General features: G+C 40.8%; 1 protein-coding gene across 2 annotated transcripts; it reads left to right on the top strand.

Moving 5' to 3' along the window:
* The first annotated feature begins 12596 nt into the window (after positions 1–12596).
* On the top strand, positions 12597–68543 carry MTAP (methylthioadenosine phosphorylase). 2 transcript variants are annotated; one of them, XM_023203873.3, is made up of 9 exons: positions 12664–12837; positions 13529–13645; positions 25405–25491; positions 26686–26744; positions 28003–28170; positions 40816–40918; positions 57493–57732; positions 62244–62366; positions 64881–68543. In XM_023203873.3, exons 1-9 carry the CDS (start codon positions 12805–12807, stop codon positions 64917–64919), a joined length of 969 nt encoding a protein of 322 aa, XP_023059641.1. In that variant the 5' UTR covers positions 12664–12804; the 3' UTR covers positions 64920–68543. The 2 variants fall into 2 exon arrangements, with proteins under 2 accessions (XP_023059642.1, XP_023059641.1); XM_023203874.3 differs by lacking the exon at positions 13529–13645 and having other exon boundaries at positions 12597–12837; positions 64881–65850.
* The last annotated feature ends 3546 nt before the right edge of the window (positions 68544–72089 follow it).

The raw sequence follows: 72089 nt of genomic DNA, 5'->3' as shown, positions 1-72089 counted from the left end.
CTGGTGTTCAGATTCCTTAGTATTTCTGAACTTTCTCTTTTGCTAAAACTAAAAACATAATCATGTGCTCTTCATTCATTCATTCATTCACTTATTCATTCATCTAATGAACATAACTATATCATGAATCTATGAATTACACTCTATTTGAGATAATTGGATACCAAATTGTGACCAACATGACAAGGAAAAGAAAAGGAAGAATCTCACGACAAAATTAAATTGAAATCTATTTTTAAGTGTCCTTCGAGTTTCTCAGTTCAGTTGTACCAAATCTATGATGGCTGGCCTTATAAGTAACCTGAGGAAGAGAGGAAAAGAGGGTAGAAGGCAAAGGGGGGAGAGAGGAGGAAGGAGAGGGTGGGCTGGCTCAGTGAACATGACATAATCCACTCATGACACACAGAACAGACAACTTGTTGCTTCCTCTTTAAGTGCATTATAAATGTAACACTTTTTTTTTTTCGAGACGGAATTTCACTCTTGTTGCTCAGGCTGGAGTGCAATGACCCAGTCTCGGCTCACCGCAACCTCTGCCTCCCGTGTTCAAGTGATTCTCCTGCCTCAGCCTCCAGAGTAGCTGGGATTACCAGCATGTGCCACCATGCCCAGCTAATTTTTGTATTTTTTAGTAGAGACGGGGTTTCTCCATGTTGGTCAGGCTGGTCTCGAACTCCCAACCTCAGGTGATCCACCTGCCTCGGCCTCCCAAAGTGATGGGATTATAGGCGGGAGTCACCACGCCCGGCCAACACTTTTAAATAAAGCGATAAATGAGGTTAATGGGAATATATTACTTTACGAGCAAGATTCGTGTCTAATGCTTTAATTTAATGGTGGCAATTATTGTCAGATGGTCTAGTATAAAATTTTGTATCTGGTACATGACCTTTGGGAAGCTCTAGGAAGCCTTCAGCAACATCATATTTCCCTTCACACACCTCTGCTCCATTAGCCAGCAAGAGAGATTTTCACAGTTGGATAAGAAGCTTCTTAGATGATCACCAATACTCCATGCCTACTCATCAATCTAGCCACCTGAAACAATCACCAGTACAACAGGAGTGCCATTATCTCCATGATATGGAGAGAAGAGCTCATTTACGTGCCAGGAAGGTAGTACACCCCAGCTGCATGGCAACAGAAGCTCCTGTGCTCAGGACACTTCTAGGCCTCACTTTATGTATCTCTTTATCTGGATGTTTATTCATATCCTTTCAAATACACTTTGTAATAAATCAGTAAACATGTTTCCCTGAGTTCTGTGAGCCACTCTAGCAAATTAATCGAACGCAAAGAGGGGATCATGGGAACTCCAACTTGAAGCCAGTCAGTCCGACGTTCCAGAAGCCTGGACTTGCAACTGGGGGGAAGGAGGGGATAGTCTTGTGGGAGTAAGCTCCTAACCTGTGGGATCTGATGCTTCATCTGGGCAGATAGTTGGAATTAAATTAGAGGACACCCAGTTGGGTCCTGCTGCAAAATTGACGGCTTGCTTGCTGGAGGGAGAAAATAAGCACATCTTTTGGGATCACAGAAGTCTCCTGTGCTGATTGTTATGGTGTGAGAGCACAGGAAAAATGGTTTAAGAGTTTTTCCCAAACAACATGATATACATGTACCAAAATATTGCTGTATCCCATAATACATAAAATTATTTTGTGTCAACTAAAAAGAAAAGGAAAAACAAGAATTTAAAAATCCTAGAACGGTATTGGCATAGAAACAGACATATAGAACAGTGGAACACAACAGAAATTCCAGAAATAAACTCGCATTTGTGATCAATTTAGTTTTGACAAAGATGTCAAGAACACACAATAGGTATAACGACAGTCTCTTCAGTAAGTGCTGTTGGAAAAACTGGATATCCACCCAAAGAAGAATGAAATTAGACCCTCATCTCACTCCATATACAAAAATCAACTCAAAATAGATTGCAGATTTAAATGTAAAGCCCAAAACTGTAAAATTCATAAAAGAAAACATAGAGGAAAAGCCCTGTGACACTGGTCTGGACAATGGTTTCTTGGATACACCCTGAAAAGCATAGGCAATAAAAGAAAAAATAGACAAATGGGACTGTATCAAATAGAAAAAACTTCTGGACAGCAAAATAAATAATAAAGAAACAACTCATGAATTGGGATAAAATATTTGCAAACCTTACTTGTGATAAGGACCTAATATCCAAAATATATAAGGAACTAAAACAATTTAGGGGCAAGAAAACAAATAACCTGATTTTAAAAAATGGGCAAAGGACCAAAGCTGACATTTCTCAAAAGAAGACAAATGGCCAGCAGATACACGAAAAACTATTCAACATCATCAATCATCAGGGAAATGCAAATTAAAATCACAATGAGATATCAAATCATGTCTATTAGAATGGCTATTATCAAAAAGATGAAAGAGAACAAGTGTTAGAGGGGAATGTGGAGAAAAGGGAACCCTTGTGCACAGTTGGTAGGAAGGTAAATTAGTACAACCACTTCAGAAAACAGTACAAAGTTTCCTCAAACAAATAAAAATACAATTACCATATGATCCAGAAATTCCACTTCTGGGCATATACCCAAAGAAAATGAAATGAGTATGTAAAGGTGATATGTACACTTCCATGTTTATTGAAGCCTTATTCACAACAGCCAAGATATGAAAGCAACCTAAGTGTCCATTATGAATGAATGGATAAAGATGATACACACTGAATATTATTCAACCTTTAGAAAAAGAAAGAAATTCTGCCCTTTGTGATAATGAGGATGAACTGGGAGAAAATTATGCCTAAGTGGAATAGGCCAGGCAGAGAAACACAAATACTGTACTGCATGATCTTACTTATACATGGAATCTAAAAAAGTCAAACTCACAGATGTAGAGAGTAGAAGAATGGTGCCTACCAGAGGCTGGGGATTTGGAGGTAGTGATTATTTGGATGGGGAAAGGGAAGATGTTGATCAAAGGGCACAAAGTTTCAGTTATACAGAAGGAATAAGTCTGTGATCTATTGCACAGCATGGTGACTATAATTAAGAATAATGTTTTATATATTTCAAAATTGATAAAAGATTTTAAATATTCTTACATAAAGAAATGCTAAGTATCTGAGGCAGAAAATATGTCACTTTGATGTAATTATTCTACAATGTGCATATATGTTCATATATATTATTACATCACACCTCCTGAGTATATACAATTATTTGTCAATTAACAATAAATTAAGAAAAATATAGCAAGCAAAAACCCCTCTTCTACTTTCCCTCAGTACTTTACAAATACATTTCCCATTACATTCTTATGAAGTGCTAGTTTAGTAATTAGCAAGCCTCTGTACCACTTCACCCCTATTTTAATTCACCCTTTCCATCTCTTTTCTTTTACTAAAATCTAGTCTATCCTTTTACTCCACAGCTTTCTGTTAAGGAAGTTGATATTCTTCCATTCCCTACATACTAGGGGACTGTGATGAAAGGTAGCATTCTCCTGGTTTCTCATTGCCAACTCCAGGTTGGTTTGCTTCCATGGCCTCTAGAAAAACTAATGCTATTAGAAGGCGGTCTCTTCCATCTAGCTCTACCATCCTCTGATCATCCCTGTGGCTCTGATTTACCAGTCCCTCCAACAGCTGGACCTTGTATCATGGTCTTCCCCTTACCCCAAGTCCTATCTGCCACAGTTCCAGGAGATGCAATATGAATGTAGACAATACATACACAGAGATTTAAAAAAAAAAAAAAAAAAAAAAAAAAAAAAACACCTTCCCCCTTTCACCCTATCTGACTAATTCAATTGCTCACTTCTTGGATCTTGCCATAACCTTTAGAACTTACTACGCTTCTAAAACCTTGAGCTCCGATATTTCCCTCCAGGACCTCCTCTCCTTCCCTCTTTCACATTCCTTCACCCTACCCTCATGACTCTTAGACACCTTTAAGCCCTCCAGTCCCTTGATCCTCCACCCCCTTGATCCTCCACATTCATCCATCATCCAGGTCCTTCATGGCTTCATTGTTCCCCACAGGGGCTGGATTTCTTTGATTGATAAGACAAACTCATGCCTCCCCAACATCCTCAATTCCTTGAGGTACTATCTGATGAGACAAGGGTGAGGGGCTGCCAGAAAAAATTATACACCCTTGCAGATTGGTACCATTTCTAATTCATGGTCCCTAATCTCATATGGTCAAATCTTTGTCATCTTTTCTCAAACTCATTATGCAACCGTTATCTCTTATTTTATTGAGAAAATTATACCTTCAAGAGTGGTCTTCCTTAGGTTCACAGCATCCATTCTTAAATTATCTAGAGGCCCCATTCTTACCTCCTTTCTTCCAGCCCCATGTCTCCATTCTAATAGAGGACTATGATTTCTGTCAGAGCTTCTGATCCCATTCCTCTGGGATCTTGTGCCATTAGCTATATCTTTCTTAGTGTCTTCCATTTTTTCTTCTTTGTGAACTTCTTTTCACCTGCTTACAAACATGCTCAAAACTCTCTCATTAGTAAAAGAAAAAAAAAAATACCCCATTGATTACCTATCCTCTGCTGTTCATCTCCCAGTATCTCCTCCCTCTTCATCCAGACTTTATGAAGGACAGGTTTGTTGTTTATTTTCCTCATCCACAGGCTGCTCACACTCTCTCCAATTTGCCAGAGTTTCGTTCTTGAGGCAATAGTCCATGTGAGTTTTGTATTGGGTATCTGAAAAAAAAAATTCCAGGGTAAAATAAGGGTGAGAGCTCTGTGTGTGAAGAAGTATTTAAAAGCTATTTGGGTTTTAAATTGTATTAAAAGTCAGAAAATTTAAAAACAAGTCTTCTTTAAGCATTTCTGTTCAACTTACAAATCTTGTTATCGTGTTTACCAGTTGAGTATAATGAGAAATATCACCTTCACTTTTTTATTGATTACTGTATTAGCTATTTTTGGATTAACATTTCTATATTGAACAGAATAATTTTCCTCAGTACTTTAATTATATTCAATTAAATATTTTAAACAGTTTTTCAAAAATTTGACTTTAATTTTTAAGCATTTCAAATATCTGACAGGACAAATTTATAATACCTATAAACAAAATGTTTCCAAGAACTCAGATAATGCTTGAAATAAAATTATTTATACTCAGGAAATATAACAAATCAAAGTATCTTATATAATCTGATAATATACAGAAACTTTGTCAAATTATTTTTGCCTTTTGGCTTAAAATCAAACTTAAAATCAATTGCACATTCAATTGGAATTATGAGGATAACCTCTGAAATTCTATGTATTTTATATACTGTATAACGTTTTAAATAAGAAACAGAGTTTTTCTTTAAATTTAGCACAAAGGTATTAATGCTATGTTGGCTTTATTTCAATATTTCTATATTTAATTCAAAACCATCCTATGGTAGAAAGGCACTTACCTAGAGTGAGCATAAAATGTGTCTTCTAAACTGGGACACATTTTAGAGGGAAAAGGGGAACACAAAAAATAATTAAAACTTGTTAATTGATCTTCAGTAGGTATAAACCAGGACTATCCCAGCCAAACCAGGCTGATGGTCACCCCTTCCTGATCCAAGTGTAGGGAATCATTTATGATTTGGATGAGCAGAGCTTTGTGGGTCAAGTGGGTCAAGTGTTTATGCTCACAATATGGCTATATAAGTTAGAGATGTGAGCGAGACCAGATACAGGTCCTGAGAGTGATCTGCTTCCTCAGTGATTTCATCTGTGTTGCAAGGGGACCTCTGAGGTTTTTTATAACTGTTGCATCAACCAGGGACCTCAAGTTTATACCATCAAAGTGATTTTGTGATTCTTTCTTACTTTCTTTATTGCCTGATTTGGGTAGATACAAGTGGGTTGCTTTTAACGTTTCCAAGAAGTCACAACTCTAAAGTCATTTTAATGGCATCTCATTGGCTTTGGCATTTCCTTCATACTATTTTTCTGGCTCTGAAACAAATGTTTGTTTCTACTCAGGATAAAGGTCACTAACTACTTCTTAATGATCAAATCTAATCAAATTTATTTTTCTTAATATTAATGGACCACATGATTAATTATCTAAATGACTGTCTCCTACACTTCAATTTCCTTCATACCCAACTTCCCCACTAACAACACACACACACAACCCTCACCTCTCTAATTTCTTAGTTCATCCCTTAAGGCTCACTTTCTCCAGGAAAACTCTAAAAGGTGCCCAGCTCTGTGTTTTCACAGTATCTAACCTCACCCTTATCATGTTGTTTTATAATATTTGACTTCTCTTTCTGACTCCTCTCACCAGATCAGGAGTTTACTAAGGGCTCAGAAAGTATATAGATCATACATCTTTCTCTCTTAGCACTAAGTTTAAGGACCAGCACACGATGGTGTAGAGAAACTTTCCCGTTGGAGAAAAGGCATAAAAATTTATGTCATGTGAACACACGGGAGCCTTCAGAATGAAGACCCAAAGATCCAGGGAAAATTTTCCATTTTTATGATTAGCTTTGTTAACCCAAAATATCTGAGACAGGTCTCAGTCAATTTCGAAAGATTATTCTGCCCAAGGTTAAGGATGCACCAGTGACACAGCCTGAGGTCCATGATCAGCCTTCCACTGCATACACAATTTAGTCTGGTTCAATGAATTTGCATTTTTACATAAACAATAGGGCAGAGGAAGCAATCAGATATGCATTTGTCTCAGGTGAGCCTCAGAGGGATGACTTTGAGTTCTGTCTGTCTTTCGTCCACAACGAATTTCCCTGGGCAAACTGTGAGGGAGGTATGTAGCTTCTTATATTTGTAGCTATCTTATCCAGGAATAAAATGGGAAGCAGGCTTTCCTAACATAGTTCCCGGCTTGACTTTTCCCTTGGCTTACTCATTTTTACCCTCGGCTAGATGATTTATATTCCTTTCACAGGTTCAACAAAGTACGGACAGCCATGTAGAAATATGATTGGACAAAAAGGGGATGACATACTGCTAACAGACTGAGTAGGGAAACCCAGCAAAGCTGTCTGTCTAGATTCTTCTTGGCCTCTCTGTGTAGCATTCCTTCCTTATGGGTGTGGGGCAAGTCCCTCTCTGGAATGGGGGTCTTATAACCCACAGTCAAACAAGATAGGTCAGATAATTTCTTCACGGCCATATGTGCATATTTTTTGGTTCTTATCTTTTACACAGAAAGGCAGAGGGAAGGTTAGAGAAATATGTTTAGGTTTTATGGCTGGCTTTAGGGAAAAAGTCTTCTGGTTTCTATTATCCACCTTGGGGAAGAAGGATTCTAGTTTCTATGGTAGCATCAGGGGGAGAATGGGAGTGAAAGGCAGGAGAAGGTCAGAGAAAAACTTTTGCTTTTGAGGCTACTTCTGAGGCCTTCATTTTTGGGGTGTTGTTTTCTGAATCTCAACACTGGAAAAAATAATAATTAATCAAGAGTTCAGACTTTGCAATTAGGACAGATTCAGGGCTGAATCTCAATTACTTTAGTTACATAAATTTGAGAAGACTTTTTAAATGCTCTGAGCCTCATGTTCCTCATGCAATGATAGTGATAATAAAACCTACACTTGTCCTTTCTCAAACATCACATCTGACCTAGAATTTTATTATCTCAGTTTAAGGCTTAATAGTGTAAAATTCATAAACCCCTGGGTGAGGTAATATTTTAAGCTAATTTTGGCAACTTAACAGGTTTGACAGGTTGGATTGACATTTTGATGAGCTAGAGAGAGGGAAGTCCTGAAGATTCCAAACAGACAAGGAAGCTTTGGGGAGAGGCAAATAAGCAGAAAAGATGAAGTTATAGCAATTCAACTTATCTCTCTCCCCTCCTCTGTAAAATGGAAATTATAATAGCAACCACATTAATAGCTGTGAGGATTAAATGAAGAATATGTGGCTCTTAAAAAGTATTAGCTGTTTTGTTGTTGCTATTGAAGATGCTCAGAAGACAAACATGACTTTGTTCCCGATTTGTTTTTAGGATTGTATGTACAGACAGCATATGGATTTGGCAGAGAAGAAAAGCAATACTCTTAGACTTATTTCCTACAATTTAATGTTTTTCACTGTATACAGGTGTGCCTTAAGTTTTTAAAGTGGAATAAAGAGCAGCGGGTCCATAAGAGCTCATTATATGGGTCTCTCATCATAGCTTAGATTCTGACATGCTAAGGAGAGATTATGTTGCATCTGTGATATTAAAATACATCTGGGTATCTATTACCTTTTCTATAAAAAGCACAGAAGCTGAGAATCATGTCTCTTTAGAGCAAGATTGAATATACTCTCTCTTTCACTAAGGGAGGTATAGGGTTCAGGGCTTAATCTTGCACTTTGCTTATCCTTAATAGAAATAATAATACCTACCTTATAGGATGTGAAGATCCTGGGATTCCAGGGTAGATGGCCATTCTGTTGACCTGAATATGCTTTTAATGTGCAGAATTAATCTAAGAAAAGTGAAAAACTGGTGAGATTTTACTTCAAAAAATCCAAATTATATGCAACCTAAGTCATCTTCAGTAGAGTTTCAGAAATGATAGGGGAGATACAATTTGAAGTGAACTTTGAAAACAAGACAAGGTGACTTGCAATGAAGGCTATTTCTAGGGTAAAAGGGACTTCGAAAAGAAGGAATGAATAAAGAAAACTGAAGGAGAACTTGATTCTATTGCAACAAGAAACATATGGGAAATTCCAACTATCTGGAGCAAACCAACTTTAAAGTAGACTGTCAAAACTGACCCTGCTGACCTCATTTTAAAGCATGGGGTTCTTTCCTCAACCAAAAACATAGATGCCAGGTTATACTTTATAATTTCCACTTTCATTAAAGGTCATTATAAGGACTTGCCACCTAAAATGTGATGTAAATATTTTTTGAGAAAGCTACTATATCACTTGTAATTCCCTCTATAAAGTACCTGCAATAAATGCATTTTTAAAATCAGATTTCAGCAATATTTTCTTCATCTGTGACATACTACTTATTTCGTTTATCATTATGATAATGGGAGAATGGAACACTTTTCTTTGTTTTTTGTTCTTATTTCCTTAAAATTTTAGAGTAATAGTCACGTACTAACCTATAAGAAATTTAGAATGGTTCAATTAGTTAGGCTTTCTATGACAAAAATATCTAAGTCTGTAGTTACTAAAATGTTAATGTTTATGTGGCATCATGGTCTATACTGTAGAGTCAGAGTAAAGACACATAGCTATATTTTTTAGACCAATAATTTGTTCAGTTATTTATAATCAAGAGTGTTAAGAGAACTTGGATTGCAGACAAAATTATATTCTGCAATTATATTCAATTTTTTTCAGAATGTTACCTTAGGACTGGCCTGGTACATACTTGCACGTCTTTTGCTTCTTATCTTAATAAACACTAGCCACTATTTTCTTTACAGTACATTTTTGTTTTTCCTTCTTGGGCAGGGTAAAGAGAAGTTGATTATTCTGATAATTGCCTGTGGAGAAGTTTCTCTGGACACAATTTTATTAAGGGCATTGAGTCTCTTTGGGGTTAATTTTTTTCTTCCCAATGACCACACTGTGCACAATGGTGATGTTGTGAATTTTGAACCCGAATTTATACCAGTTCAGACATCTTTGGCTTCCTCATGCTGACATAGGCTTGCCTGGCTGAGAATTTGAAGATGCAATAATTTTTAAAATGTATTACCGTCATTATTACAATTAGTTTACTTATTGTTCCACCAGATATTTTTTCAACAATGTTCTGCTAAATCTAGAGTGGCTGCTTGCTAATAGAACTTCAGCTTTTTCACTAAGCTGCCAGGATGGGACTCTAATCCATTGTCAAAAGTAGTGGCCAAAATGTCCCTACTCATTGTGGCTGTGATACAGGTGTATTGTAAAAAGATCTGATTAACACATAATTGGGGATCTCTAAGTACACTTTCATGTTATCTAGAATTTTTATTTTGGCTCAAATATCTATAAGGTAGTGGGGAGTTATATGAGTTTCTTAGGCCATGAAAACTTGCCAGCTTTAATACCTCCAGATGAGGATGGGTTACCAGCCAGCTTGGGCCCATTTTGTAGTACCCATCCAGGACAGACACACTGGCCAGGCGCAGAAATATAACAATTCAGTGGGAAAGCTGATGCAGTTGGTTGAGGTGATACATTTCATGCATTTGTATGAATACTTCCTCTTGAATATTTGATGATTCTGGAATGGTTTGGAGAAGATTTCAAAAATAAAATGTTTAGTAAAAGGGAACTCTAGGACACTGAAGAACCATTGCTCAAGACCCAGTATAGTCAGCTACTGGTGATAACCATTTCAGTACTTTGTTGGCTAGGACCTAGAAGCTGGGAAGACATTTATGAGAGATTATCAAAAAGGGGAGAAGCTGTTGAAATCTTCATACTGTTTCATAATCAGAATTGTTTTAAGATGACCTAGTTCTTTATAATTATCTTCAGAAAACCAAGGGTACAGGTTAACAGAGGGGGATTTATAGGGTAAGAACAGAAGGGCAGGGCAAAATCTATGTTCCTAGGCAGACCGACTCTCCTTGTCTTGTTGACATAGTAATCAAAAAGGGAGACCACTGAAGATTTTTGCATATTGAAAATTAATGAAAATTTTGTCTTCCTTTTATTTTAGGACTTGTTAAGAAAAAACATGACCCAAAACTTGGAAATAAGGCAAAAATATTACTGCCTACCTTTTCAAAGATACTGCACTAAAGAAAGCACTGTCTCACAAGCCTGCCCAAGGGTTATCCAAGTCTGGGTAGCAAGGGGTCATTTGATTCAGGCACTACCCTGAGCAGAAAACAATGGCCCAAGACCTCAGCCAAACCCAGCTCTCCATCTGTTTTTGTACAACTTTGAACTGAGAATGCTTTTTTACAATCTTAAGTGGTTGGAAAAATATCAAAAGTAGAATAATATTTTGTCACATGTAAGTGTATATGAAATTCAAACTTTAAAAGAATTTCCTTTTCACAGACATCACATCTTCAAGAGCAAATGCTTGAGCCCTTACCTGCAAGTTACAGTAGAAAAGTCCAGAAGTCCGGCCTGGTCCTCTCCAAGTTTCCAACTCCTATGCCTAGGGGTGTTTTAAGCTTACAAGATCTAACTTGGTTACAGCGTCTAACTTTTAGCAGAGAGGCAGTGCTGAGTAGAAACTGGACTTGCTAATCATATCAAGTCACTTTAGTTGGCTAGGACCCCCTACTTAGGTAGCGGCCATAAAGCCCAGGGCATCCTTGTGCCCTCAATGGTTCACTTCTGAGTGGTGGGCTTCCTGCTCCTCAATAGAGCAATCAGCAGAAAAGCCCCTAGAAAGCTACATTGTCTTCATCCACGAAGGACTCCCTGTCTCCTGTTTCTCAAAGGAGCATCCAAATTCTACTTTCATTCCTCTTTTACCATTGCATTTTATAACTTAAAAAAAATAGATGGTTGTAACAGAATAAAGAAAACTTTACATTGTAAGAAAATTTAGACCTAAAGCATATAGTAATGAGAGGACGAAAGTCTATACTGTTTAAGTAAACAGGTTCTATGAGCAGTATCCAGGCTACATCACACAGTGGTATTTTGAATTAAATTGTACTTGTGTTTCCTTTCCGTGTTTTGCTGCTGTAAGAGGAAAGCATCCCCTTTCTCGGCCCTCCTCCCACCTCCAGGCTAATTTGCAGCATTTCTAAATCGCAGAGTCCACCCTTAAGATCCTTGTCACCCATTGTTTTGTTTCAGAACGCTTAATCCATCAAGGAAGGTTAAATTGGATTATCCCAGTAGGGAAGGGATGGGGGCTTTGAGCATGAGGGATTATCCCTGTAAAGGGCTCGTGGTGGTGGTGGTGGTGGTGGTGGTGTGTGTGTGTGTGTGTATCCTGCTAGTGTTGAATGATGGAGACCTTAGTCTGGATTCTGAATCCAGGTGTACTGGATGCCGCTCCGGCGTAGAAAGGGTTAAAGATGCCCCCAGTCGGGTAGAGCAGACTGGGAGTTGCGCAGGGTCTCAAACGCCTTAAAGCCGCCCCTCAAATTGAAGATGAGTAAATCATAGTTCCTAAATCTGAATGATTATCCAGTAGTACGTTACTCTGTTTATTTCCCTTTCGTCATCCCTGAGTCTTGGGTCAAGTCCATCCCAGCTTTGTCCTCCAGGAATCAAGGGAACTACGCAAACCCCCGGTGGGTTCGCAGCCGTAGGAAGTGCAAACCACGCCCCCGCCACGGCAGCCGCCCCGCGTTAACTGCCTAAGAGAATCTCAGTGGCCGGCCAGTTCCCTCCTTGGTGAGGAGTTTCCTTTGCGCGAGAACTTGTGGAACGCCGCCGGGCCAGATTTTGCTGCTGAGGCCTCTGACGCCAGTAATATCGGGCCAAGCAGGGAGTGCTGCTCTTTCAGGGCTTTTGTGAAAGTTAAGTAAGCCAATTAAAGTCCAAAACACGCAGTCTGGAACACCACAGCGCTCGATAAATGGTCTCCATTATTATCATTATCCGTTAGTTAGAACTGGGGATAAAAAAAAAAAAACAACCCACAAAAACCCGGAGAACCGGAAAGGTCTGCAAAAGGGGCGGAACGCGGGAACTTCGATTTGGGGAAGGGGTGGCGGGGGAGAGCCCACACAAGCAGCCAATCCAGCTGTCCCGGGGAGGAAGAGGAGGAGTCAAGGCCCGCCCCGGGTCTCTGCACTGCTCAGTCCCGCGCTGTGAGGTTGGCACGGTTGCAGCTCTTCTGTCCCTTTGGTTTTCTCTTAGTCCCGAGCGCTCGCCCGCTGCAGCTTCCTTTCCTGTGCAGACATGGCCTCTGGCACCACCACCACCGCCGTGAAGGTGAGATGAGCCCTCCCAGCCGCAGCGGTTCGCCCTGCCGGGTGCCTTCTCGCCCCCGCCCCGGGGTACCGCGCTTCCGGGGGCCATACGCCCGGCCCGCGCGCCCCTGCCGGGGAGGGACTGGGGCTCGGCACTCGGGACTCGCTTGCCGCTCGAGGAGAGGGTACGCTTGCGAATGATCCCCTCCCCAGTACACACACACACACACACACACCCCACCTTTTTTCTCATCTGCACCCGCTGCCCGTAGGGCGTAGGCACCCCTTTAGAGAGAGGTGTCGTGGATGGGAGAGGCTGCGCCCAGGCCGCCACCATTCCTGAGCACCACTCTTCTCCCAAGAAAGACACCCGGCTGGAGCCAGCAGGTGTCCGGGCGCCTGCGCTTCTGTGACCATCTCCTAGTGCCTTGCGGGACTCCAGCTTCCGCTCTCTGACTCTGCTTGCTGCCTGCGGCCCACGTGGGAGAACTGCTTACTTGCTCTTTTGCATGCTTCCGGCTTCTTCTTCCTCCGAACGTACGCCTCCGTGCTGAAGTTTTCCCCAGCAGCGCAATGCTGTAGGGGTTCTGAGACTTTCTTCGAAAACGAGTAAAGGGGTCCCTTTTTAGGGCTGCACCGTTTGGAGGCGTCTGGCTTCAAACTGCTTTGTTTTGCAGCCTTGCAAGTTAGAGTTCGATTTCCTTGTGCCCTAGGCCCTGAGAGGTCTTGATACAAGGGATCGTTGTGTGGTGGGAAGCTTTATGCTGAAGAGGGCACAAGTTCTGAGAGTAGCAGCTGGCTTCCCTGGGGTTTTAAACACTTCTCTCCTGGTTAGTATTCCAAGAGAGAATTACAGCACATAAAGAAAAATCGATGCTAAAACTTAAGACCTCTTCTAGGGAGTTTATTACTGGCTAAGAACGCAGTTAACTTGTTTGATTTTTAGACATTTTTGACCTATGGGATAGGAAGGTCTGCGATCTTCTCCAGAGCATCTCGATACCCTACACTCGACTGCAGTTTTCCTGGGAGAAGGCGAATCTGCGGTCAGTGTGTAATCAGCCAGATTAGTTTATCAAGCCCTTGCAGGTGTAAATGAGCCACTTAGAATGAGAGGAATGGTGAAGGGTGTTGCATCCAGACTTACATATGAAACTTATTTTGTCATTTCGAAAAGAATCTTGCATCCAGCAAATATTTATAGAAGGCCTCGCTCCTGCCTTCATGGTTTGGCGGAAACAAGGCAGAAATGGTTTTCATGAAACTCATGTGAAGTATGTGACTTCTCTTGGGTGCTCATCTATAAACTGAGAATTTCACTGCAGAATTTGCTGGGAGAGCTAGAATTAAATTGTCTATGTTGCACATGGTTGAAGCTTATTAAGTGGTAGTGCTTATAAGTGTGGGAACTGAGATTAATTTTGAACGACCTTTTCCCCAACAATTAAGTTATTGTGTTAGGTATCATTAGGCCACAACATTTCACTTACCCTTGCAGGAATACACTTCGAATGCCATTAAAAACAGGGATGGTGTTTAAAACAGTCTTACTTTAATTTGATTAGCATTCTCCCTGCCACATGGTTTCCCTTCCGATTAATGCAGTGCATTTAAGTGCAGAATGGACAGTGTGATTCTCAGAGACCTGATGTAAATATTGAATAATGTGTATTTTTGATCTTGGCAAGCTTATCTGGATATAAAATTAAGAGATACATATGGTGCTAAGACTGCCTGCTGATTTCTCTTTCAGTTTAAAACAGATGACAGCTTTGCTGTTGAGATTCCATGATGCCAGCACCATATTCCCCAGACTTCTAAGGCAGCATTCTGTATAGAAAATGTGAGGTGCCAGTGTCCAGAGCAAAATAGGTAAAAAAAAAAAAAAAAAAAAAAAAAAACACATCCTATTCCCAAATTATAGAATAATGGGACTGGAAAATGTTCCCTCAAGACCATCCGTATAACCACACAAATCCCTTTTGCGGGTGTAAAGTTGAGGCCCGGAAAGGTCAGCTAAGGTGTCCAGAATTACACAGCTGGACCTAGATAAGGACACAGTTGGGCCTAGAGCCTGGCATTCCATCAACTAGATGTGAGGCATTTCTGAAATCTGAAGTGTGGTCTCTCTGCTCTGTTTTCTTGTGACTTAATGCACAATTAAAATGAGCACTTGATAGAATGTCCATCTTGAAGAGGGAGGCAGAGTGCGAGCAGAAAGCAGGCTGTCTCCAGTGCCTGCTGGACACCACCCAGGTAGAGGTGTAGGAGGCACATGTGTGTCTGAGCCCCATTGGTGTTGCTGGCAGAACCTTGAGAGGTGGCTGGACTTAAATACAGTAACGTGTAACACATTCAGCCCAGTTCTAGGTACTCCTTTAATGTCAGCCCAAGTACCTCTCTTTTTAAAATAGAGATATGAACAGGGAATGGATCTTAAATTCATTCTCAATTTAAGAGGTGCAGTTAACTCGTGCAAGTGAAAGATTCCACTGAGTTTTGGATTGGCAGTATAATATTTGGCGTATCTTTCAAATCTAGCCATCTACTGGTGGAATCCTAATCAAAAATATTTATTGAATACCTGCCAGACACTGGGGATGCATCTTTGAGTAAGCAAGGCCTTTATTTTCTTCAAGTTTATATTCTAGTCAGGGTGGAAAACCAACTGACATGAAAGTGAAACAGCAATAAGATTCCACTGGGTGCGGGGTGTCAGAAAAGACTCCTAGGGAGGTGGATTTTAAGCTGTGCAGTAGTCTGCCTCCAAAATCTATGTTGAAACCTAATCGCCAGTGTGATGGTATTAGAAGATAGGGCCTTTGGGCATGATTGGGTCATAAAGGTGGAGCCCTCGTGAATGGAATCAGTGCCCTAGAGAGCTGCCTTATTCCCTCCACTAAGTGAGAGAACACCATCTATGAGCCAAACGTGGGCCTTCCCCAGACACTGAATCTGCTGTGACCTTAGACTTGCTAAGCCTCCAGACTGTGAGAAATTTCTGCTGTTTATAAGCCACCCAGTCCTAAGATACCTTGTTATAGCAGCCTGAATGGACTTAAACAAGCTGATAGTGAAAATAAGGATAAAGATCCAAGTGAAGACCTGAGGAGAGAGATGGGGGTAGGAGAGCAAAAACCAAGGTGTCACAGAAGTGAGCTCAGTGTAGTAGGAATGGAAATCACGGATGCACAGTGAGAATTGGATGGATGCAGCTCATAAGGCCATCCTTATAGACCATGATCAAGAATTTTGATTTTAAATGTTTGGAAACTGTGGAAGAGCAGCAGGTGGCGTTTGATTTACGTTTTAAAATGATTACCCTGGCTGTTGTGTACAGAATAGCCAGTGGGCAGGGGAAGAGCTAAGAGATCAGGCCAGAAGTCTTGGTGTTGGTGCTGAAGTCTAGGGTGGGAGCCATGGAGATGGTGAGGAATAATGAGATTGGGGATAGAATTTGCAGGTAAGATGTGGGGACTGCGGGAAGAAGAACAGGATGATTTCTGCTTTTGACTTGGAAAATCAGAAAGATGGTGATACTGGTGGGTCATTTCAGAGTGGGCGATAAGGGGCCATGAGTGACTCCTTGGAGCCAAGGAGGGGGTGAGTGTAGGATTCCTTCCTCCCAGATACTGCTGGTTAGGGAGCCAGAGGCTGAGATGCTGAGGGGCCTCTTTACTGTAGGAGCAGAGTGGGTGGCGGGTTGAGGGAGGGAGAAAGCCACCTGGAGTGAGAGTAATTGAAACAGTCTTTTTTGTGGTTCACTGCAGTGAGAGGTGGTCCAGGCGGGAAGTGAGGCTATTACTTGGGGGGTAGCCATGGAGAGAGGCAGCAGGAGCCGGAGGCTATGGGATTAACATCGCCATTGTCTGAGAGGACCTCAGGGAGACATTGTCCTTCAGCATCAGCCAAGGGCAGGTAGTATTCCTGAGAGAGGGCCAAACTAGTCTTTGGCACCCAAATAGAGGGCATTCTGGAGGGCTCCAGCAGTGTAGCATGACTCCCCTGGGCAGCCTCCCAGCTTTCACTCTGGGGAGATTAAAAACAAGACTTGGCCAGGTGCAGCGGCTCATGCGTGTAATCCCAACACTTTGGGAGGCCCAGATGGGCAGATCACCTGAGCTCAGAAGTTCGGGACCAGCCTGGGCAACATGGTGAAACCCCATCTCTACAAAAAATACAAAAATTAACTCGGCACAGTGCTGCACACCTGTAATCCCAGCTACTCAGGAGGCCAAGGTGGGCGAATCACTCGAGCCCAGAAGGCAGAGGTTGCAGTGAGCAGAGATTGCACCGTTGCACTCCAGCCTGGGCGACAAGAGTAAGATCCTGCCTCAAAATAATAATAATAATAACAACAACAACAACAACTTGTTAATCATGGTTGCTGTGACAAGGAGGGGATACGGTCCCATTGTGGGTTGGTAGTGAGCTATAAACATAATGATATTAAGGGAGACGGACAAGTCATGGTTTGTAGACTGTGGAACATGGGCCTTTACACTCTCCACTTGGCTGTCTCAAGTGTGGCCTACAAGGGCCTTCAGCCTGAAAGTCCTTGTGTGGCCATCTGAAACAGGACAATCCGCAGGCCCCAGTTGAAAATCAAATGACCAACGAGCCTTCATTTTTTTGCCTAGGGACACAAGGGCATTTTGGGCAGGACAATTACTTCTTTTGTAGGACTGTCTCAAGCATTGCGGGACTTGGAGTGCAACCCTTAACCCCCTCCGCAGAAATGCCATTAGCACTCCCCATAGTCATGACAACAGCCAGAAATAGCCCTGTTTCCAGACACCCCCAGGAGAGCTGTTTGACATTTAGGTGAGGACCCTAAGGCAAAAATCACAAAAAGACTACCTGCTCAAGAGAGGTAGGAGCAGCCAGGTTTTGTACTGCTCAGCAGAGTAAAAGGAGGAAATAGGGCTTTTTTTGTTGCTTTGAGGAAGTTTATTTTGATTTTTTATTTTTGCCAGGAGTGGTAGGGTATACAGAAAAAGTGCCTGATATTAATACATTATTTCACTTTATTCTCTTGATAATTGTATGGATTAAGTAAAAATCTTACCCCTATAGGTGCAGTTGAGGAAGCAGTTAAGGAAAATGTTTGTATGCAGTGGATCCTGGATCCTTACCTGTGGTTGTTGTCATGGCATTCCAGTCTGTGCCTCAAAAGCATCTAAAGCAGTGGTTCTCAAAGTGTGTCATGCATTAATATCACCTGGTCATTTGCTAGAAATGCAAGTTCATAGGCCCCACCCCAGTCCCAATGAATCTGAAACTCTGGGGCTGGGGCCCAGCAATCTAGATTTTGACAAGCCTTAGGATATTCAGATGTCCACTGAAGTTTGACAGCCACTGACCGAGAGAGCTTTGGAAAGGGTGACTATCTGCATTTTTAACAAGCTCTTCCCTTAGTGTAATAGTTTCCTGTTGCTGCTGTAACAATTTTCACAAATGGAGTGGCTTAAGACAACACAAATGAGGCTGGGCGTGGTGGCTCATGCCTGTAATCATAGCATTTTGGGAGGCTGAGGTGGGTAGGTCCCTTGAGCTAAGGAGTTCAAGACCAGCCTGGGCAGTATGGTGAAACCCCATCTCTGCAAAAAATACAAGAAAAAAATTAGCCAGGCATTGTGGTGCATGCTTGTAGTTCCAGCTCCTTGGGGACAGGAGGATCACATGAAACCAGGAAGTTGAGGCTGCAATGAGCTGAGATTTCACCACTGCACTCCAGCAGCCTGGGTGACAAAGTGAGACTCTATTTCAGACACACACATACACACACACACAAATGTATTCTCTTACAGTTCTGGAGTCCACAAATCCAAAATGAGTCTTACAGGGCTAAAATTAAAGTGTCTGTCGGGCTGGTTCGTCTTAGAAAGTCCATTTCATTGCCTTTTTCAGTTTTCTGAACCTGTAGAACCATGAGGTAAATAAGCCTTTTTTCTTTATAAATTATCCTGTCTCTGGTATTCTGTTATAGAAGCAGAAAACAGACTAAGAAAACTGTTGTGCTTGTAAGAGATTGGGACACAGACACATAGAGAGGGAAGACCATGTGAAGACACATGGAGAACGCTGCCATCTCCAAGCCAAGGAGGGAGACTGACCTTAGAAGAAATCAATCCCAATCGCACCTTAATGTTGGACTTCTTTTTTTTTTGAGACGGAGTCTTGCTCTGTCGCCCAGGCTGGAGTGCAGTGGCCGGATCTCAGCTCACTGCAAGCTCCGCCTCCTGGGTTTATGCCATTCTCCTGCCTCAGCCTCCCGAGTAGCTGGGACTACAGGCGCCCGCCACCTCGCCTGGCTAGTTTTTTGTATTTTTTAGTAGAGACAGGGTTTCACCGTGTTAGCCAGGATGGTCTCCATCTCCTGACCTTGTGATCCGCCCGTCTCGGCCTCCCAAAGTGCTGGGATTACAGGCTTGAGCCACCGCGCCCGGCCTAATGTTGGACTTCTAACCTCCAGAACTGTGAGGAGATAAGTTTCTGTTGCTTATGGGGAAAACCCATTTCCTTGCCTTTTTCAGCTTCTGGAGGCACCAGGACTTCTTGGCCCATGGCCTCACATCATGTCCCCTTTTCTCTCCCTCTGCTTCTATCATTGTATCACTTTCTTCCTCATTTGACCTTCTTACCTCCTTGTGATTTCATTTAGGTCCCACCCAGATAATCTAGTATAATCTCCCCATCTCAAGATCCTGGATTTAATCATATTTGAGGCAGGTTCTGGGAATTAGGATGTAGCTAGGATCTCTTTGGGGCAGGGGCATTATTCAGCTTACCACACTCAGCCCACGTTTTAGAAATTTATGGTCTAGGCCCTAGAGCAGGTTGCTTAGTTCTGAGGGCACTTTAGAACCACCTGCAGAGCTTTATAAACAAACTACACCTTGCCTAACTAATCAGAATCCCTGGGGCCTGGGCTTTGGTATTGAAAGCAGGAGAGGGGGAATGTCCTAGTATCCAGCAGCTGGCTCAGGAGGGTGGGTGGGTCCCGCTGTTGTTCCACAAGCATAGGAGAGCTCTAACAAATACAGTATGCGTTAGGCAAAATCCTCCTCTGAAAATATCTGGCCATTTCAGCAGGTGAAGTGTGTCTTTAAGAGGGTGTCTGCCCTTTAGTCTGGTATCTGTACTTTACAAGGGGCATTTGGTCAAATAAAAACCATGGATGTTTTGAGCCCTTGGGTTGTCCAAGCTTATCCGACTAAAATATAGAGACACTGTATTAGTTCGCTAGGACTGCTGTAACAAAGCACTACAGACTGGGTAGCTTATGCAACAGAAGCATTATCTCCTCACAGCTCTGGAGGTTAGAAGTCCAAGGTCAAGGTGAGATCAAGGTGGATTTCTTGTAAGGTCAGTCTCCTTGGCTTGTAGATGGCAGTGTTCTCCATTTGTCTTCACAGGGTCTTCCCTCTGTATGTGTTTATATCTCAATCTCTTATAAGGACAACAGTTTTCTTAGTCTGTTTTCTGTTGCTGTAACAGAATACCTGAGACAGGATAATTTATAAAGAAAAGAGATTTATTTAAAAGAAATGAAAGGGAGACCAGGGAGATAGGAAAAGGAAACACAAAAAAGAGACAAACTTGGCTTCATAACAACCCACTCTTACTGGAACTAATCCAACTCAATGAGAACAAGAACACCCTCCCCTGGGACTGCATTAATCCCTTAATGGGGGTGGATTATTACCGTGGCTCATAACTCAAACTCCTCTTAAAGGTACTACCTCCCAGCATCACTGTATTTGGGGAACAAGCCTCAACATGAGTTTTGAAGATGACCACATTCAAACCATAGCATGAGCTATACTGTATTAGGGCCCATCCCAGTGACCTCATTTGATCTGAATTACGTCTGTAAAAACTGCAAATATAGTCACATTCTGAGGTACTGAGAGTTGGAACTTCAACATATGAACTTAGGGGAGACACAGTTCCATCCATAACCACTACCTACAAGGGTGGCCTACAGAGTGGGGGTGTCTTTTCTGAGATGAAGCCCCCAGCTATCCCTGTGGACCCTATTGCAGGTTTTTAACAGTCCTCCCAGCCGGAGACAGTTGGTTGCTCCCTCCCATACAGCTAGGCTTCCAGGATTTTGCAAGGCCCTGACAGGCCTCAAAGCCATGTCAGCCTAATAATGAGGGCTTCTGTCTTCTGTGCTTGCCAAAATTGTTATGGCAACCAGATCTGAAGGACTGCAATGCTCAGATCGGGCTGTGCCAGCTCCCGCTCTGGCTCGCTTACCTCATCATGAGCTTGAGGCACTCAGAGGCAGCCCATCTCCCTGGCATGAGCTGGTCTCAAATGCTTGGGGTATTTTGAGAATGCCATTATAGAGTGCTGGGTTCCTTACGGCAGTGCGCCCAGGCCTCAAAGTGATGGTGAATGGTTTCTGGGACAAAGAAGGGTTGGTAAAATCTCTTGTAGCCAGGTACTAGTGGAAATAGACACAGAGTAGGGGCTAGTATGCACCCTTTCCACATTGCTGGAAGTAACCGTTCTGAGTAGGTGAGCTGGTATTTGGATAAATGCTTTCACAGTCTTAGAGAAGTCAGACCCTTGGATTGATTTGCTCTTGAACAAAAGTTTTTTCTTCACTATGAAAATGCTTTCTTTGGGGTGTCTTTAGAACATGTGATGTCAAGACACAAAGAACAGCAACTGCACATACAGTAAGACATGGCTGTCATAGAACAGATTGTGTGTGAATAAAGGGTTCACATCACTTCCACCCTTTACACAGTAACAGAAGGCTTTAGGCCACCTACCTCTTCCTTGGCTCACTCAAAGTCTTCTTCCTTCTCATCCGTGGCCTCCTGCTACTGCTGGTATTCAGACACCAGGTCGTTCATGTTGCTCTCAGCCTCAGTGAATTCCATCTCGTCCATGCCCTCGCCCGTGTACCAGCACAGGAAAGCTTTGCACCGAAACACACCTGTGAACTGCTCTGAGATGGACTTGATCAGTTCCTAAATAGCAGTGTTGTTGCCAGTGAAGGTGGCGGACATCTTTAGCCCCCAGGGTGGGAAGTCCATACAGCTGTTTTTATATCTTGGGGGATCCAACCAACAAAGTAGCTGCTGTTCATGTTTTGGGCATTAAGCATCTGCCTGTCCATCTCCTTCATGGACATGTGACCCCTGAACATGGCAGCCACCATTAGGTAGCAGCCGTGGCAGAGGTTGCAGGCAGCCATCATGTTCTTGGCATCAAACATCTGCCAGGTGGGCTCATGCACCATCAGGGCCTGGTACTGCTGGTTGTCCCAACTGGTCAGCAGGGCGAAACCAGACATGAAGTGCAGGTGGGGGAATAGGACCCTGTTCACGGCCAGCTTCTGCAAGTCAGCATTGAGTTGGCCAGGGAAGTGCAGACAGATGGTGACCCCACTCATGGTTGCAGACACCAGGTGGTTCAAGTCACTGTAGGCAGGTGTGGGCAGCTTTAGGGTTCTGAAGCAGATGTCATAAAGAGCTTTATTATCAATGCAGAAAGTCTAGTTTTGAGAAGTTTGGTTTGATGGTCAGTCAGTGGAAAAGTGTGGCATGAGCCACTAGCTTTTAAAATCTGTCAAGGACCTTGATTGACTCCCTATTTCAGAACTCTATCTAGTGTAATAAAGAAGTCCTGGCTGGGCAGAAATTCCATCTCAGGTCTTGAACACATTTCTTACACAGTCTAGAATTAACTGAACTGGGGACTGACACTTCCGGCCCAGGAGGCCTGGCAGGGTCTTGTCATTGTTTCCTGAGCGTGGATGAAGTCATTGAGAGTTTTCCTCCCCTCTGAGATGATTCACTCAGATACCTGGAGTCACTGTTTCTGTGCTTGTTCTGTGACCTTCGTCATGAACTTGACCTCTCTGAGCATGTTGCCTCATAACATGAAGACCAAAAAAACTTTTCTAATAAGGTGTAATGTTATGAAAGACTCCAGGGGATATTGGGAGAGGGCAGATCATAGTGGTTAAGCTTGAAAGACCTGGATTTCTATCCCAGCTTTGCTCCTTATGATTTGCTCTTGGACGTTTTTAATTTTTATGCTTCTCTTTCTTCGTTTGTAAAACGGGTAACATTCTATAGGGCCCATCTTATGGTCGTGATGATGAAATAAGGTAAGACCACTGAAGCACTTAGCACAGTGCCTGTAACATGTAGGTCCACAGACACAGTTACTTTATTACTAAGGCAGTATTGAGTTGACACAAACTTAGAGACTCAAGGGAATGTGGATAGAATTGGGCCATCAGTGCTTGGGTACTTCATCCCAGTTGTACTTTGCTGTGGAGCCAGCAGGTGGCGACATTGGCCACATCTTGACCCTGCTGGCCTCCATCTTAGAGGTCCAGTTTCCTGGGATGGCGGGAGGGACTCAGTTGCTACGCTTGTCCCTGTATCCCTCGCACAGTGTAGGTTTCGATAAACAACTGGACCTAGTTAAGTGACTGGATGGGCTTGCCAGCAGATCATTCCAGAGCAGTAGCCACTCTTGTTTTCATGTCCAGGGCTACTACATGTTCCTTGCTGAGGGCTGAGTTGCCAGCTACCTATTGCAGAGTCATTATGCAGTCAGGTGATGCAGACTGAAGCCTCGGGCTGCTGAGAGTGAGCTCAGGGGCTCTGAATTTCAGCAGGACACCTGGTTAGCATTTCTCAACAACTGCTACAATGCTGGGCAAGTTCACGTAAATTCAGAGGGTGGCTCCAAGCAAAGCCCAACTTGATTTGTGTATTTGATCCCGAGCATCCAGTGTTGAATCAAGAATCTGAGATGCCATGGCTCAGGGAACACCCAGAAACAGCCAGGTCAAAGTGGTGATGAGTTAAAAAGCTAGTAGCTGAATCCCAGGGAGTTGGCTGAGAGTAATTTCAGAGTCAGCAGTTCATAACTGTATCCCAGGTGAGGACGTGGGCTGGATGGTTTCTTAGCCTCCTCATGACCTGTGGTGCTTCAGACAGAGGTCCATGGAATGAAGGATAAGTTGGAGAAGCCAGGCTAAGGAAGGGTTGGGATTTCCTAAAACAGTATGAATTTTTGTTGTTTTCTATTGAGGTGCCGTTATGTAAATGTATTGACTTAAGTGAACACTTCTGTTGATTTGAAAGCTGTAATACTGGTTACCCTTTAACAATAATGTGAAGTTCATTGACATAAAGTATGTTAACCTGCTGTGGTTTTAATAATATACCTCCACAAGATGGCGCCAACATCAAAACCTGGCTTTGCCACTTAAGGAAATTGTGGTGGACAGTCACAAATTATGTAACCATTTCATGGGAAACAGGCAGAGTTCTTCAGTAAAAACTTCACTAAATTGTCCTTATTTTCTTGTTTGTTTTTTGTTGTTGTTGCCTTTGTTTTTTGTTCTTTGTTTTTTTCAGGAAACTGAGGCAGGCAGAAAGGTAACCATTTTTTTACGTGTTGATAGGACTCAACTTGTGTAACTTGACCTGAAAATTATTTAATTCAGATGTTCACTGAATTCTTAACTCTGGAATTTTTTCTTGAGGCCTAATTTATTTTATTTAGTTACCCAGGTGACAATAGATTTAAAGCTTTTCATTGAAAAACAACAATGCTCAGGTCACTTCGCATTAATTAGGTTTCTAATAAAGTTAGCCTGGCACTATTTACTTTGTCCTTTAGGAAGTACCAGCCCAAGGAAATTTCCCTAATGATTTGTTACTTAATTTTTAGTTTTAACAGTTTAGTTAATATTTATTTTTGTAATTGTTCTTGTTTCTGTTTCTTAATCATCAAATTAGATCAACTCTCAGGTTTCTTTAACTCAGACAAGGACTTTCAAGATAATCTCTGAAAAATGCAATACAATTCATGAACTTAAAAAAATCTTATAACTACCTTTTGAATTACTTATTTATGTTTACATAATTTACTGAGTAGTATACATGAGTATCCTATATGTATATCTACAGTATGTAAATACGAATTTGCATACATATATGAATGATTGTTTTCATCAATGTATATGCGGGTAACTTTTCATGCTATTTCAGTCTCCTCTGTCTGCATTCTCTTCTAGCTCTGTGATTCTAATGGCGTAGGAAAGATAATCTCTAATTTCTTTATCAAATAGAACAGTGAGGAGAAATCACTACCAAATGGAATATCTAATATTTTATATCCCAGCAGTCTTCTGGACATTCTTTACTCTGTAGTCCATTTGACAGAGAAACAAAATTGATTAGAAGGTACTTTCCACTACCATATTTGCCTACTTTTAGGTTTGATTTTCTAACTTGAGTTGGTTAAAGTACCTGTCTGTGCTGACTTGTAATTCAGACAGTCAGAAGTAAATGTGATGTAGTCCAAAAAGGTACCCTACATTTTGGTTATTTCTAGACTATAGAAGACCTTCAAATATTTGTTGATTTTTATAGAAGGCTTTGAAATATTTGTTGATTGTTGTTCAGTAATTTTCAGATTTCAAAAAAATAGGGCTTGGCAGGAATGGAGAAGAACATATGAATAAATGAATTTGCTTAGAATTTTATGTCTAATAAAAACCACCAAATACAATAATCTTCTCTGTCTTTTTCTCTCTTAGATTGGAATAATTGGTGGAACAGGCCTGGATGATCCAGAAATTTTAGAAGGAAGAACTGAAAAATATGTGGATACTCCATTTGGCAAGGTTAATATATCCAGTTAGTGGAGACGTGTTAGTTTTTTCATTTCTCCTTGCTGGCTTGATTTTTAAATTTAAAAAAAATATTGCTTTTGTTTTGGCAGCCCAGGGCTGTCTGCTCACAGCAGAGAGGGCCAGAAGTTCTGCTGTTGGGTTCCATCAGCTGAGAAGGTGTCTGACGGATGCCTCAGACTTTGATGTTTTGAGAAAATGGCTACTGGATATGTACCTCACTTCTCTAATTCTGTTGCTGGAAATCGGATACTCATCTCAGACCACAGACTCATTCCAGACTGTACTTTCAAATCTACATTCAAATCACCTTCTAATATGGGGCCAATAGGTCACACCACACTAATTAGGGGACAGGCTGATGACTAATAGGATGAATTATGATTATGAAGTGGCATTTGAGTGAAAAGAACTGTTTCGGGGAATGAGAACATACCTCATGTTAGTTGAATGCATAACTGAGCTAGAAATAAAACGTTCCTCCTTTTATAGGAGAGGTTGCTTGTTCTTCAATCCCGTGTCACTTAGCCTATGTATGCCAGGGTGAGGGTGTCTGCATTCTCCTAATTCCATATTGCTACGCCCTCTGGTCCTTCTGTAAGATCTGTCTATCTGGCTGTCCCAACCAAACCCTCCTTTTCAGCTAAATTCTTAGGTTGACCTTGTGTGCTCCCAGTCCTGCAGTCATCTTGGTTCATTTTCTTAAACCCTTGGTTCTAAGGGTCTTTCCAGCCTTTGTTACCTCAAGTCATTTCCAGGATCATCTTAGACCTGGTTAACACAAGCAGACATTTCCAGTACTGAGTTGTTAGTGTCATGACAGCGACTTCTTATCCTTTCTGCCTTTCACCCTCATACCTGTTCTTGAACCTGCCCAATAACCTTGACACATCTAAGTTTGACCAGTCTACCGTGATAGTCCCCTGGGGTACTCATTACGAATAGATCTGACTAAATAGTACCTACACAGGTACTCATGGTAACCTTGAGTCCTGTGAATCTATGCTTGCAGAGGGATCAATAGGTGATTGATTAAATGATTATATTGATAATCAGATCTTGCCTCTTCTCTAAGTTGTATCCTCAGACTCTTCAGAGTCCATGAGTACTGTTGTGGTTGAACAATGTTAATTTACATACCTGTTTTTAAATCGCTGAATTAATTGACATTTTTTTCATTGCATGCAGCCATCCGATGCCCTAATTTTGGGGAAGATAAAAAATGTTGATTGCGTCCTTCTTGCAAGGTATGGTATTTTAAGCTTTTTGGATAATTTAAACTACTAAAGGATAATTTAAACTTAAATTCTGGAAAGAGTAAAGATACAGGTATGAGTTTTTTTATGTTGACAGAATCAGAACATCTTAGTAACCTTCATTTACAATGTTTCATTTTTGGTTAAGTTATATTGATTTAGGAGATCAAAGATCTAGATCTCATGCCCTTGCCCCTTAGATTGGGAAAGTAGATCAGATGACTAAAATCAAGGCTCTGGTTTTAGTTCTAAATGCAAGAAGAAATGTTTTGTTCATTTTTTCCCCTTTCTTATAAAGATAAAGAAAAGCAATCCATCATTAATGATCTCTTGCTAGTAGTAGTTATATGTCTGTGGAGGGTGGGCTTAGGGCTTCTGAAGTGGGTTACTTGTGTCTGTGCTGTTGTTTCCTTAAGGAGGCTGGTGCTGCTCCGTATTACAGAGGAGGCCAAGTCATTTTTATCCCATTGTTAGAAATTAGTCAAGATATATGTATGAGTTCTCTATTGTTGTGTAACAAATTACCCCAAATTTAGCAGCTTAAAAGAGCACACATGATCTCCTGGTTCCTGTTGGTCAGAAGTCTGGCACAGCTTAGCAGGTCCTCTGCTTGCGGTTGCACAAGGCCCCACAAGACATATTCAAGGGCTGAGTTCCCATCTGGAGCTTGAGGTCCTTGTTCAAGCTCATGTGGTTGTAGGAGAATTCACTTCCTAGAAGTTACAGGACGGAGGCCTTTGGCTCCTAGAGATGGTTCACATTCCGTCGTGTGGCCTGCTCCACAGGCTGTTCACTTGGCAGCAGCTTGCTTCTTGCTATTAGGGTATGGCAAAGGTGCTAGAAGTCACCTCCATGGCTAGGCTGTACCTTGCAAGCATTCAGGAGGCCAGTAGGAGAATCTCACGTGCATGCTTGCAAGGTAGAGCCTAATCATGGGAGTGACTTATAGCACATTTGCCATTTTCTAATGGCTGGATGCAAGTCCCAGGTTCACTGACACTTTATACAGAGCATGACAGTGGGGACCACACTAGGCTCTGTCTGCCAGTCTACATTTTTGAAACAGAAGTGGCTTCTCAGAATCCAGGGAACCTAAATTTTAGTTATAGTTGGTCACTGGAGTGGGTTCTAGGAGACCCCCTGTGTTAGTCTGGGTCATTGCTAGAGAATCACTTAATTTCTTCTAGACTCTAAGAGAAAACAGTTGGTGGTGTGCTCATCACGGGTTGACGATTTCTTCTGTCCTTAGGCATGGAAGGCAGCACACCATCATGCCTTCAAAGGTCAACTACCAGGCGAACATCTGGGCTTTGAAGGAAGAGGGCTGTACACATGTCATAGTGACCACAGCTTGTGGCTCCTTGAGGGAGGAGATTCAGCCCGGTGATATTGTCATTATTGATCAATTCATTGACAGGTAAGCAGTCATACAAAATGCTTTAGGCTATTGTAGCTTGTAGCTGGTCATTTCCAGCTCAAATGGACGATGTTTGGGAACCAGCAGGGAAACCGGGAGGGCAAGGCCACAGACTTGCTTGCCCTTTTTTTTCTTTTCTTTTCTTTTTTTTTTTTTGATGGGGGGACAGAGCCTCACTCATCACCCAGGCTGGAGTGCAATGGCATGAACTCGGCTCACTGCAACCTCCGCCTCCCAGGTTTAAGCAATTCCTCTGTCTTAGCCTCCTGAGTAGCTGGGACTACAGGTGCATGCCGTAGTGCCCAGCTAATTTTTGTGTTTTTAGTAGAGATGGAGTTTTACCATATTGGTCAGGCTGGTCTTGAACTCCTGACCTCAGGAAATCACTCACCTCGACCTCCCAAAGTGCAAAGTGCTGGGATTACAGGCGTGAGCCACCACACCCAGCCTGCTTTAAGCTTTTCATTGTGAGTTTTTGTTTTTGAATTTTAATTGACAAATGATAAATGTATATGTGAGGTATAACATTATGTTTTGATACATGTATACATTGTACAATGATTAGCAAAGCTAATTAACGTATTACCCCACATATCATCTTTGGTGCTGAGAACATTTGATTTTTACTTTAACAATTTTGAAATGCATAATACGTTTTCATTAGCTATGATCACCCTGCAGTGTAATCTCAAAAACTTATTCCTCCTGTCTAACTGAAATTTTGTGCTTTGATCAACATCGCCCAAAACCCCAGCCCCTGGTAACCTTTCTACTCTCTACTTCCATGAGTTTGACTTAGTTAGATTCCACATATAGGTGAGATCATGCAGTAGTTGTCTTTCTGTGAATGGTTTATTTCACTTAACATAATGTCCTGCAGGTTCACCCATGTTGTGGCAATTGACAGAATTGCCTTCTCTTTTTAGGCTAAATGGTATTCTGTTGTGTATGTAGACCACCTTTTCTTTATCTGTTCATCTGTTGTTGGACATTTATGTTGCTTCCGTGTCTTGGCTATTGTGAATAATGCTGCAGGGACCATAGAAGGGCTGATGTCTTTCTTGACGTAAAATTTCATTTCCTTATACACCCTGAGATGGGATTGTTGGATCATGTGGTAGTTGGTGTTTTTAGTTTTTTGGGGAATTTTAGTAATGGCTGTATTTATATTCCTACCAGCAGTATACAAAGGTTCTGTTTTTGTCACATCCTCATCAACACTTACTATGTTTTGTCTTTTCGATAAAGGCCATTTGTGGCCTGGCACAGTGGTTCACGCCTGTAATCCTAGCACTTCGAGAGGTTGAAGCAAGAGGATTGCTTGAGCCCAGGAGTTTGAGACCAGCTTGGGCAACATAGTGGGACCTTGTCTCTATAAAAAATAAAACAAAAATTAGCCAGGTGTGTTGGTATACACCTGTTGTCCCAGCTACTTAGGAGACTGAGGTGGGAGGATCGCTTGAGCCTGGGAGGTCAAGGCTAGAATGACTCATGAATGCACCACTGCACTCCAGCCTGGGTGACAGCAAAAAAGGCCATTCAAACAGGTGTGAGGTGATACCTTATTGTGGTTTTTATTTGCATTTTCCTAATGACTAGTGATGTCGAGCATTTTTCATACAGCTGTTGTCCATTTATGTCTCTTCTTTTGAGGAATGTCTATCAAGTCCTTTGCCTACTTTTTTAATCAGGTTGTGTTTGGAACTTTCCTTCAGTTAGTTTCCTTATGTGGTGCCAAAAAGGTTGGGGGCCGCTGTACTAGGATCACCCCCTCCCCTATTCCTTCTAGAAATAATTGCCTCTCAGAATGCTCTGGATGAAGACAGGAGCCTCCTGGGCTGGATGGAGAGTGGGGAGTAGCACAGAGTTAAATCATTTGGGGATCCTTCCACAGTCCCCCATCCAATCACCCTGCCTTCCACCTCAGTCCATGCTGCTCCTCCCATCAGTTATCTCTGAGCTTACGGCACTCACAGCCCTCTCCTAGAGCTTCTGCTATGGGAGAGAGGTTTGTCCAGTCCAGGCCACTGTGTCTTCTGCCTTTCAGGGATTCATTATAATTTCTGGTCCATCAGAAGCATTCTTGGTTGTTTCCTGACGGAATGAAACTGTTTTGAAATTGCCCATCCCGTTGGTCAGAAATGGTTGAATATCAGCAGTTTCATGTGGTTCAACCTAATAAATAATGGGTTTAGACTAAAATGGTTACATGTCTCTCACCCTGAGTTATGTCCTTATCATGTATTTATACCTGACAATATATATTTATGACCTGTTTCCCTCTAGAATATAAGCCACGTGAGATCAAAGGCCCTGTCTGCCCTGTTTGCACCATATCACCAACGCCCACAGTTGCTGGCCCATCTTTGCTCTGTTAGTATTTTTTGAGGGCTTGAACATAGTCATTTGAATAGAGGGATAGGCTGGAGTTTGTGTTTTGGATACATCTTGATTAAAATCTCAGTAGCACAATGTCCATGTGTTTGGAGGTAATAGTTTAAGAAAATGATTATAATATGATTGCTACGTAGAGCAGAATACAAAACTCCATATTCAGGATGATCCAGATTTATGAAGTATTACAGATGATACTGTAAAGTCTGAATTGGGCACTGAGCCTTGGGTTAATTTGTTAGTTAAATGGTATAACTATACGCTGTTGCATTTCCCAGATCTTTTACTCACATACTGGCTCTTTCAAGAAAGCAGTTGGGTCAGAAGATGGAGACTAGAAAGAGAACAGGTATTGCCATCAGATCTGGTTTCATTCTATCTTAGCGCATCTTAGCCAGGTAACCTTAAGATCTTCTAGTATTTTTCTGTTTATGAGACATATGGATAACTTGCCTTCTTAATGTTTCCTTGGAAGTTCAAAGTCTCTAACAAGTGCCATTTGTGGGATCTTGCATGTGTTAACCTTCTGAATAACTGAGTGCCATTGTTGAGAGTGTGGGCGGACTGGCTGGAGGGTCCACTAGTTGATACTACTTTACAACAGCAGGAGAAAAGAATCTGTTAAAAGAAGGATCCCTGGTAGGGCGCGGTGGCTCATGCCTGTAATCCCAACATTTTGGGGAGGCTGAGGCAGGCAGATCACCAGAGGTCAGGAGTTCATCAACATGGTGAAACGCCGTGTTTACTAAAAATACAAAAAAAATTAGCCAGGTGTGGTGGTGAGCACCTGTAATCCCAGCTACTCGGGAACCTGAGGCAGGAGAATCGCTTGAACCTGGGAGGCAGAGGTTACAGTGAGCCAAGATTACTCCATTGCACTCCAGCCTAGGCAACAAGAGTGGAACTCCGTCTCAAAAAAAGAGAAGGATCCCTAAGAAAATATAATTTAGCATGAAATCTCAATTTTTACATTGATTACTTATTTGCAGTGATAATGTTTTGAATATATTAGGTTAGACAAGATTTTAAAGTTAATTTTACCTGTTTCTCTTTTACTTTTTCAGTGACCACTAGAAATTTTTAAATTACCTAGGTGGCTAATATCATATTGCTGTTGGATGCATCTTTTACGTGCTACTGCCTTTGATTGAGCTGAGTGGGTTCCAGTTAACCAGGCTTGAGCACGTATATGATTCATTATGTGTTTGAACATCTTATAGCAGAAGAAAATCAGAACTTTTTGCCTTGTGGGTAATGCCCTCTATGTGTTTTACTGATAGCACATTTCTTAGTAAAGTGAATCTTGGTGTGTTGAGACAGGCATCTCCAACCTCCGCTTGCTGATGGCATCAGATACAAATAGCTATAGGCTGTGCCATTTTTAGCCTGGGGTTTCCCAGAGTCATACCCACAGCCTCAACTTGTTTAACAGAATTGTAACATCCTGTAAAGCCACCTGGTGGATTATAGATTCCAGGGCAGCTGGGGCAGGAGCATTGAATCAGGAGGTTTCATCTTGACTCTGGCCCTGGGCAAATCACTTTACCCACTGCATGTTGGTTCTTTCTTCCACATGGAGGGCTGAATTGTACCATCTCTCTCTTTCTCTCTCTCTCACTCTTTTGTGTGTGTGTGTGTGTTTTGTTTTTGTTTTGTTTTGTTTTTTGTTGGTTTTTTTTGAGACAGTCCCACTCTGTCGTCCAGGCTAGACTGCAGTGATGCAATCTCAGCTCACTGCAACCTCGCCTCCTGAGTTCAAGCAATTCTCGTGCCTCAACCTCTTGAGTAGCTGGGATTACAGGTATACACCACCATGCCTAGCTAATTTTTGTACTTTTAGTAGGGATGGGGTCTCACCCTGTTGGCTAAGCTGGTCTTGCACTCCTGGCCTCAAGTGATCCACTCATCTTGGCCTCCCAAAATTCTCTCCAGGGACTTATCTAGAAACACACATTGGCCTATTGCCATAACTTTGTCAGCACGTTGTCTCAGAAAAAAAAAAAAAATCCTCATCCTAAAGTGTGCTTCAAAGGCTATCAAGATTGTTTAATAATATGGCTATTCTTATTTTATAGATGGCCAAGCTAAAGCACATCACTTTCTTTTCCTTCAGTGCCAGCATGGGCAGGGCAGGGGGACCAACCTCAGACTTGAGAAAGACATGTGGCTGGTTTTTAGGGTTGTTTTTAGAAACATTAGATTTCTGCTTTAATGACAAAATGTACTCTTGAAGGACTCTGACAATGCTGGAAGCTCTTTTAAGAAAAACGTCATTCTTTTCTGAAAATTTTTTTTCTTCTCTTTCTCATGCTACATTACAGCTGATGAAGTTAAAAAGCCTGGGCATGAGAAAAGGGGAACTCTGGGTGTGACTGTCCTGGAAAGAGAGATAGAGAGTGCAGTGGGCTCAAGTATGTTTGCGTATGTGCAGTCAGTCTTTGTGTCTTTCTCATTCGAGGAAATTCCATAGCAATTAAAGTGAAAATAATAATCTTTCATTTGTGAGTAGAGCATCCATAGAAAGCAACATATATCTTGCTCTAGAACTTAAATTCCAAAAGAATGGGTTATATTTTTCATTTTCCATTTTTGTTGCACAGGGACGAGTTTCCTAATGCTTCGTTGCCATAGGCCCTGGCCTCTGTGTGCAGTGTTCTTCCCAAACCAAAAATTAAAAATAGGAAAATCAGAATCTCTACCAAGAACTTTGTCTAGCAGGTTTGTCTGCAGTAGGTTTCTTCAGTGCCTATGCCTCCTGCTGGATTGTGTTTGATGAATCCATTTCTTTTAACTTCTACAAGGTCCCCATTGTTCGAGCCAGAAGTCATTTGGCCACTGAGGGTAAAAGATGGTTAGGAGTGGGATTTGTTCCACTTCTTTGCAGCGATTAAACAGTCTATTTGAACTGGGGAAAGTATTTGACCTTTGGTCTGTCCTGAAAGAAAGTCATCAGGCTATTTATACATTAAAAGGCTCTCATAAGATATGTACTCCAAGATTCATAATTTTGGAACTTTTCTCCTGTGGTACACACCCTTGTATGTATGCACACCTGGCTCTCACTGAGTCACTTATGGGAAACTGAAGCAAGATGTTCTGTTTATGGGGGAAAAAAGACCTCATAAAAGAGTCAAAGTAAATGAGACTTAGAGAAATTTAGAAGCATGACTATGCATCACTGGGCCTTTGCTTAGTTTTTATTCATCAGCCATGGAGAAGAAAGGCATGACTCTTTCCTGCCTCCTGCACCCACCCGACTTCTAAAGCTCAACTTCGTTGATGCATTATAAAGTGGTGCACAGGATTTGTTTTTAATGAGATTTTTGCCATTAGAGCAAAGCAAGGCTGTTTCCCTGCCAGCTGCTTTATTCAACTCATGAGGCATTTTGTTGTTTCCTCCTGTACTTGTGGTACATGGGCCCTCCATTTTCTAGCCCAGTTCTTGTGAGATACCTCTACACAATCATTTGTATGTGTGGGAGAACTAATGATATGGCCTTTCTTTCACCCCCAACTATAACTGTCCATGCCATTAAAGATACGTGGGCAGGGGATTCCAGCAATTTCTATACTTGCTCTTCTTTCTCTTTACCATTAATCCTGATGATTGTAGGAAATCAGTACACCATATTTATTATGCAAATCTAAGACAAACAAGATCTGTTGAAAAGATGCCCATGTTGTATTTTTTTGTTGTTTTTTTAGATAGGATCTTGCCCGGGGTAGAGTGCAGTGGCCTGATCAAGGCTCACTGCAGCCTCGACCTCCTGGGCTTAAGCAATCCACACACCTCAGCCCCTCTAGTAGCTAGGATTACAGGAATTTGCCACTATGCTTGGCTAATTTATTTTATTTTATTTTATTTTATTTATTTTATTTTATTTATTTTATTTTATTTTTTTAGGAGATGGGGGTCTCACTATGTTTGCCAGGCTGGTTTCAAACTCCTGGCCTCAAGCAATCTTCCTGCTTTGGCCTCCCTAAAGTGCTGGGATTATAGGCATGAGCCACTATACCCAGCTACATATTTTTTAAAAAAGGATCAGATGAGTAGGACTTGCTCAACTGCTGTCACTGTGAGAAGTATCTCAAGATGAAACTTGCAAACATATCAGTAAGGAGAAGGATGAGATTTCTTTTTTAATAGTCGTCTTTATCAGGAATGTTTTGCAGACATTGATTTTTTTTTTTTTACAATGAGAAAAATATGACCAAAAACTGAATATTAAAGGAAGCACAGTGTGATTCTTGGTGCTAGGTAGTTTCTGTAAAATGTGGCTAATAACATATTGGCCTGTTGTGCCCAAGGCCTGTGTTTGGGTTCTACCTTCTCAAAGAATGCAGTGAAAGAATCCCAGCTTAGAAGTGAGGACATCCAGAATTCTTTCCTGGCTGTGCTGTGAAATTCGTTTGTCACTTAGTGTCCTCATCTGCTAAATGAGAGTGTTGAATTGATTCCTAAAAGTTCTGGTAGCCTCCCCTCTTCAGACGATTTCTTCAACTTATTTTCTTGCTAAAACTGGGAGGGGTTCGACTTCGCTTTTGTCACGCATTCTTACTCATCAGGAAAGCCCCGCTGTAAACACAGTGCTGAGGGATCAGTTATGTCAGTCTTGTTTCCTTCTCCCAGAGACCAGCCCTGCCTTGGGCTTCCCCTAGAACTTTATGTCATAGCATAAAGCTCTGGTCCCTGAGGTTGGGAGTATGCTCTAATGTCAAGTATTTTGTCATTCTCTTTCTGCCTCTTGATGACTAGAAAGTGTTTTATGGTAAAGATTTACACAAGCCTTTATTTAGCTCTTTGTCTCATTCCTGTCAACAGCTATTTTTAACCCTTACTGTTCTAACTGCTTCTTCCTCATTTCCCTCACTCTTTAGCTGAGAATGTCACCTCCACCTTTATAGAGAAGACAGAAACTTAAGCATGACCTCATCATCTTCCTTCACCTTCCCTTTCCCTGGTTACTTGCGTCCCCATTCTTTGCCATCCTCTTGTCTGTAGCTATCCTTGAAGTGGTGTCCACTATTCCCCTGGATGAGGTTCATTCTTACGTTCTATTCCATAACCTAGTTGTGTTATTAACTTCCCATAATATATCCTGTTATTAAAAATCCTACACTACCAATTTTTGAGTTCCTATTAGGTGTCACAATCAGTTAATCCCACTTATGGCATACAGCAGTCATTCCAGTTTATAGTTGAGGAAACTTAGGCCCTTCCTATGTTTCTGACACTGCTTATTATCATAGCTCTAGAAGACATCTTCTGTCTACCTTATCCTGCCCTTTTACAAAAAGTGAGAAAACTGAGGCCCAAAGAGATTGTTGTCACCACCTGTGTAGAGTGAGGATTTTTATTTTTGTGCTACTATTTAGCATGATCTCATGAAATATAATAGAAAGTAAGGAAAAACTTACCTGTTTATTAAGCAGCCTTGCTTGACTAGGATATAAACATCCATTGGTTTTCCTCCTTTTCTATGCCACCATCAGCACTCAGGGGCACTGTTGATATCAGAACAGTGGGAGGATCTTAATGGTATCGGTCCAAATTCATAAGTTTTCACTTCTCTTTTTTTGAGACAAGATCTCACTCTGTCGCACACACTAGAGTACAGTGGCGCGCTACAGCTCACTGCAGCCTCTCGACCTCCCAGGCTCAGGTGATCTTGCCACCTCAGGCCCCCAAGTACTGGGACTACAAGCGTGTGACGCCACTCCCAGCTCATTTTTCGTATGTTTTTGTAGAGACAGGGTTTCACTATGTTGCCTGGGCTGGTCCTGAACGTCTAAACTCAAAGGCTGCAACCACCTTGGCCCCCTATAGTGCTGGGATTACATGTGTGAGCCTCACTTACTTCTGGTTATTAAGACAGAATTTTTCCACTTCTTAGTCTGATGTTGTTTCTGTCCGAATTTTTTCTCATGACTGCCTATTCACGCTGCTGTTTGATTCTTGGGATATATTTTAAATGATGGGTAGATCCACATCCCCTAAACCATCCTCCTTATGAGCAGCCGTTATTCTGCTCTGCCAGTAAATTAATTGACTCATGATTCTGCATGTTGGGGCTTGTTGTGGATACAGACCATATTCTGAAACGTCCTCAGAGGTCGATGATTGTGTTTGCCTCTGCCAGGGGATGGGTGTTTACCCTCAGCTTGTTTGCAACACCACATTTCCTCAAAGGAAACATATTAACCAACGGCTATCTTCAAGCCAATGTGAGAGTCTTGATTCAAGAAACAACCTACCAGTCAATCTATGTCTAGCCTTTTCTCCCTCTCTTTGAAAGTGCCAGTGTTCTCTCTTTGACTGTCTTGAATTCATTTTTCTTGCCAGCACACATCATTTTGTCTCCTTTACTTTTCCATAGGCAGTTTATTTTTTATTTGTCGGCTAACTTCTTGTCACATAACCCTGCTTGACAACCTTAAGCAATTTGTTGGATACCCTTGACTTGAGGCCCATCAATATGTCATACTTTGGGATTGGCAGAAGAAATGTTCGGAAGCATATTTTCCGTAAATGATAGTGACAAGTGCCAAACACTTGCTTCATGTGGTCTCATTCGGTCCTCACAGGGACTTTATAAGGTAAGTGGGATTGCGTCCATTTAAGGAAACTGATACAACTGAGGTGCAGAGAGACGAGAGTGACTTTCCCAGAGGCACACAGCTAGTGAGTAGTAAAGCCAGTGGATAAGTCAGTCCCTGAAATCCATGTTTTCCAGTAGGATCCCAAGCTAATTGGGAGATGAAAATTAGTCCCTTTGCCTAGCTAAAGGGGTTTACTGGTTAAAGCAAGAGTAAGAAGCAGACCTTACCTTTTAGTTTTGTAAATTAGGAGTGTATCATGGGTCTCACTGAAACTAAAAAAATTGTCAGCAGGGCTGCATTCTTTTCTGGAGGCTTAGGGGAGAATCCCTTTCCCTGCCCTTTGCCACTCACATTCCTTAGCTCACGGCCCTCATCCATCCTCAGAGCCAGCAATGGCAGTGGAGTCCTCACCTGTCATCATGCTGACATTGATTCTTCTGCCTCCGTCTTCCACATGTGAGGACTCATGTGAAGACATGCCACACACCTAGTTAATCCAGAATAACCTTTCTATTTTAAAGTCAGCTTGTTAGCAACCTTAATCCCATTTGCTCTCTTAGTTCCCCTTTGCCATCTAAAGTAATATACTCATAAGGTCTCAGGGTTAGCATGTGGACATCTTTGGAGGGGCCATTATTTGAAATCTAAAATGGAGATGTTGTTGCATCATAATCTATTGGGAGGTAGCCACTGGAGGTTTTTGCAGCCTTGTTTTTATATTTAAGCAAGGGTGTAAATGTGAGTCTTAGTCTGTTCAGGTTGATATAACGGAATACCATAGACTGGGTAGCTTCTAAACAACAGAAATTTCTCACAGTCCTGGAGGCTGGGAAGTTGCCAGTAGATTTGGTGTCTGGTGAGGACCCTCTTTCTCACAGATGGCACCTTCTCATTGTGTCCTTACATGGTGGTAGAAGGACGACCTAGCTCTCTGGGGTCTCTTTTATAAGGGGTCTGATCCCAATCATGAGAGCTGCCAAATCACCTCCAAAAGGCTCCATCTCCTAATACCATCACATCTTGGAAATTTGGATTTCAGCATAGGAATTTTGGGAGGACACAAAACTTCAGACCATAGCAATAGGGATGTTGCTAATACCTCATGAAGAAAGAACTTGAAGAAACTCAGTAATTTGCCGAAGACCACACAAAAATTCATTTGAATCCAGGGACGAAACTATGTTTCCTGTGTTTTCTCCATGTCACTCAGAAAATTCAGCATGAGGGAGAAATATGATTCTTAATATAGAAGAGCTGTTTTGGCTGGAACTTGGAAGTGAACAGGCAGGCTTAATTGGGCAACAGTCCCCATTTTGTGAAGTGTGACTGGCAGACTTATTCCAGGCTTCTTGCTAAGTTGTAAAACTTCTCATTTCTCTGATAGAGACCTTCAGAAGGAGGGCTGGTGCTATTAAAGTTATACACATTCCATTCTAGAATTTCTTTTGAGGGCATCATCCACTCCCCTCAGCTATGATTGTAAACCCCATTGCTCTTGGTCAGAATTTCATTCAGCATTAACAACGACACATTCTGTTATGCTGTGCAGGTGTGTTGCTGTTTATAGGAATTTAAGTTTAGATCATTAAATGTTTCAATACTGAATGTATTGACAGTTAAGTTGATGATGCAGAAAACTGCAAATAGGTGGGCAAACTATAAAAGGTGTTTCTCATCTGCACCTTCCCTTCTAGTATCTTGATAGTATAGCCCCAAAATGGTTTTAAGGCCTTGCTTCTTCCCCAGAGCTACCCTCTTTGCTTGCACCTTACAAGGTTGAGTGTTGTGAGGCTCCATCTGGTGCTGACTCCAATTCTGTCTCTTGCCCAGACCCACACTTGTGAGCTGCTATGGGTTATCTGGACATCTTGGTTGACTTAATCTTCCTAACATCCTTGTAAATAGGTGGATGAATACTGTGTTTTACAATTGGAAACTGAAGACTCAAATAGATATGGCAGTTTGGTGTAAGTCCACATAGCTAGTAGTTAGGGGGCTTTGTTGAGAAAGAAAAATGCATGAGAGGAAATTAAGACTGTAGTTAATAATTATCAGGTGCACATTAACGTTGCATGAAGTTTAACATAATTACATGTTATTCTTAAGGCTAAAAAGTTCAAAACAAAGGCGGGGGTTCCAAGGCAAGTGGGTGGGGATAGACAGGAGATGGACAGAGGTAGATGAGATGCGGGTGTTATGGTGTGGAAGTCAGTTGGAGTATAGCCACTGGAGGCTTTTGTGGCCCTGTTTTCATGTCATAGTTATAAGTGGGGATGTTGCTAATGCTTGACTCATCAAAGGCTGAAACAAAGCCAGAGCTGAAGTTGAGTACGTGGCACTGTTTTATTGGTTAATCTTTCAAAAAGAGAAAAGGCTCTGTTTATACAGGCTGAAACAGTCATTTGACCTGTTCTTCAACTCCATCTGGAATTGCTTTGGGGTTAACTTAGCTTTTCCCCTAAAGCACATATGACAGAGGGTTGGGAGGAGCTGGGATGGGGTTTTCATTCCTCCAGAGCACTGAAGCCTTATTTCTGAGTGAGGTGGCTTTGGTGCCAGCTAATGCCACTGTTTAGTGTGTGATGGACTAGAAGTAACAGGTTAATTTTGGCCAGTAGACATGCCAGCTGTTTAAACGGAACCAGCAAAACTATTTCTCAGTGCTGCCTCCCACCCCTGGAAGAGGACATCATGTTATCTACCTGCCCCTGTTGGCTTCCCTTGACCCATCTTTCCCATGCTGTCCCCTCCTCCCTGTGTTACTCATCAGTTCAAATTTAGAATAATTGAATGCACAGAGAAAGTGGCTTGTTCTGAAAACTTCTGACAAGAAATTTCCAGGTGACTTGGTGCTAGATTAATTTTAGCCTCTCTTATGGATTCAAAACTGTTTTGTTATAGGACTTGAACTAAGACACTTTAGAATTAATTACAGCTGGGAAAAAGAGCAATCTAAATGAGGCAGCAAACAAAGATTCCTAAATATGGAGCAAGACAAGTGGCTGTTTATTTCAGTGGGTCACTGGCATGAAAAAGTGTAGTTGGCGTTACAGGCAGGAATTACTCTTAGAGACATGGGAATTAAATGCAAGGTAAGTACTTGTTTGGACCCTGAAACTAACAAAGCAACTGTTTAAAAGCAAATTTTTTTAAGACATTGGGGAAATTTGCATCTGCTCTGAGTCAAAGCCTGGGATTTGTGTCTGTGAAAAAGCTAATAGAGGAAGCAAGTTGGACAAAATTTAAGAAATTGTTGAATCTGGGTGATGTGTTTATGGTGTTAACTATATGATTTTCCACATCTGTGATGATGAAACATTTTCGTATTGACTTCTTAAGTGTTTTACCTGGCCTTTGTGAGCCCACAGTTGAGTTGCACCTGCAATCCAAAGTGGTTACCCCATCACGGCTGCCAGACCGCAGACACTTTAATTCTTGTTGTGTGGTGTGTTGCTGCCAGCCCAGAGCCAAAAAAGCTGAATACCACCCTGAAGCTTTTGTAAACGATTGTCTTCAGCTTATCCAGAGGAATTGAGTCTGGAGTAAAGACAAAAATATTGACCTAGATAAAGTTGACTCACCAGCCCTTGGAGGATGGAAAGATGGCCTTAAAATAAAACAAACAAAAACCTTTTTTGCTTTATTTTGTAGGACCACTATGAGACCTCAGTCCTTCTATGATGGAAGTCATTCTTGTGCCAGAGGAGTGTGCCATATTCCAATGGCTGAGCCGTTTTGCCCCAAAACGAGAGAGGTGTGTAGTCTTTCTGCAAGGTGTACCAGAATAAATCATATGGGCTTGGGGTGGCATCTGGCATTTGGTTAATTGGCAGAGCAGGTGGCCCCATACCCTCACTCAAGTTTGCTTTATATTATGCAAAGTTTTATGAAGAGTTATTTGCTGTTGCTCATAATGCCTCTGTTACTCTCATTTTAAGCTAAACCACTCAAAGTTGCAACCTACTTTTTAAATAAGTTTTGATTTTGCTATCTGGATAAGTTTTAAATGATTTAACATAGAATATCACATTACTCAAGAGTATGTAGTCTGGAGCCAGATTACTTGGGATCAAATCTCTGCTCTTCAACAAAGTAGCTGTGTCGAAGAGGACAAATTATTTGACATCTGTGGGTTTCAGTTATCTTCTAAAACGAAGATAATTATAGCATGTACCTTATAAGACTGTGTGAGGGGTGAAAGAGTTAATACTTAATGAAGTCTCTGAACCATGCCTGTCAGTTGTGGAACATCCAGTGGCTGGTAACTGCTTTTATGAATTAATTTACTATTATTGATCTTCTAAAAATGGTCAGATTGGCAGCTGTTGCCTTTGACCTGAGTTTGGTCATTACTGCCTAGCCTTCTGTCTAGCATTATAGCCAAATCAGAACTATGGGGACAGCCCCACAAGGGCCAGTGGTGGTATAAGGTGTGGAATCATAGTTTTAGTTCCCAAGGAACAAAAATGGCTACTATGACTAAGAAGTCTGTGGCTTGGTCCACATGTGCTACTTCTCTTATAATCGCAGGTTTGAAAGTCAGGTACAACTCAAAAGATCAGAAGTATTGTTAGAGATTAACTGCTTCATAAAACCTCCCTTATAAGTTAACTTAGAGAATATAAATACCTAAACATGTTAGTCATTCAGATAATGTTAACATCTGCATATAGAGAGTAGATGATTTCTTTTAGCATTTATGTTTTATCCTACATAATCACAGAGAACCCATTTCCTTATAGTTAACAGCAAGGGCACCTAAACTGAGGACACAGGGATGGGAGAAATATTTCTAGTCTCAAACAAGAATTTGGAATATAAAAGTGAGTACCGAGGGAAGCCATTTCAGAGGTACCACTGCACATTGATTTTCTTTGACTTCTAGGAAAGTACATTTTTTACTTGTTTTAAAAAAAAAAAAAAAGTGGCAGGCGAAGTTTGTATATGTATGTATAGCATGTTTCTGGATAGTTATCCACAGAATGTATCAGAATGCTGCTAGTCTTCCTCTGAAGCACAGATCAGTCCACATAATAAATTTGCTATCCTGGGGGAAATGGAGTATGGATAAAATTCTTGTCCACTTCAAAATGGGGGCAGCTTGGGAAGAAATAGTCTCAGAAGACAGTATGCATGCTGGTATGAATCTGAGGTCAGTTCTCAGGCACAATACAGTGACTTGGGGAACTAGGAGTAGAGGTAGGTGGGGGAAGCACAATGGAGCTATAGAGAGCACATGTAAATGTTGGTCTTTGGTGATAATTTCCAGTAATCCAAATTAGCCTCCCTTGAAGCCAAATTAATTCAGCTAAAGAACCCTACATAAAGACTGAGAGAATACTGGGGAAGGCAATTTAAGAAAATGGCAAAATAAGCATTCAGAAAGAAATTTTTAAATATTGTCCAAAAACATGAAGAGTAAATAGTGCTGCCAGTTGGTAATTTTCACTTTTAACATCCACATGATCTTTCATGTACTGATGGAATAGGACTGTCATGATGAATTGTCAAGTGGCAAGTAAGATACTCAGTGGTTGTACCATATTCTACCATTTATGTTAAAGTATGTATATATACAAAGAAGTAAGTATGTAAATATTTATATACAAATAAAATATTTTTGGAAAGTTAACAAAAAAGCTGGTAACTGGAAATGGGGAAGATGGCAGATAAAGAGACAGGGCTGGCCGCCACGGTAGCTCACGCCTGTGATCCCAGCACTTTGGGAGGCCAAGGCAGGCAGATCACGAGGTCAGGAAATCAAGAACTTCCTGGGTAACATGGTGAAACCCTGTCTCTACTAAAAATATGAAAAATTAGCCAGGCATGGTGGCAGGCGCCTATAGTCCCAGCTACTTGGGAGGCTGAGGCAGGAGAATCGCTTGAACCTGGGAGGCAGAGGTTGCGGTGAGCCAAGATCGTGCCACTGCACTCCAGCCTGGGTGACAGAAACTCCAACTCCATTTTAAAAAAAAAGAAAAGAAAAGACAGGGCTAACATGCAGCTCCACATGGATGGACAGAATGGCATATAGAGACACTATGATCTTTTGTTCCAAGAACCAGGAACTTACCAGGAAAACCAAAAGAATTCAAAGATCCTTTGAAAGAAGCGGCACACCACTGCAAATTCTGCAAAACAGGCAAAAAACTGAGTTCCCAAAGTGTGAGTCGGGGAGAACCTACCTCTGAATACACATCCCCACTGGGGAAATCTAAAAATCCAGATCATGGAAGAAGAATTTAACCTTACCTAAAGATGAAACGGATTTAGGGGGTTATGTGAAATATGAAAGTAGAAGTAGCAGCGGGAAGTGCTTTGGATGTACTCCCAGTCTCCAGCTTGAGTCCAAGGAAGCCAGCCCTGACTATATCTCACAGTGGCCCTCAGGAAAGGCAGCCAGTGGAATTGGAGAGTGGTGGCAGGGCGAAGGAAGCTCCCAAATGAAATCGGTAGTGGTTTCAGCTGGGCACAAATTTTCTTGGGCAGAGTCCAGGGGACTAGTGGGAGCTGTGGCAGATACAAGTGAGTACGGGAGCTGCTGCCAATGGAGTGGGCAGACAGGAAGGGGTGAGGTCCAAAGGCCATGCTTGCTTTCCCAGTGGGGTAACTCACATCCTGGGGCAAGGTCTAAGCAGGGCACTGCAGGAGTGAAACTAGTCTGACCAATTGCATAGTAGCTGGATGAGGCCTCTTGCTGCTGGCTATCCCCCACTACCCTGGTGAAGTTTATGATACAGCAGAGGCAGTCAAGATCCCCTCTGGAACATAAACCCAGTGGCCTGACAAACCATCCCCACCCCTTAATTTTCCACAGTGGCTGCAGCAAGCCCTGACCAAGAAGAGTCTGAGCCCAGAACCACCTAACCCTGCCCCCTCCGATGATATTTCCCTACCCACCCTGGAAGCCAAACACAAAACATAGAAACTCTTTGGAGCTTTATTGCCCTGCCTATTGCCTGAGAAACCAAAATAGTTACCTTGGGCATCTTAGGGCAAGCTTAGAGCCCACTACTACTACTGCAGCTGGTGCTCTCTTGAAAACACCACCTCCTGGCTGGCAGTCAACTCAGGCCATTACAGCAACTCGTGAAAGAATAACCCTGATCCCAGGACGGAAAAGACAACACCTAATTTCACTGCCTGCAACATCCTAGCTAACCAGAGATCCTGAATGTGTCCACATGACAACTTCACTGCTAGGATAAGCAGCATTCAAGAGAGCCAGCACACTAAACATATCTACAACCAATGACTCTCGCAGAAAAGTTACTTCACTTCCCTGCCACCTCTACCAGAACAGGTGCTGGTAGCCACAGCTTGGAGACCTGAAGATGGATCACATCACAGTACTCATTGCAGATATCCCCCAGCACCAGTCCAGAGTCTGGTAGCCTCAATGGGTGGCTAGACCCAGAAGAGCAGTAACAGTCACTGCAGTCCGGCTCTGAGGAGGCCCCATCCCTAAGGGAAAGGGGAGAGCCCACATCAAGGGATCACCCCATGGGACAAGAAAATCTGAACAGCAGGCCTTGAGTTTCAGCCTCTCCACTGAAATAGTCTACCAAAATGACAAGGAACCAGAAAAGCAATTCTGGTAATATGACAAAATGGGATTCTGTAACACCCTCAAAAGATCACACCAGCTCCCTAGCAATGGATCCAAACCAAGAAGACATCTCTGAATTGCCAGATAAGGAATTCAGAAGGTTGGTTATTAAGCTACTCAAGGAAATAACAGAGAAAGGTGAAAACCAGCATAAATAAATTTTAAAAAACAATACAGGATATGGATGAAAACTTCTCCAGAGAATATAAAGAAAAAATAAATCACAGATTCAGGAAATGAAAGACACTCTTAGAGAAATACAAAATGCAGTGGAAAGCTTCAACAATAGACTAGAACAAGTGGAAGAAAGAACTTCAGAGTTTGAAGACAAGGCTCTTGAATTAACTGAATCAGACAAAGAAAAAGAATTTTAAAATGAACAAAGCCTTCAAGAAATTTGGGTTTATGTTAAACGGCAAAACCTAAGAATAATTGATATTCCTGCAGAAGAGAAATCTAAAAGTTTGGAAAACTTATTTGAGGAAAACTTTGTTGGCCTTGCTAAAGATCTTGACATCCAAATACAAGAAATCAAAGAACACCTGGGAAATTTATTGCAAAAAGATGATCAGCTAGGCACATATTTATCAGGCTATCTAAAGTCAAGATGAAAGACTTTTAAGAGCTGTGAGACAAAAACATCAGATAACCTATAAAGGAAAACATATCGGATTAATAGCAGATTTCTCGCAGAAATCTTAGAAGCCAGAAGGGATTGGAGTCCCATTTTTAACCTCTTGAAACAAAATTATTCTCGGTCAAGAATTTTGTATCCAGTAAAACTAAGCTTCATATGCTTCATAATTGAAGGAGAGATAGTCTTTTTCAGACAAACAAATGCTGAGAGAATTTGCCACTATTGAGCCAGCAGTACAGGAAATGCTTAAGGGAGTTCTAAATCTTGAAACAAAACCTCAAAATACACCAAAATAGAACCTCGTTAAATCGTAAATCTCACAAGACCTATAAAACAATAATACAATGGCAAAAGAACATCATCTTTGGGCAAAAACTAGCGTGATGAATAAAACAGTACCTCACATCCCAATACTGATGTCGAATGTACATGACCTAAATGCTCCACTTAAAAAAAGGTACGCAATGGCAGAATAGATAAAAATCTACCAACTAAGTATCTGCAGTCTTCAAGAGAGTCACCTAGCGCACATGAACTCACATAAACTTAAGGTAAAAGGGTGGAAAAAGATATTCCATGCAAATGGAAACCGAAAGCAAGAAGGAATAGCTATTTTTATATCAGGAAAAAGCAGACTTTAAAGCAACAACAGTTAAAGCAAAGAGGGACATTATATAATGATAAAAGGAGTAGTCCAACAGGAAAGTATCACAGTTCTAAATATATATGCACTTAACACTTGAGCTCCCAAATATATCAGACAATTACTAATAGACCTAAAAAATGAGATAGATGGCAACACAATAATAGTGGGGGACTTAAGTACCCCACTGACGGCACTAGACAGGTCATCAGGACAGAAAGTTAACAAAGAAATAATGGATTTAAACTATAGCCTAGAACAAATGGACTTGACAGCTATGTATAGAACAGTCTGCCTAACAACTGCAGGATATACATTCTTTTCGTCAGCACATTCTCCAAAATAGAACATATGCCACAAAACAAGTCTCAACAAATTTAAGAAAATCAAAATTATTTCAAGTAATCTCTCAGATCACAGTGAAATAATGTTGGAAATTATCTCCACTCAAGAGGAATCCTCAAAACTATACAAATACATGGAAATTAAATAACTTGCTCCTGAATGATCATTAGGTCAACAATAAAGTCAAGATGAAAATTAAAATATTCTTTGAACTGAATGATTATAGTGACACAACTTATCAAAACCTCTGAGATACAGAAAAAGTGGTGCTAATGGAAAAGTTCATAGCATTAAATTCCTACATCAAAAAGTCTGAAGGAGGACAAATCAACAATCTAAGGTCACATCTCAAGGAACTAGAAAAACAAGAACAAACCAAACCCAAACCTGGCAGAATAAAAGAAACAGCAGAGATCAGAGCAGAACTAAATGAAATTGAAACAACAAAAAAAAAAAACAAAAGATAAATGAAACATAAATATTTGAAAATTTAAAATTGATAGACCATTAGTGAAATTAACCAAGAAGAGACAAGATCCAAATAAGCTCAATGAGAAATGAAACAGGAGATATTACAGCCAATACCACAGAATATAAAAGACTATTTAAGGCTACTATGAACACCTTTATGCACACAAACTAGAAAATCTAGAAGAGATGAGTAAATTCTTGGAAATATACAACCCTCCCCAATTAAATCAGGAAGAAACGGAAACTCTGAACAGACCAATAACAAGTGGCAAAATTTAAACAGTAATTTTTAAAAATTGCCAGCAAAGAAAGCATCTAAGACCAGAGGGATTCACAGCTGAATTCTATCAGACATTCAAAGAAGAATTGGTACCAATCTTACTGAAACTATTCCAAAAGACAAAGAAAGCAGGAATCCTTTCTAATTCATTCCGTGAAGCCAGTATCCCCCTAACTACAAAATCAGAAAAGAACATAACAAAAAAAGACAACTACAGACCAATATCTCTGATGTACATTGATGCAGAAATCCTCAACAAATTACTAGCTAGCCAAATCCAACAGCATATGAAAAAGATAATACACTATGACCAAGTGGGTTTCATACCAGCCATGAAGGGATGGTTTATCGTAGGCAGGTCAATAAATGTGATACATCACATAAACAGAATTTAAAACAAAAATCATATGGTCATCTCAATAGATGCAGAAAAAGCAGTTGACACAATCCTGCATCTAGTTATAATTGAAACCCTCAGCAAAATTGGCATAGAAGGGACATACTTCAAGGTAATAAAAGCCATCTATGGGCCAGGCACAGTGGCTCACGCCTGTAGTCCCAGCACTTTGGGAGACCGAGGCAGGCGGATCACAAGGTCAGGAGATCAAGACCATCCTGGCTAACACAGTGAAACCCTGTCTCTACTAAAAATACAAAAAATTAGCCGGGTGTGGTGGCGCGCACCTGTAGTCCCAGCTACTTGGGAGGTTGAGGCAGGAGAATGGTGTGAACCCAGGAGGCAGAGCTTGCAGTGAGCCAAGATCATGTCACTGCACTCCAGCCTGGGCAACAGAGTTAGACTCTGTCTCAAAAAAAAAAAAAAAAAAACAACAAATAGCCATCTATGACAAACCCACAGCCAATGTTATATGGAACAGGGAAAAGTTGAAAGCATTCCCTCTGAGAACTGAAACAAGACAAGATTCCCACTTTCACCACTTCTCTTCAGCATAGTACGGAAAGTCCTAGCCAGAGCAATTAGACAAGAGAAAGAAATAAAGGGTAAAAAATCAGTAAAGAGGAAGTCAAACTGTTGCTGTTCACCAATGATATGGTCATATACCTGGAAAACCCTAAAGACTCATCCAAAAAGCTCCTAGATAAATGAATTCAGCAAAGTTTCAAGATACAAAATCAATATATTCAAATCAGTAGCACTTTTAAACACCAACAGCAACCAAGCCGAGAATCAAATCAAGAACTCAACCTGTTCTATAACAGTTGCAGGAAAAAAAAGTAAAATGCCTAGCCAACGACACGAAAGATCTCTACAAGGAAAACTACGGAACACTGCTGAAAGAAATTACAGATAATACCAAAAAATGGAAACATCCCATGCTCATGGATGGGTAGAATTAATATTGTAAGAATGACCATACTGCCAAAAGCAATCCACAAATTCGATGCAATTTCCTTCAGAGTACCACCATCGTTCTTCACAGAAATATTTTAAAAAAAAGAAAAATCCTAAAATTTATATGAGACCAAAAAAGAGCCCACATAGCCAAAGCAAGACTAAGTAAAAAGAACAATCTGGAGGTATCACATTACCTGACAACAAACTATACTACAAGGCTATAGTTACCAAAACAGCATCGTACTGGTATAAAAGTAGGCATGTAGACCAGTGGAACAGAATAGTGTACCCAGAAATAAGGCCAAATATTTACAGCCAACTGATCTTTGAAAAAGCAAAACAAAAACATACACTGGGGAAAAGACACCCTGTTTAACAAAGGATGCAGGATAATTGGCAAGCCAGATGTAGAAGAATGAAACTGGATCTTCATCTCTCATCTTACATAAAAATCAATTAAAGATGGATCAAAGACTTAAATCTAAGATCTGAAACCATAAAAGTGCTAGAAGATAACATTGGAAAAACCTAGCTAGGCCTTGGCTTAGGCAAGCAGTTCATGATCAACAACCCAAAAGCAAATGCAACAAAAACTAAGACAAATAGATGCAATTTAATTAATCTAAAATGCTTCAGCACAACAACAAAAAATAATAATCAGCGGAATAAAGTGACCACCCACAGAAAGGGAGAAAATATTCGCAAACTGTGCGTTCAATAGAGGACCAGTATCCAGAATCTACAAGGAACTGAAACAAATCAACAAGGAAAAAAAAAAAAAAACATTAAAAAGTGGGCTAAGTACCTGAATAGGCAATTTTCAAAACACGTGGTCAATAAACATATGAAAAAATGCTCAAAATCACTAATCCAGGAAATGCAATTTAAAACTACAATGCGATACCACCTTACTCCTGCAAGAATGGCCATAATTTAAAAATAAAAAAATAATAGATGTTGGTGTAGATGTGGTGTAAAGGGAACACTTTTACACTGCTGGTATGAATGTAAACTAGTACAATGGAAAACCATATAAAGATTCCTTACAGAACTAAAAGTAGAACTACCATGTGATCCAGCAATCCCACTCCTGTGTGTCTACCCAGAGGAAAATAAGTCATTGTATGAAAAAGACACTTGCACACAGATGTTTGTAGCAGCACAACTTGCAATTGTAAAAACTATGGAACCAACCTAAATGCCCATTGACCAATGAGTGAATAAAGAAAATGTGGTGTATATATACAGCATGGGTGTGATGGTTAATACTGAGTGTCAAGTTGATTGGATTGAAGGATACAGAGTATTGATCCTGGTTGTGCCTGTGAAGGTGTTGCCAAAGGAGAGTAACATTTGAGTCAGTGGGCTGGGAAAGGCAGACCCACCCTTAATGTGGGTGGGCACAGTCTAATCAGCTGCCAGCATGGCTAGAATATAAGCAGGCAGAAAAATGTGAAAAAAGAGACTGGCCTAGCCTCCCAGCCTGTATCTTTCTCCTGTGCTGGATACTTCCTGTGCTCAAACGTCAGACTCCAAGTTCTTCATTTTTGGAACTTTGACTGGCTCTCCTTGCTCCTCAGCCTGCAGACGGCCTATTGTGGGACCTTGTGATAATGTGAGTTAATACTTAATAAACTCCCCTTTATCTATCTGTCCCATTAGTTCTGTCCCTCTAGAGAATCCTGACCTATACAGATTTTAGTACCAGGACTGGTTATAGAGGAACAGAATATTAATGATGGAGTTCTTTTGTTGGTATGGGGGTTTCTGGAGTTGGCTGCTTAATATGATTAGACCCAAAGATGCTAAGGACTCTACTTCTGATAATATGGAGAACACCAATAGTCCTTGGCATGAACTGTTTAGAGAGTTATGCAAAATAAATACATTTGAGACTCCTGATTCATCATTCGTGAGAGGCAAGGACTCTACATAATACCTTTGACCATATGTGGAATCACCCTTAGTGACTCTGTACATAATAACTTTGACCATGTGTGGAGAACCAGGGAACATAATGAAGCCGGTTGGTTGCTCCTAAGTTCAGTGGACAAAGTGATGAAAGAAAATAATGAACTCAGGGATTCTGTCTCCCAGCTCCAGAAGCAGATGCAGAACCTCGAATCTGCTAGGATTGCTCTGAATGAGAGTCCTATCTCCTGTAGAGAAAGAGCTGAAATTGTGGAAAAACAGACACAAGCTCTTATCGTGTGTGTGGCCGACCTGCAGTGAAAGGTACATGCACAGCCTCACCAGGTGTCTACTGTTAAACTGAGAGCATTGATTGAAAACGAAGGGGCCCTGCAACTTGGAATTGGGATGTGTGGTAGGACCCTGATGAAGCTGGGGACCCTAAGTTTGAAAAAACTGATGAACCTTATTTTCCAGAAGAAGCAGCTTTCCCATCCCCAGAAGTGGCAACATTCCCTCCCTGACCTATGCTGCCATCAGCCTTTTCACCTTTGTCTGAGGAGATAAACCCTGTGTGGCCTGAGGCAAGAGTGATGGCCTCCCCTGAGGCAGTTGCCAGGCAAGATAATGTTGATTCTTCTCAGGAGCCACCCCTAAAACCACCATTTGCTTCTAGACCTATAACTGGACTGAAGTCCCAGCAGACCCCTAGTGGTGAGGTTGAGATTGTGACCCATGAGGTGGTGCGCTACGTTTAAAAAGAACCGCTTGAGTTTTCTGATTTATATAAACAGAAATCTGGAGAACAGGCATGGGAATGGATACTAATGGTGTGGGATAATGGTCGAAGGAACAATGGAGTTGGATCAGGCTGAATTTATTGATTTGGGCCCACTAAGTAGGGACTCTGCATTTAATGTTGCAGCTCTGGGAGTTAAAAAAAGGTTCTAATTGTTTACTTGCTTGGTTAGCTGAAATATGGATTAAAAGGTGGTCCACTATGAACAAGCTGAAAATGCCTGATCTCCCTTGGTTTAATTTAGAGGAGGGGATCCAAAGGCTTATGGAAATTCAGATGATGGAGTGGATTAGTCACTTTAGACCTATTCATCCCTGGTGGTCCAGAAAATATGCCCTTGACCAATGCCTTGCAGAAAGATTTGTGAGGGCAGCACTGGGATCTTTGAAGAGCCCTGTAATTGCTCTTCTCTGTATGTCAGATCTCACTGTGGAAACCACAGTCACTCAACTATAAAACTTAAATACAGTGGGAATAATTGGATTCCAAGGTGGCAGGGGCCATGGCAGCACTCAGCCGTCAAAGGCAAAGTGAGCATAGCTACCGTAATGGACAGCAGAGGCAAAGCGGCAATCAGAATAGTCTGACTCGTGTAAAGCTCTGGCATTGGCTAATTAATTACAGCATTGCTAGAAGTAAAATTGATAGGAGGCCTACTGCATTCCTACTTAATTTATATAAGCAGAAACTTCTAGGTCAAATGGACAAAAGACTAATTTGAATTATAAAAACAGAATCACAGCCCCTCAACCAATTTCTAGACTTTAGCTAGTTTACAGACCCAGAACCCCTTGAATGAAGGGGAGGCCGGGTCCCCTTGAGGAAGGACCCCACTATATTACTAACAATTTATGCTGTGAATCTTTCTCCCATCCTTCCCCAAGGAGACCTCCGACCTTTTACCAGGGTAACTGTGCATTGGGGAAAGGAAATAATCAGACATTTCAGGGACTACTGGACACTGGCTGTGAGCTGACATTGATTCCAGGGAACCCAAAACGTAATGTGGTCCTCCAGTTAAAGTAGGGGCTTATGGAAGTCAGGTAATTAATAGAGTTATAGCTCAGGTCTGACTTGCAGTGGGTCTTATGGGTGCCCAGACTCATCCTGTGGTCATTTCCCCAGTGCCAGAATGCATAACTGGCATAGAATGCATAACATACTTAGCACCTGGCAGAACCCCCACATTGGCTCCCTGACTGGTCAGGTGATGGCTGTTATGGTGGGAAAGGCCAAATGGAAGCCCTTCGAGCCGCCTCTACCTAGAAAAATAGTAAAGCAAAAACAATAGCACATCCCTGGAGGGATTGCAGAGATTAGTACCACCATTAAGGACTTGAAAAACTCAGGGGTGGTGATTCCTACTACATCCCCATTTAGCTCTCCCATTTGGCCCATAGAGAAGACAGATGGATCTTGGGGAGAGTGACAGTGAATTATAATAAGCTTAACCAAGAGATGACTCCAGTTGCAGCTGTTGTACCAAATGTGGTTTCATTACTTGAGCAAATTAACACTTCTCCTGGTACCTGGTATGTAGCCATTGATTTGGAAATGCCTTTTCCTCCATTCCTGTCCATAAGGCCCACCAGAAGCAATTTGCCTTCATCTGGCAAGGCCAGCAGTATACCTTTACTGTCCTACCCTCAGGGGTATATCAACTCTCCAGTTTTGTGTCATAATCTTATTCAGAGAGACCTTGATCGCTTTTTGCTTCCACAGGATATCACAATGGTCCATTACATTGATGACAGTATGCTGATTGGATCCAGTGAGAAAGAAGTAGCATACACACTGGACTTATTGGTGAGGCCTTTGCATGCCAGAGGATGGGAAATAAATCTGACTAAACTTCAGAGACCTTCTACCTCAGTAAAATTTCTAGGGGGTCCGGTGGTGTGGGGCCTGTCAAGATATTCCTTCTAAGGTGAAGGATAAGTTGCTACATTTGTCCCCTCCTACAACCAAGAAAGAGGCCTAGTGAGCCTATTTGGATTTTGGAGGCAATACATTCCTCATTTGAGTGCGTTGCTCTGGCCCATCTATCGAGTGACCCAAAAGTCTGCCAATTTTGAGTGGGTCCAGAACAGGAGAAGGCTCTGCAACAGTTCCAGGCTGCTGTGCAAACTGTTGTGCCATTTGGGCCATATGATCCAGCAAATCCAATGGTGCTTGAGGTGTCAGTGGCAGATAGGGATGCTGTTTGGAGCCTTTGGCAGACCCCCATAGGTGAATTACAGTGGAGCCCTCTAGGATTTTGGAGCAAGGTCCTGCCATCTTCTGCAGATAACTACTCTCCTTTTGAGAGACTGCCCTTGGCCTGTTACTGGACTTTGGTGGAAAGTGAACATTTGACTATGGGTCATCAAGTCACCATGCCACCTGAACTGCCTATCATGAACTGGGGGCTTTCTCACTTGTCTAGCCATAAAGTGGGTTGTGCACAGCAGCATTCAGTTATCAAATGGAAATGGTATATTATATATATATGACTAGGCTCAAGCAGGTCCTGAAGGCATGTTGCTGTGCCCATGCATAGCATCCATCCTTGCCACCTGGATACTTTGGGCTCCTCCTACCTTTAAGTCAACAGGCTAAGAAGGGAATTACAGTGCTGGCTGGAGTGATTGACCCGGACTATCAAGATGAAATCAGTCTACTAATCCACAATGGAGGTAAAGAAGAGTATGCATGGAATACAGGAGATCCATTAGGGTGTCTCTTAGTATTACCCTGCCCTGTAATTAAGGTCATTGGGAAACTACAACAGCGCAATCCAGGCAGGACTACAAATGACCCAGTTTCTTCAGAAATGAAGATTTCAGTCACTCCACCAGGAAAAAGACCACAACCTACTGAGGTGCTTGCTGAAGGCAAAGGGAATATAGAATGGGTAGTAGAAGGTAGTCATTGATACCAGCTACAACCCTGTGACCAGCTACAGAAATGAGGACTGTAATTGTCATGAGGATTTCCTCCTCCTCTTGTTAAACACATGTTTGTGCATGTATACAATTGTACTAAGAGAATATCTTCATTTTATTTTCTTTCTCCTTTATTATATGACATAAGATTCATTGACTTCACATCAACATTTAAATATTGCTAACTTTATGTAGTAGTATTTGGATTGGTGTTTGGTGCATTTCTAGTTGCGCAAAGGATAGTTGTATTATGTTAGGCATAATTATGACCTTATTATTGTCTTTATATGAAGATTATGGTCTCAGGAGATGTGTATGGATTCATGTGGACTTGTGATGGTTAATACTGAGTGTCAACTTGATTGGATTGAAGGATACAAAGTATTGATCCTGGATGTGTCTGTGAGGGTGTTGCCAAAGGAGATTAACATTTGAGTCAGTGGGCTGGGAAAGGCAGACCCACCCTTAATCTGGTGGGCACAATCTAATCAGCTACCAGCATGGCTAGAATATAAGCAGGCAGAAGAATGTTAAAAGAGAGACTAGCCTAGTCCCCCAGTCTACATCTTTCTCCCATGCTTTATGCTTCCTGCCTTCCAACATCAAACTCCAAGTTCTTCGTTTTGGAACTTGGACTGGCTCTCCTTGCTCCTCAGCCTGCAAATGGCCCATTGTGGGACCTTGTGATCATGTGAGTTAATACTTAATAAACTCCCCTTTATTAGTTATGTCCCTCTAGAGAACTCTAATACAATGGAATACTACTTAGCCATAAAAAAGGAACAAAATTATGGCATTTTCAGCAACCTGGATGGAGTTGGAGACCATTATTCTCAGTGAAGTAACTGGGGAATGGAAAACCAAATATCATTATGTTCTCATTCGTAAGTGGGAGCTAAGCTATGGGGATGCAAAGGCAGAAGAATGATATAATGGGGCCGGGCGCGAATGGGGCCGGACGTGGTGGCTCACGCCTGTAATCCCACCACTTTGGGAGAACGAGGTGGGTGGCTCAGGAGGTCAGGAGTTCAAGACCAGCCTGGCCAAGATGGTGAAAGGGGTCTCTACTAAAATACAAAAAAAATAAAATAAAATTAGCTGGCCGTGGTGGCGGGCACCTGTAATCCCAGCTAATCAGGAGGCTGAGGCGGAGAACTGCCTGAACCTGAGAGGCCGAGGTTGCAGTGAGCCAAGATCACGCTAATGCACTCCAGCGTGGGCAACAGAGTGAAACTCCATCTCAAAAAAAAAAAAAAAAAAGATATAATGGACTTTGGGGCCTCGTGGGGAAGTGGGAGGAGGAGGATCAGTGATAGGAGACTACACATTGGGTACAATGTACATTTCTTGGGTGACAGGTGCATCAAAATCCCAGAAGTCACTACTAAAGAACTTATACATATCACAATAAACCACCTGCTCCCCAAAAACTATTGAAACAAAAAAAAAAGCCTGGTAATAGTGGTTTCCCTTGGGAAGGGACAGTGGTTTTCCTTGTACTATTTAAGTTTTGTACCATGTACAAGTATGTGTTCCAAAAGCAGTGTTACTTCTATTCATTTTAGGAGTTAATATGAAAGTCCTGACATTAAATCTGTTTAGGCTGGTGATCTAATATTGCTAGTTCCTTGGTGAGGGTTGTGGTAGTTTCACTACCACATCCGTCTTTTTAGTAGTTCACAGTGGTTACACAAAGTAAGAAAATGAAATCATCTTAACCTCAGACCTGGACCTGGACCCTGCATTTGATATTTTTTGCTACCTTAAGATAGTGTTAGCTGTTCTTAAAGGAATGTAAAATGCTGGTTCAGGTGGCTGACATATATTCATAGCCTCCATTTCTTCCTCCTCCTCACAAGCATGGTACCTATCTCCCAAAGTGCCAGAGTGAGGATGAGGACTTGTCAAGAGCCATTCATTTCTAGAAGCACTCTGAACTTTAGCCAAGGCATACAACTCAGTTATTCGGGATCTTTAAAGACATTATTGAACCAGCAGGAGTGGGCTTAGTATGTCTTAATTTTGGGGGGGAAAAGGAGGTGGGGTAGAGATTTAGGCTTTTGCATTTGTAACATATACTTTTTAGGGAAAAGTGTTAATTAAGCAAAATTTTATTTTCAGCATTTGTAAGATAAACATGATGTAGCGTCAACTGTTCATTGTCCATAGCTTGCTAAATTTTGAGTTGCCAAGACTCTTGTTAAAATTCTGTTTCCCATTGCAGTGGCATAGTGTAAGTTATTTTTTAAGGAAATAAGTTAATTTGTTTATGTGATGAGCACACGTGCTGGTGAGACTTTGCCCAGATTGGAGACTTTGACTTTGAGTCGCTCCACTTTATTTATAGAGTTTCCCAGGAAGGTTAGCCAAATATGTGTAGAAGCTGCCAGTATTAATAATTGTTAGAAGACCAGCTTAGTGCATACAGCGTACCTGGCATGCTTCTCTACTTGTGTATACCTTAGTACATTTAATCTTCCTCATACATTTGAGTTATGTGATATCATTATTCTCAGTTTACACTTGAGAAAACTAAGGCATACAGAGATGATTTTTCAACAGTGCTTCAGTAAGTTAACAGTTAAGTTGAAAAGACTATTTTTTTTTAATTTAAAGGGAATATTGAAGCATAAGCTAAGAAAAAATGAAGGTAATTAATAACTTGAAGATTAGATGTGAAGTATTAAATAAAACGCTGGAGAAAACGATCAGACTTTTCAATGATGTTTCTAAAAACCCATGCCTAACCTTGCTGCTAAAGGAATTCCAAGATGTTTATCCCTGAACAGAAAAACAATCAGCACAAGTCTGTGGAAAGGCAGTAGGCAAAAGAGAAATCACTTTCTAACCAGAAAAAGCTTTTACAGAAGTCTTCAGATTCTGTATTTTTAAAAGTAATGAGAATTAGCTTTTCAGAAACCTGGAAATAGAACTCAACACACCTGTTTGAGAAGATGAGCGATGAGAGGCATCTTAGCTTAGCCTGCGAGGTTGAAAGTTAAGACTCAAGTCTGTATTCTCAAACCAGCTTAGTCTCTTAAAGTTGTTAAGAAGCAGATGAGATTAAAGCATATAAACAAATGCCTGGTGAGTAGAAAGAGCTCGGTGCTCACTTGTGTAGCTATTAGTTTCTATATGCAAAGGGCTGGGGAAACAAGAGGATTATGTAAATGAGAAAGGGTCCAGGAAACACCCTTCCGTGGTCCTCTTCTGAGAGCCTGGCAGATAGTAGGCATTTATTATGGTGACAAATCGTCTTTAAGAAATCAACTTGTTAAACATTGGGGGGAAATGCAGCCTTAAGTTGTGCACATACTTGTATGTTTTGAAGTTTCTGGTTTTTCTTTTCTAGGTTCTTATAGAGACTGCTAAGAAGCTAGGACTCCGGTGCCACTCCAAGGGGACAATGGTCACAATCGAGGGACCTCGTTTTAGCTCCCGGGCAGAAAGCTTCATGTTCCGCACCTGGGGGGCGGATGTTATCAACATGACCACAGTTCCAGAGGTGGTTCTTGCTAAGGAGGCTGGAATTTGTTATGCAAGTATCGCCATGGCAACAGATTATGACTGCTGGAAGGAGCATGAGGAAGCAGTAGGTGGAATTCTCTTCTGAGCACATATAGCATGGGTTTCTGGGTGCCAATAAGAGGATGTCTTAAGTATTTGTTTCTATTAAATTAGTTTCAGAAAGTGCCTTTCTACAAGGTTTTAAGTTGTCAACATTTTCTGTAGTTCCTATTGGAAGGTAAGAACAAAGATCATAGGAAAGAAAGAGACACTTTTACCCAAAGATTAATAGTGAATAGTACATTGTAGGCATGTAGATGTGTTGAGAATCATGCTATGACCTGGTCCTTACTTTAAGGATAAAGGTGTATTTTGATTGCCAATCTCTTCTGCTGTGCTACTTTTTGTTTTCAAGAAGGAAAAAAATCTATAACTTAACCCTTTCCTTGTGAGAGGGCTGTATGTTCACATCCATCTATTTAACCTACCGTGGCGGAATATTATGTTCAGCATAGAAATGTGAGAGCAAATAGACAAGTCCTTAAGGAGACAACATTCTGTTAATGGAGATAGAAGTTAAGCAAACCAATATAAGAACGCTAACGGTTATAAAGAAATAGAATGGCGAGGTACAAGGGTACAGTAGGTCAACTGAATAGAGTTGACCAGACCAAATATTTGAAGTATGAGAAGCCTTCCTGTTTTAAGTGTGATGGGCAAGAAGGGCATGATTGAGTAGAGTGGAAAGGAGGGAGACCGGGGAGAAGGGAGAGAGAGGAGGGATGCGCTACAGCCGGGCCAGGCCTTATAGACCATGGAAAGGGTTTCAGATGGAAGTTCAGTGAGGGGTTCAGGCAGAGAAGGCAGCAGGATCCAGCTGGAATTTGAGGACACTGGAACAATGTCAGCTTCTAAAACAAAACAAAACTTTAAACATCTGTGTAAGTACAGGGTGGAATATAATGAATTCCAGGTACCCGTCACTTAGGTTCCACAATTAGCCATGGCCAATCTTGTGTCATAGGTACGTCCCTACCTAATTCTCTCTCCCCTGCCCTCATTGTGAAGTAAAGATTTTCCTAAAAGGTCTTTTTAAAATTAAGTTATAACCATGCCATCATTGTACAAAAATAGTGATATTGATTTCTTAATATAATCAAATATTCAGACTATTCCTTTTTCCTACAGTCTCATAATTTTTAACAATTTGATCAAATCAGAATCCCTTACAATCCATACGTTGTATTTTAATGATATACCTCTTGTCTCTTTTAATCTGATTTTCACCTCTCTCTCTTTTTATTCCTTGTATTACTTGAAGAAACTAGATCATTTGTCCTGTCATTTATCTCATTTTAAGATAAAGAAAGGGACAAAACTGCAGTCACTTTTGAAGTAAGGAAAACATTTAGGGGTGACCTTTCTGAGCACATTTAGGGTAAGTGACGTCTCCAAAGAGGACTAATATTGTACCACCGTTTTAGAGAGTTGTTTGTTTTACTATCTAATTTCACATAAAATGGGGTTAGGTCTTTTTGCCACCTGTCCATCCATGTGTACAGTGTTTTGGGTCGTAGATGAACACAGGTTCTTTGTTTTTCATGAATTCCTTATGATGACCCCTCAGTGTAATAGACTGTTTGCTTAGTACTAGGATGCCTTTTATGTAAGAGATTTGCAAATTCTTACATTAAGTCACAACATCATATCTTATTTGGCAGCTTTGGTAACCTAAAGAACAACTCAGCCTCGTAATGTCAAGAAGCTGCTTCCAATTAATAGGAAACTCCAGCCCCTGCCACACCCTGAGAGCGGTTTGCTTCCCGCCTGTGGCTTTCTGCTCAGTCTAATAACATATGTCTCCTCCTTTGTAGAACCAGCAGTGATTTCCTTTAGTAGCCAAAGGATGTTGGGGAAATAGTCAGCTGGAGCTACTTTATTGAAAAGCAGAGAAATTAAGCTCTGTAAATGGAAAGGCTTGAAGATAGTGTTAAATGCCACAAGGAGGGCCCACATAAAGATGGCATTATTTCAGCCAATTGCGTGTATCGTTGTGCTTTGTGCAGATGTGCAGCCTGGCGTGGCAAGAAGGATTTGGAGTTTTCTAAACTCATCTTCAGATTCTAGTTGCTCCATTTTCTTGTCACATTGGGCAAGTTATTTCACTTGTTTACTCTTCTGTAGAATGAAGCCAGGGCTCTGGGTGAGCAGTGGAGGTTGTTTAGTCATTGTTTAGTCAGTTAGACCTTGAAGGATTACTGGAATAATTAAACCAAATGATATATGTAAAACAACTGGTATAATGCTGGCTCATAAGAGGGTGGTCATCAGACGGTGACTCTGATGGAGTGGGGGGCCCGAGAGGTGGGTAGTGCCTGGGAAAGGCATTTGAACTGCACCTTGAACAGAGGGTTTATTGTGGGAAGGATGTTTTGGGTGAAGCCCAACAGCTGGAACAAAGAAAAGGGAGGTCAGTATCTATACAGAAATAACCAGTCACAGGAAAAATATATAAGGAAATAAGTAAATACAAGGCAAATTTCTTGGATGCTTCACGTCTCTGCATTCAAAGACTCAGCTTAAAATATATCATTTACATGCACCTGGCAGATACCCAGCCTGTCATTGCTTTGTGTTCCCATAGTAGTGCAGACTCCCCTCTGCTGCAGTCTTCATCATTTTTTCCTATACACATCTTGGTGTTTGTGGGTGGGGTCTGGACTATACTTAAGGAAATAGAAAGGTGTAATCCTTGTGTCCCTGCATGTTGGATTTCTTCGAAGCATAGGAAAGCATGTCAAATACTCTATCTCTGATGGTAATTTTATATTCACTTTCTTCAACTTTTTCTTATGAAGCTATTTTAGTCATATACAGAAGTAGCCAATAGCATGAGCTTCCATGAATTCAGCATCTAGCTTCAACCATTATATTAACTTACAACCAATATGATTATGACTCCCATCAATAATTTTATCCATAAACAGTTCAGGAGGTATCTAACATGAGCACATTATCATTTTCATTCTCCAATAATAATTCTTTAATATACCCAGCCAAAATTTAAATTTCTTGTTAAATGCCTTAAATTATATTTCTGGTTGCAAGCTTTTTATGAAGGAACCAGATCGTTTGTCCTGTTGAGTTTCCCACAGTCTGAATTGCTGAAATTGTCTCCTTGGAGTAGTTTAATAGGCTTCTGTGTCCTCTGTGTTGTCTATAAATTGGTAGCTAGATTTAGATATTTAATCAGATTCAGGTGTCTTAAGGTAGCATTTTATTTTTTCGTCAGGAAGCACATAATGAGTGGTTTATTTGGGATTTTGTTTGTTTGGTTCTGTTTGTGATGTTAGCAGCCAATCCATTAATTCACTGGGAGCCATAAAAATGGTGGTATTTTAATTTCATAATATTTTTCTTTATTACTGGAATAATTTTCTAAGGAGAAACATACTTCTGTTTGATTATCCAGTGTAGCAATAGTTTTAACATTGTAATCCATTTGACTGTGGACATGAAGAGAACAGCCACATCTTTCTAGACCATACTAACCCATTATACATCTGAGATATTTTCTCAGATACCATATTGAAATCTGCATTAGTCTGTTATCACATTGCTATAGAGAAATACCTAAAACTGGGTAATTTATAAAGAAAAGAGGTTTAATTGGCTTATGGTTCTACAGGCTGTATGGGAAGTGTGATGGTGGCATCTGCTCAGCTTCTGGGGAGGCCTCAGGAAACTTCCAATCATGGTGGAAGGCAAAAGGAGAGTGAGGCATCTCACATGGTGGGAGCAGGAGCAAGAGAGAGAGAGAGGGGAGAGGTGCTGTACACTTTTTAACAATCAGATCTCACAAGAACTCACTATCAGTAGAACAGCACCTGAGGATGCTGCTAAACCATTCATGAGAAATCCAACCCCATGATCCAACCGCCTCCCACCAGGCCCCACCTCTGACAGTTCGACATGAGATTTGGTGAGGACACAGATCCAAACGATATCAGAATTCATCAGTGCTTTTCAGAGATGTCACTGAGTTTCTCCAGGACCTCCCTAGGTCTCCTAGGACTAAGACCATCTTGATAAATTCAGAACTTGAACTCAGGGGTTTAAATGTAGAATAAAAAGACTTCACAAGTCATGTTTTTCTTACTCTGTCTGGACTGTTGTAACAAAATACCATAGCATGGGTGGCTTCTGAATAACAGAAGTTTATTTTTCACATTTCTGGAAGTTGAGAAGTCCAAGATCAAGGGACTGGCACATTTGGTGTCTAGTGAGAGCCCACTTTCTCATAGACAGCCATCTTCTCACTGGAACCTCACACGGTGGAAGGGGCCCTCGAAGAATGGCACTGGGGCCTCTTTTGTAAGGTCATTAATCCTATCCACGAGGACTCTGCTTTCATGACCTAATTGCCTCCCAAGTGCCCAACCTCCAAATCCACTACATTGAGGATTAGGTTTCAACAGATAAATTGAGGGGACACAAAACATTTAGACTATAGCAAGGCTGGAACTCAGAAAAATGTTTTATGACAAGCAGTGGAATTTTAAGTTCCAGTAACCTCCAGTGCTGTTGTTTCTCTAGGTTTCGGTGGACCGGGTCTTAAAGACCCTCAAGGAAAATGCTAATAAAGCCAAAAGCTTATTGCTGACTACCATACCTCAGATAGGGTCCACAGAATGGTCAGAAACCCTCCATAACCTGAAGGTAAGTGTCAGCCATGTACAATCAGGCATGTCTGTAGACTCTCTATTCTTTTCTTACGTGCATTTCACTTTTGGTCCTCATGTATTTTATGCCAGCCTAGATGTTTTCAACAAGTTTTTGTGACATCTACTACCATACTAACCACTTGTGAAATTGAATAGTCATATTTTCTGGCTGGTAATGCAAGACCATTGCGAGAGTTTTATTATCTAGTGTACCAGATCCTTCACATTGTCCTGCTCTGTAGTATCCCTAAGTCTTACTTCAGAAGATTGATAGTGCTTTCTCTGCATATTGCTTACATTGTTGACAAAGCTATTTTCTCCTTGGCAGATCCATTCAAATTTGTGGCAATCCTTTAAAGCCAAAACTCTGACAATAGTACCAAAATGGTGCCAGAAAATATCTGCTTAAGGTTAATCATGCATCAAACTAAACAGTAATTAATGATACATCTGGGATGTTTGTAGATTGATAGCTTTCCAACTCTAGTATTAATTCTCAGAATATAATTTAAACTAACTGATAAACTCAGAGTTGCATGATTTTTGTTTGGGCACTTTGTGACTCTTCTTAACCACATAGGGAAAGAATTGCCTCAAAGTGATCAGATACTGCATTCCCCTACTATCCAAAGAGGACCATACCTCGAAGTCTCCTAGAATACACCTGTACTTTTGGGTCTTCTGGCGGTGGTGGAGAGAGGATTTGAAAGGTTGATCTAAGCCCTCCTTACCTGAATTACCACCTAGGAGCTCTGGAATAAGAGAGCCACAGATTTAGTATAATGAGGACGTTGTATGGTGGTAAGTGACTGCCAATCACTGGGCATGGCGGAGCCTTGATGTGTAATGTTTGCTGATTTACATAGTACAAGTGCTCCAGTACGGCCAATTTCACACTACTAATGTGAAGCCACTGACGAGTTGAGAAGTGATACACATAGTCAGCTCTTGCAAGCTGGTACGAACAGGATCCAGCACACCACTGTAACTAAGGTGTCTCTCAGCAGTTAGGACTGACAGTCAGGAATGCTGGAATTTGTAGTTTATCTTCCCTACTAAGAAACAAATTATTGGTTTCAACACTGTATACCTAGGAGCTAAATGTTATTTAATGAATAAATGATATCCCCTTTCCCCCATGAAGTGTTTTATCGTAATAGAGATGCAGGAGACCCTTGTTATTAGAATTAAAAGGGAAAAAAATACATTTGAGTGCAGTCAAGTAGCACAACTGGAGCTTGCATAAAAAACGCATGTTGGTTTGCCAGAAATGTGACTCGTACTATTATTAGCAAAATGTCATAGAAGTTTGCTTGTTTGTTTGTTTGAGACGGAGTCTCATTCTGTCACCCAAGCTGGAGTGCAGTGGCACGATCTCAGCTCACTGCAACCTCCGCCTCCCAGGTTCAAGCGATTCTCTTGCCTCAGCCTCCTGAGTAGCTGGGATTACGGGCACGCACCACCACGCCCAGCTAATTTTTGTATTTTTAGTAGAGACGGGGTTTCATCATGTTGGTCAGGCTGGTCTTGAACTCCTGACCTCATGATCTACCCACCTCGGCCCCCCAAGGTGCTGGGATTACAGGCGTGAGCCACTGCGCCCGGCCAAGTTTATTTTTTTTAAGTCTCCCAACTGACCCCACTTTGACCATAGTCTTTCAAAAGCTTGAAGTTAATTTCTCAAGTAATATATTTACTGTTTTAGCTTTATTTTTAAGTAAAAATGCTTGGAGAGTAGAAATCAGTGTTCTCCTTTCCTGGAGCTTCTGAAATTGTGTGGTTTTATTTGTATGCATTTTTAAAGAGGCTTAGTTTACGTAGCTTTCATCGGATTTTCAAAGGGGGTTATGAGAGAAAGAGAGAGAGAGAGAGAGATAAATATATATATATATATATTTAGAGAGAGAGAAAATTAGGAATTCCTGCTCTAGACAAAACTGAGAATCTTGGCCTTCATTCTGTAGCATTAAGGAACACCATACTAATAATCCCTTATTCTGGGGTAGTATTTTTAGTCCTCTAAGCACTGAAATATATATCATTCATTCACTCACTACGTCATTTCAGAAACACTTAGCACCTACTATATGTCAAGGTCTGGTTTGCAAAGTTAAAGACTTGTGATGATGATCCTATGGTGTTTGGAGATACAGACACATAAAAATTTCAATGATTTCTTGCAGTGGGATAAGGATAAGGGATAGAGGTTGCATAAACAATAATCCAGGCTGGGGGTTGGTGTGGCAATAAGTGATTATCAGAACAATGCTCTGAGATAAGCATTATTAACCTCACTTTACAGGAAAGGGAGGTGAAGAACCAAGAGTTTAGAGTACCTAAAGTTCCACATCTGGTTAGTGAACTTGAAAATTATCTGTAGAATTTATTTAAAGTGTATGTTTCCTGAGTCCTCACTTTGATCTAGAAAATCAAAATCTGTTTTTTTAAACAAAACATCTCAGTAATTATGCCCACATGTGAGTATCACTGCCTCCTTTCTTCCTTTCAGAATATGGCCCAGTTTTCTGTTTTATTACCAAGACATTAAAGTAGCATGACTGCCCAGGAGAAAAGAAGACATTCTAATTCCAGTCATTTTGGGAATTCCTGCTTAACTTGAAAAAAATATGGGAAAGACATGCAGCTTTCATGCCCTTGCCTGTCAAAGAGCATGTTGTAAGAAAGACAAGACATTGTGTGTATTAGAGACTCCTGAATGACTTGGACAACTTCAAAATACAGAAGAAAAGCAAATGACCAGTAAACGTGTGGGAAAAAATATTACATTTTAGGGGCAAAAAAAACCACCATTATCTTCTCCCCCTATTAAATTTGCAACAATAAAGGGTGGAGGGTAATCTCTACTTTCCTATACTGCCAAAGAATATGAGGAAGAAATGGGACTCTTTGATTATTTATTGATGCGACTGTAAATTGGTACAGTGTTTCTGGAGGGCGATTTGGTAAAATGCATCAAAAGACTTAAAAATACTGATGTACTTTGTGCTGGGTACTCTACATCTAGGAATTTCTCTTTAAAACCATATCAGAGATACATACAAAGAATTACATATAAAGAAGAGTGTTTAATAATGATAGTTATAATAACAAATAATTAAAACAATCTGAATACCCAGCAATTGGAGGCAAATTATGTCTTAGTTATAATTAGATTGTGAATCAGCCAACTGAAAATCCTTTTTGCATATTTTAATGTCCTAAAAAGACATGGTTGCTCTATATATGAAATGAAAAAAGGATGTGGTAGCATTTTATAGTACTAGTTTTGCTTTAAAATACTGCGTAAATATACAACAAAACTAGAAAGAAATATATATATAATCTTGTTATTGTATTTAGGGGAGGGATACTGGGATAATTTTTATTTTCTTTGAATCTTTCTGTGTCTTCACATTTTTCTACAATGAATATAATCAAATAGTAAAGTTGTTGTGAAAATAAAAATGTATTTAGAAAGATCCAGTTCTTGAAAACATTGTTTCTGGTAATGAAGCAGAATTTAAGATGGTAATATTAAGGTGAATGTCATTTAAGGGAGTTACATCTTTATTCTGCAAAAGAAGAGGATCATTGATTTCTGTACAGTCAGAACAATACTTGGGTATGCAACAGCTTTCTGAGAAAAGCTAGGTGTTTAATAGTGAGATAGTCTAAAAGTTAAACTATTTAAAAGACTAAAGGCACATTTTATGGTGTCTGATATTTTAAAAAGTGATGTTTGATTCTCCCTTTTATGAGTTAAATTATTTTACACGAGTTGGTGATTTTTGCTTTTTAATAAAGTGGACGCTTGCTTTTTTAACTCTTTTTTATTGTTAATTTTATAAAAATGCTTTTTGTTTTCTTCAGGTTTTTATCATGGGGAGATATTTTTCCTCAGAATTATTTTCTTTTCACTGTAGACTCTTACAGGATACTTAAGGATCAGGATACAGAACCTTTTATTTAAAGAGTTTGTAAAGTCAATGTGTTTGCGTCTATGAGATGGACTTCAAGATAATAAGCCGCTGATTGTAAACAAAACAGTTACTCTCCAGTATTAATCTGAGTCATTAGTGTGAGCCATTTGGGTCAAGTATGATTATGACCCTTGGATTCCCTCATGTAGTATTAAATTTTAACTCTGGTTATCCATTAGCAATCCATAGAGAACTTAATGAATCTGAACCCAGGCTTCTCTAGCTCTGTAACCTGTGATTGTTTTTGCTACAATATGATACATAGATGGTACCTTACTTTTCCTCATTCTTAGTAGGTGTCTGAATGTCAGGGTAAAAATATGGGCATTTTTCCTGCTGTGTTCAGAAAGTACAGTTCTCTCCAACTTGCAGAGGTACTTTTCTTGATTAAATAGCCTTCTCTAGCAACATCATTTTCAGACTAACCAAATGAATGCAGTATAGTCTTTTCTTTCACCCAATCATTCACGCCTTACGCAAAGCCAATATAATTTTCCTCATACCTTATGCTTGAGGATATTGTTGAAGAACACTTCCTGGAACACTTCTCACTTGTGATGCTGTACTAGTTTTTTTTAATTATTATTAAAGCTAGTATATTAAGTGAACACCATGGTCAGTTGTGAGCATTTTGGTTTCCCCAAAGGATGAATGGTGAGCATCATGAGAAGCTGTAGTTTAGTGACTTAGCCCTTATTGATTAATAGATTTACATGTACGTAGAAGTCTTTGTTGGCATTATAATCTGCTGTTGTGTTTGGCATTGATTTTCATAGTTTTGAGAATGACATCCTGGCCCTGTGGTCCCCGAGGGTCATAGTCCTTATGACCTGGCCCCTGTTCACTGCCCCCTTCATTAGCATGAGTCGCTATGCAGGGCCAGAGGTAGCTACTATGGCTTGTTTCAAGGAAGAAAACTCCGGGACAGTGGCACCCTCAGGATCAGAGGACAGCGAACTTCCCTGAAGAGGGAGTGACTGAGGTGACCCCCACCCTGCCCTGAGCCAGCCACCCTGCAGGTGCCATGTGAGCCTGCTTTGGCATCCACAGGATGCTCCTGGAGCCTCTTCTCTGGCTGTTACCTCAGGGGCATGGTTGTGGCCACACCAACACCTGTTTTCCAAATAATTATTCATTCTTGTGACAGTGGCCTGAACATGTTTTTCACTTTCTCAACAAGCATTTAGCCAGCACTTATCCAGTGAAACAATTTGATAAAGTTTCGAGGAGCATCAGCTGGGTTAGGAAGTCACGGACTGAGGAGTTTGTGCCACAATTTCTAGAGTCCCTCCTTGATGTGGTTTGGCTGTGTCCCCACCCAAATATCATCTTGAATTGTAGTTCCCATAATCCCCACATGTTGTGGGAGGGACCCAGTGGGAGGTAATTGAATCATGGAGGTGGTTACCCCCACACCGCTGTTCTCATGATAATGAGTTCTCACAAGACCTGTTGGTTTTATAAGGGGCTTTCCCCCCTTTTGCTTAGCACTTCTTCCTGCCATCATGTGAAGAAGGACGTGTTTGTTTCCCCTCCCACCAAGGTTGTAAGTTTCCTGAGGCCTTCCCAGCCATGTGGAACTGTGAGTTAATTAAACCTCTTTCCATTATAAATTACTCAGTCTTGGGCAGTCCTTTACAGCAGTGTGAGAACAGACTAATACACTCCTCATATGTTTTGAAGATTGTTGCACCTTGGAACACCAGTGTGCACGGAATCCGGCTCAATATATGTATTGGCCCAGCAAGGCAAAGAACTGAAGTTTCAACATGGAAGAACCTGTGTTGTCCTCATAATAGTATAGAATAATTCAAGATAGGCTAGAAGGACAGCAGTGAATGAAGACCGTGGAAGAAAAGAAGGAATGCCAAAGATGGAGTAAATCTACCAAGACTAGTAGGGTAGTCCAGAGGAAGCCGTTTCAAGGCCTGTTGCCAGCTGTGCCTTTGAGAACCTCGGGATCTGGAAGAATGAGGGGAATTTCTTCAGAAAGACAATTTCAGCATGCATTATTTCTTTGTTTTGGAGATTCACTCATGTTGTTGCATGCATCTCTAGCTTGTGCCCTTTTTATTGCCTAGTATTCTGTCATATGCCTATCTTACAATTTGATTATCTGTTCACCTGTTGATGAATGTTTGAATTGTTTCCATTTGAGGAATTTTACGAATAAAGCTGCTATAAGCATGAAATTACAAGTCTTTTTGTGAACATATTTTCACTTATGCAAATGCCTACACTCCCACCAGTAATTTTTTTTTTTTTTTTTTTTTTGAGACAGAGTCTCGCTCTGTCGCCCAGGCCCGAGTGCCGTGGCCAGATCTTGGCTCACTGCAAGCTCTGCCTCCTGGTTTTATGCCATTCTCCTGCCTCTGCTTCCCGAGTAGCTGGGACTACAGGCACCCACCCCCTCGCCTGGCTAGTTTTTTTGTATTTTTTAGTAGCGACAGGGTTTCACCATCCCACCAGTAATTTACAAGAATTCTTGACAAGGCTTGGTATTGTCAGCGTTTTTAATTTTAGCCATTCTGTTGGGTCTATTTTGATATCTCACTGTGGTTTTGATTTGCATTTTTCTGATTGAAGATGTTGAACTTCTTTTCATGTGCTTATTGGCCATTCACATATTTTGTGAACTATCTGTACAAATATTTTTATTAAAAAATTAGATTGTTTTATTATTGAATTGTAAGAATTGTTTATTCTGGATATACTCTTTTTCAGATATATGTATTGTGACTATTCTTAGTCTTTAGCTTGCCCTTTCATTTTCTTAATGATATCTTTCAAAGAACAAGTGTTTCATTTTGATGAAGCCTAGTTTATCAATTTTTTTTTATGGTTGGTGCTTTTTGTGTATTCCAAGAAATCTTTGCCTACTGATTGAATTACCTGTGTGCCCTTGTCAAAATCAATTTACCGTTTATCTATAGATCTGGATGATCTATTTATGTCATTTATCTATGTGTCTCTTCTTATGCCAATACTCCACTGTCTTGATTATTGTGGCTTTATGGTGTCTTGAAATTAAGTGTTGTTACGCTCTGCAGTCTTTTCCAAGATTGTTTTGGCTATCGGGTCCTTTCTTTATAAAGTTTATATTAAGCTTGTCCATTTTTCTTTAAGAAAAAAATCTGCTGGAATTGCTATTGGGATTGCACTGAATTTTTAGGTCGATTTGGGAAGAATTTACAATATTGAACCTTTCAATCCGTGAACATGGTATGTTTCTGCAGTTATTTGGGTCTTTTAAAATTTAAAATTTATCTCAGCAATGTTTTGTAATTTTAGTGAAGAAGTCTTGTATATCTTTTGTTAAATGTATTCCTAAATGTTTTGTGGAAATGTTATTGTAAATAGTACTTCAATTTCATTTTTAAGTTTATTGCTGGCATACAGAAATACATTTTATTTTTGTATATTGACTTTATATTCTGTAATCTTATTAAATTCAGTTAGTTCAGTAGTAGGTCTTATATTTATTTTATTGCAAGTGCCTTAGGGATACCTTGTGTTCACAATCATTTCATATATGATTAACAACAGTTTACTTCTTCTTTCCAGTCTTTACCTTTTGTTTCTTTTTGCTTTGTTGTATTGGCTGGGACCTTCAACCTAATGTTGAATAGAAGTGGTGTGAGTTGTTATTCTTGTCTTGCTCTCAACAGCAGGGGACAGCGTCTAGTTTTTCACTATTAAAATATGTTAGCTATAAGTTTTTTCTGTTTCATGTTTTTATCAGATTGAAGATCTCTTTTATTCCTATTTTGCCAAGAGTGTCATGAATGCGCGTTGAATTTCGCCAAGTACTTTTTCCTGCATCTACTGAGAAAATCTTGATTTTTCTCTTTTATTTTGTTAATGTAGATTCTTTAATGTTAAACTGATCTTGCATTCCTGGCACAAACCTTACTTAGTCATGGTATGTTATCCCTTTTATATAATGCTGGATTTGGTTTGCAAATATTTTGTTTGATTTTTACATCTATGCTCATGAGACAGATTGGTCTGTGATTTTCCTTTCTTGTAAGTCTTGTCAGGTGTCAGGGCTTGGTTAATTTTGACATTTACGAACATATATTTTTAACATAAAAATAAAAAAAAAAGACGACAGCCTGAATTGTTTATATACAGAATGTTAACCAAAAAGATTGAAAAAGGCTGGAACAGCAGGTTACATTTGATACCTAAAAATATTTTGCAGATGTAAGTGCATCTTGGAACTGTTATAGGCAAAAGCTTGGGAATGACTAAAATTCTCAGTGTCATAGGATGTTCTGAATAAACTAAGGTACATCAATTCTTTTTGACAAAAAAGAATAGATATCTGTGTATGCACCAGTATGGAACAATGTTCATGACAAAAGTGGAAATCAAAAATACATAGAGTAAAGTAAATATAAGTTTGTGGTGATGTATAGAGAGGATGTTTATATTTCCCAAAAGTTTCTGGAAAGAAACTTATTGATAGCTTCTGAGGGATGAATCAAGAGACTGAAACTGTCAACTTCATACCTTTCTAGAGTAGTTGAACTTTTCACCGTAGTCAACTGTTCCTTTAATTCATATATTTTAAGGAGTGGATACCTAGCTTCATAGCAGTTCATGTAACATGAGATAAAATATATGATTCTTGGCCTTAACTTCTGAAAGATTATGCTTGGGGCACTGTATCCAGTTCTGGGCACCATGCTTTCAGGAGGATGACTATCTAAAAAGCACCAAGAGAAGGGTGAAGGGACTTAAAAAAAACTGTGCCACATATGTAATACTTAAATGGGTTAAGTATATCTAACTACTTAGGAGAAAGCCTTGAATGAGAACTTTGTTTAGGGGCTGTCATTCTCTTACAGACATGTGCCTCCCTCACTGTTCTGTAAGCTTTTGTAAAGGCGGGAAGTTGTTTTTTTAACTCATCAGTTTAGGAGCCTCTTTTCCTTGTATTTAGCACAAGTTCAACAAATCCCCATTTTCACTTTCAGCAGGTGACTAGTTCCCTCTTCACGGACAGAACTGAAACATCAGCAGAACACTTTCAAGAGCCCCCCTCTGTTCTCTCCCAAACTGTTTTCCCTCCTGTTACCATCTGTGACAGTTCTTCTCAAACGGGAGCACGCATCATCATCACCTGGAGGGCTTATTAAAACAGGTTGCATGGCGCCACCCCAGAGTTTCCGATTCAGGACATCTGGGGCATGGCCTGATAATTTGCATTTCCAAAAAATACCAGATGATGCTGGTCCCACTTTGAGAACTACTGTCATAGGTGTTTCTCCCTAATCATTCTCTTATGCACCACCAGACCCCATGCTTCTCACCTAGTAAGGACATCAGTCTAGTGATAACCCCTTTCATAATCATTTTTCTCCTTATTATTGAATCACTTTTTCAGCACACAAATATGCTTATTTCTCCCATTGATTTCTTGACCCCAATTCTATATACTGTCTCATTTTTAAGCTTTTCATTGGCATAAAATCCCTTGAAGAGTTGATTCTCCTGCCTGCAATTCCTCTTCTCCAGACTTTCCTTAGTCCTCTTCATTTCAGATTTTGCCAGTGCACCACCTTCAGCACCACCAAGATTCTCAAGGTCGCCGATTTACTAATTGTCAATTTTCACACTTAACCCTTCATTTCCTGTCAGCCACATTTGATACACTTGACCCCTTCCTCTTCTTTGGAAGCTTTCTTTACTTGACTTCCAAGGACACCACACTCTTGAGTTTCTTCCTTCGT

This window comes from Piliocolobus tephrosceles, chromosome 14 (assembly GCF_002776525.5).
Source record: "Piliocolobus tephrosceles isolate RC106 chromosome 14, ASM277652v3, whole genome shotgun sequence".
NCBI lineage: Eukaryota > Metazoa > Chordata > Mammalia > Primates > Cercopithecidae > Piliocolobus > Piliocolobus tephrosceles.
The sequence above is the reverse complement of the archived record's forward strand: the minus strand, read 5'-3'. Positions and strand labels throughout refer to the sequence as shown.

Coding starts and splice junctions, on each gene's coding strand:
- MTAP (XM_023203873.3), top strand. CDS start 12,805: ATGGCCTCTGGCACCACCACCACCGCCGTGAAG. Junction 25,492..26,685: donor TGGATACTCCATTTGGCAAG/GTTAATATATCC, acceptor CATTGCATGCAG/CCATCCGATGCCCTAATTTT. Junction 62,367..64,880: donor AAACCCTCCATAACCTGAAG/GTAAGTGTCAGC, acceptor TCTTCCTTTCAG/AATATGGCCCAGTTTTCTGT.